General features: G+C 39.0%; 1 protein-coding gene and 2 long non-coding RNA genes across 8 annotated transcripts; 1 reads left to right on the top strand and 2 right to left on the bottom strand.

Moving 5' to 3' along the window:
* The first annotated feature begins 15683 nt into the window (after positions 1 to 15683).
* On the top strand, positions 15684 to 21415 carry LOC131254840 (probable LRR receptor-like serine/threonine-protein kinase At3g47570). The gene is made up of 2 exons (XM_058255544.1): positions 15684 to 18691; positions 20740 to 21415. Exons 1-2 carry the CDS (start codon positions 15889 to 15891, stop codon positions 21180 to 21182), a joined length of 3246 nt encoding a protein of 1081 aa, XP_058111527.1. The 5' UTR covers positions 15684 to 15888; the 3' UTR covers positions 21183 to 21415.
* Positions 21416 to 28926: 7511 nt separating this feature from the next.
* On the bottom strand, positions 28927 to 29866 carry LOC131256234 (uncharacterized). The gene is made up of 2 exons (XR_009176685.1): positions 29773 to 29866; positions 28927 to 29060 (listed from the first exon to the last, which is right to left on the bottom strand). It is a non-coding gene; the product is annotated as an uncharacterized LOC131256234 (long non-coding RNA).
* A 22909-nt stretch (positions 29867 to 52775) lies between these two features.
* Positions 52776 to 55177, bottom strand: LOC131254839 (uncharacterized). Of its 6 annotated transcripts, none has more exons than XR_009175950.1 (4): positions 54924 to 55177; positions 53484 to 54281; positions 53002 to 53038; positions 52776 to 52894 (listed from the first exon to the last, which is right to left on the bottom strand). It is a non-coding gene; the product is annotated as an uncharacterized LOC131254839 (long non-coding RNA). The 6 variants fall into 6 exon arrangements; XR_009175953.1 differs by having other exon boundaries at positions 53002 to 53035; XR_009175951.1 differs by lacking the exon at positions 52776 to 52894 and having other exon boundaries at positions 52912 to 53035; positions 53484 to 53551; positions 53722 to 54281.
* Positions 55178 to 72089: the final 16912 nt, after the last annotated feature.

Genomic DNA, 72089 nt, shown 5'->3' with positions numbered 1-72089 from the left:
TGATTTATATGAATAGGGACTCCACAGTAGGCCTTGGAAGATTTCAATAGTAACAGTTTGTTTCCCTCATTGTGGCCCACTTGATACTCGATTCTAACTCATCTTTTGGCCCATGGCCTAAAATGATCTCGAGAAGTTGGTGGACGGTACAGATTCAATATAAACATCAAAATGGGGTTCCACTTGTGAGACCCAAAATTGGCCAAAGGATGGGTTACCGCGTGCATGTGATTCATATTTATTATTATTATTATTATATTCATGGTATCTTTTACATACACTATTAAGGTGGGCCCCAAGTGGATAATCTAATCCATTCACTGTCTTGGCCAGCTCGAGTGAAGTCCAATAGACTCTAGGTTGTGCTATTTGGATGATCAAGGACTCCAAAGCGAGCCGTAGAGTGTTTCAACAGATGGGCAATAATCCCCTTATTACGGCCCACTCGAGACTCAGATTTGCCTCAAAATTTGGCCCATGGCCTAAAATATATGGAGAAGATGGTGGGTGGTGTGGACTAAACACATACGTCATGGTGGGTTCCACGTGTGAGGCCCTGGAGGCTTCCCCCCTCATGCGCGGATTAGGTACTACCCCCGCCTGTTTGGAGCTCGGGACAGGTGGAGGCTCCAAGGGCCACTGAATTGGCACCATGATATATGATTTTTATCCACATCGTCCGTCCACTTTTCCATGTCATTTTAGGTTATGGTACCAAAAATGGAAAATATATAATTCTCAAATGGGCTACATAGTGGGGATTAAATTCCTACTGTTGAAAAATTCTTAGGGACCACAGAAGTTTTGGATTAAGATAATATTTATTTTTTCACTTCATCCAGCTGTACATGACTATATCAACAGGTTGGATGAAAAATAAAAGACACGGTGGACCCTAAGTAGGTTTCAACGGGGAGCATCCTTATCACCACTGATTCATGTGGTGTGGGCCACTTGAGCTTTGGATATTCTTTAATTTTGGTCAAGTAGGATAAAATGATATTTGAAAATAGATGGACGGTGTGGATAAAATTCATACATCACAATGGCCACTCAGTGGCCCTCCGGACAGGCGGGGGTAGTACCTAATCCGCGCCGTCCGCCCTCACCGTACTGGGCAATGACGCCTAGTGACACCTTTTTTTTAATATTTTCTTTTATTTTCTGCTATATGGGGTCCATGATTGGATAATCCATTCTGTCCATCATGTCTAAGAGCTCCCTGTGGACCAAACAAGTCCAACATTGTGTAGGTTCCATCACATACACACACAAAAGTAGGCCTTAGAAAGTTCCAACAGTGGGACTTTATTTCCTTCGGTGCGGTCCACTCGTGACTCGGATCTATCTCATTTTTTGGCTCATAGCCTAAAATGATATGTAGAAGGTGATGGATGGTGTGGATTACACAAATACATCAAGGTGAGGTCTACGGTTGGGACACCCCTACCTCACCTCCATATGGCTGACGTGAGGGGGGTGCTCCTACCCCACTGTGGGTTGTGGTGTGGTCCATCCAATGGTTGGATCGGCTTGATTCTTTGGCACCAAGGCTAAAATGAGCCAGGAGATGGATGGATGGTGTGAATCTAAGAAATACATCAATTTAGGTCCCACTAGTGAAAACTCACTCTAAACCTCCCATGCAAAGCAAGTAAGGACGATGGGTTAACTCAGCCCCTTAGCATTTATGGTATGGCCCACCTTGGATTCGGATTAGATTACTTTTTGAGTTTAACGCCTAAAATGAGAAGGGAAATCGGATGGGAGTGTGGATGATATATATATACACATCATGATGGGCCCACGAGGGAAGCCCACTCGTTGCTTTGGAAGGTAGATGGTGCCAGTAATGTCTCTGGACATTGTTGCGTCCGGGGAGAGTGCCACTACTGTCACGCCCCAAACTCGGAATCTGGCATGTGAGTGCCGGGAGCTGGGAATGGGGCACTACGGAGGCTGTCGGTGCAAAGTTGGTATCAGAGCATAACTTGGGAATACCTGAAGATAACATCACATATCTACTGATAGCTACCCTTTACTCTATGATTGTTGAGAACTTATAATGGTTAGATTCCCGAGTTCGAATAACTTAGAGATCTTTTGATATAGCTCCTTACCGTTGAGATTGAGGCTGCAAAGTATCCCTGTTTCAATCGTTTCTGATCCAGGATCCGATGTTCAGTGAGGTCATCATAGTGTTGATGAGGCGTCTTGGGAGCAAGAGGCTGAGATTCATGGGCGTTGTCCCCATCTCTTAGGTGTTTAATTATGTTGGGATGTTGTGTTCTGATAGGATTTTCCTCCCTTGGTAAGCTCTGTATTGGTTGTGTTGTAGTTTAAATTTTGAGGACGAAATTTTTATTAGGAGGGGAGAGCTGTAAGACCTGTATCCTAGCCCGTACCGTTCCGTATGCTTCCACGGTCCTCCCAGTCAAATTTCAGTGACCCGCGATCTGTTATCGACGTTTGTGCACAACCCTGAGTCATATCTCGCATTCCAGAGTCGGCTCAACCCGAGACTTGTACCCTTGCGACCGCGCAGTCGCCGCAGTTTCGATGCCGCGTCTCACGCATCGAGGCGATACTCAGGCCAGAAGATGTGGGCCCGCATTCAGTTCGAAAAAACACCGCGCGTTTGCAATCCCAAGAGAATCTCTACAACATGTCAAATCAATCCAATCAATCACCTCACACGTCAAGTACAAGTGCAAAGTCAACTCTCTCCCACCCTCTCTCTTACACACCCATACATGTCAAGTACACATCATTCACCCATCATCCATCACTCACCTCACATCCATCACTCACCTCTCTTACAACCCCTTTTCTCTCTCTTTCTCTTCACATTTTTCCAAGCTAGCAAAAGTGGTGGACGTCCAAGCTCTTCCATGAGAGAAGTGTGATGTGTGTAGCCCACTTTCCATCCCAAGATCTATCATCCTAGCCCTTCATTTCTCATCCTCTCCATCAAAGTGAGACACAAGAAGATCGACGTTCCATCGGACCAAGAAGATCGAATGGTGGGTGTTTCTCTAGGCCTAGATTTCTTTTTTTGATGAAGGGCCAAGTGAGGCCTACCGATTGATGGTATGGATCTCACTTTGGACCCTAGGTGTGGTCGATGACCCACTTTGATTCTCATAATCATTCCATGATGGGGCCAATCTCCATGGACCCCATCATGATATTTACTTTCCTTGCATACATAAGGTCATCTAGACCTTCCATTTTGATGGAGAAGGAATCCCCATCATTGATTTTTGTTTTGGTGGGCCCACATGTATTGGGACCCACTTGATGTATGATTGAATGCATGGAAAGGGAGGGCTCATAGTGGCAGAGCCCTCCATCATCACGTGTCTCTCTCTCTTTCTCTCTCTCCCTCTCTTTTTCATTGTTTTTGTGTGTGTTGATGTGGCTGTGTGGCCCACTCGGATGGACCACACCTTGATGCATTGTAATCCACACCATCCACCCATTTGGTGGCCCACCTGAGCAGGGTTCACCTTAAATGTATGTGTTATGCCCAAACCGGATGCTGGACGTGAAATGAAAACAAAAATATTGGCCTGATTCAACAAGCCTTGGGTGGACTGTTCATGTAGGCCCCACCTTGATGTATGGGTCCAATCCACGCCGTCCATTCCATTCCCCATTTCATTTTAGGCGTTAAGCAGAAAAATGAAGTCAATCCGATTTTCTGGTGGGCCATAGCATAGAAAACAGTGGTTTTCACCGTTAAAATTCACTCCGATGTTTCCATACACCATGCTCAATATTGGGCTTGTTGGATCTGTTATGGGCTGTAGAATCAAATGGGTGGGGTAGATTCTTCTGGTGTGGGCACCACATGGGAAAAATCGTGAAAAAACTGATTAAAACAAAATTAATTAAACACATGCAGTAGGACGCTGCTGCTGTCAGAGGGTGCGTAGGCAGTGCCTGCTGCACTATTGACGGTTGGGCAGGGATCGTCGGCCCCAACTGTTGGCCCCACCGTGATGTGTGAGATCATCCACACCGTGCAATTGATGGGGCCCCTTTCCAAGCAGTGGGCCCCCCAAAATCAGCCGCATATGGGACGATTAGGTGGCCCACACGGTAGGAAACAGTGGATTGAACGTCTGCCATTGAAACCCTTTTATGGGTACAGAAGTTTTAGATCATTATAAAATTTGTTTTTCCTCTTTTTCAAGGTCTGTGTGACCATATCAACGGCTTGGATGGCAGATAAACATTATGGTGGGCCCCACGTGGGACCCACTTGTTGAATGGAAATAGATTGGCTGTGTACACTGGCCAGCAGCCAGCTTTGATGCTGCTGTAGGTGGAAAAATCCACACTGTTCTTCCATATACACGGATGTGGGGCCCACCTTGATGGATGCCTTGCACCCACACGTGTGGGGCCCTACCTTGATTTACGTGTTTAGCCGTCCATCTGGACGACCCACCTTTGATGTGTTTTGATCCAAGCCGTCCACATATTTTATTTTGCCAGCATGGGATCTCACTTATATGGCTGCTGATGGACGTCAGTAGTTCTGTGGGTACGGTCATGAGGTTAGTGTTATAGTCCAACCGTCCATCCTTTTTATTGATGGGCCACACGTGTGGACCCCCATGAGGTATGGGTTTTATGTAACTATCCATCCATGGACTAATTATAAGGTATGTGTTATATCTTGCCGTCCATTTATCTGGACCCCACATTGATGGATGTGTTGTATCCTCATCGTCCAATCCATGGACGGTGGGAGCAGATTAGCTGGAGTGCCTCACACTAGCAATATTGCAGATGTATTAATGTCAGCAAGTTCGGTGGGACCCACTTCTGTGATGTTGTAGCAAGTTCTGTGGGTCCACTGATGCATGTGTTATATCCAAACCATCCATTCAGATGGTGAGGTCATTTTAAGGCCTGAGACTAAAAATGAGGCAGATTTATTAGGTGGACTACACCACAGAAAACAGTGGAGAGATGAATGCTTACCATCGAAGTCCTTTTGGACCACAACAGTTTTAGATCAACTTGATATATATTTTCCTCCCAACCAGGTCTATGTGACCTTATGATCAGATTGGATGGAAAATAAATGTTATGGTGGGCCTTGGGGATTTTAATGGTGGAAATCGTTATCGCCACTTATATTTGGAATGCGGTCCAGATGACCTTTCAATATGATTTATTTTCTTTATGCTCTAAATTGATCTTAAGCATATAGGTGAATGGTGTGGTTGGTGAGGCCCATTGGTGCGGCTCATATAATGCGGCCCATGTGATGTGGCCCACTTGCCATATGAGGGCCCATTTGATGTATTTGTGGCCGTTCGTTGAGGCCTATCTTGATGTATTTGTGGCCCTTCTGTTGAGGCCCATTTGATGTTTAGAGGCCCATGGGTCGAGGCCCATTGGGATGTACATAAGGCCCATTGTAATGTGATTCCATCGTGGTTTATGTGATGACCTTTATGGTGGGCTATGCCTCGGGAGTAATGATGGTTTGACGTCTACATTGTAAGAATAATGTTGGTTAAATATCCGCATTATAACTCTCCCTAGGGCCCATTGATAGGCCCATACTTGTTGTGCGTAGGCTGTCTAAGCCCATCTCTATTGTGAGGATAGTTTATCACTTTATAACATGCTTAGTAAACTTCATGATTCATTCCCATACACATTATATGTATGCTTGATATGAGTAGTGACTGATTATAGCATATGCCATTGGGCAGATTATTTATGGGACTCACTGATAGGAGTTACCCACATGAGCACGTGGTATGCGCAGGATTGTTGCATGAATGGACAGTATGACTCATGCATCTCGCATATGTGTGATATGATCATTATACACCCTAACAACATCAGGGCTATGACCTCCATAGGCACATCGTGGATGGCCAGATGGGATACTGGAAATACTTGGTTCTAGCACTGTAGGCACTTAGGATATCCTTATGTGAAAGTCCCAGAACCTCCGAGGCCAGGAGACGCTCCAATGTCTAGACCGAGTGGAATATGATTGCCCGAGTGCCGTATACTAATAGGTCGCATCTCCCACTGTGTCGTGGTCGGTTGGGAGGGGGTGTGGCCTTATCCGCCCAAGTGAGGGGGCTGTAAGCTAGGCTGAGTTTGACCAACTTGCAAATGGGTCCGTTATCGACGAGCCGGGTAGGTATTGGCAGACTACTGGTCAGGTAGATAGTGTAGTCTCTTCCACTTGCTGGGTTGTGAGGTTAGGGAGGCGGCAGTCAGTGTGGAGTGTAATAGACCCTGGCGATTCCCCAGAGAGGAACCGTATTGATATGTGGACTTGATATGAGGACTGACATGATATTATGACACCTTGTCACTGTTGTTCATGTGGGCGGGCACACGTGGGCGAACGCTGATGTGGGCGGGTGTGATGTGGGCGGGGCTGAGGCCTGGGCGAGCTACCACACTGGGCAAGCTACCAGTGGTTGGCAGGCTACTGAGCAGGAGTTGTATACTCATTCATTCATCCATTCACTATCCACTCGGGCTGGTGGGGCGTAACTATTTATTATGTGTACCTTCGTAATGGCCAGAATTTCGGTTGGGGCGCGTGCCTAACTTGAGATCAGGAGTTTACCACATTATGTTTGACTATCCAAATTTAGGTATGGGACTAGTTTGGATAGAATTCCCTTATGATGGACCCCATAGCCTGCGATACTATATACTATCATCCCGACTTCACTCCAGCTTGGTCATTTCATTTGCATCACATATTATATTTCATCCACGGCATATGACATTTTGGATTGCTACGTTTCTGCACTTATATGGCTTAGACAGACTTGGCAGGATCTACATATTGCATTGTATCCGCAGTATATGATATTTGGCTCATTATGATCTGCATTGCGTACTCTGATATTATATGACTCATGGACTTACCAGTGTATTTCCGTTTACTCTGATATTATATAACTCATGGACTTACCAGTATATTTTCGCTTACTCTGATATCGTATGATTCATGATCTTACCAGTATTTCCGATATTGTATGATTTATGACATTGTATTTGTGCGCTTGGCACTTATCTTGCGCACACACTTTCACCAACCTCTAAGCTTTCTATAAGCTTATGCACAATAGATGCGTGCAGGTGATGTTAGGGTGCAGCTGATCTGAGGCAGGAGCATGCGGTGCAGCTTTTGGAGTTTTCTTTGATCTCTTTATATTGTATTTCCATTTCAATATTGTATTTAAAGTTTTTGATATAGTAGATATGTGGTGATGTTGTTTTGTGACTTGGTTATGCTTGTGGTTATGCTCCGTTACAAAAAAAAATCATACTGAAAATCCTCCTTGTAGGATCCCAGGATCGAAATCTGGCATGTGAGTGCCGGGAGCTGAGAATGGGGCACTACGGAGGCTGTCGGCGCCGGATTCAGCGATCGGGAATTTGGTGAGCCCGTTTTCTGAGTTTGGGACGTGACAACTACCCCTCTCCCTCTCTTGTATTTTAAGGGTGAGGTAGGGCTCACCTAGGAAATCCACTCTATCCATTTAAATGGTTAACTCATTGTGGGGCCAAGAAGCTTTGGATCTCATCAATTTTTTTGGTGTATTTTCACCATCCAAGGTGCTTACATGATCAATTGTTTAAATAGAAAATAAACATCATGGTGAGCCATACAAGGTGGTCCACAGTATGATTGTGTACAAGACATGCTCTCCAATAACGTGGCCCACTTGTGGGTCCCACAATACCATAAGAATAAGAAAAGAAAGGAAAAGGAAGGGAAATAGATCCGGCCATTGGGGTGGTCCCCCACCACTATGAGGTCCACCACATACTCAATACATGATCAAGGTGGGTCCCACCCTTATGGGCCCACCAAAATAGAGAAATCACAAAGAATGGGAGGGTTTTGACCCTCCCATGCACTCACTTAGAAGGATTGACGGTTGGATTGGCTTGAATCGGCGATCGGACGGTCTACCAAGCTCCTCTCCACCCCCAACCTCCTCTAAGCACTCTTTTCTCTTTTTTCTTACTCTTATTCTCTTGATCTTTCCTAATCCTCTCACAAACTCTCTTTCTTTTCTCTTAATCTCTCCTTAACCTTTCTTTCTTTTCTCTCTCTTTGTCTTAATCTCTCCCTAATCTTTCTAATATTTTTTTTTCTCTCTTAATCCCTCTCTACTCTTGCTAGAAAATGGTAGAAATGAGAGGGAATTATGGAGTTTTGTGGTAGAGATTTTAGGATAGGGAGGGAATAAGGGGAAGATGGAGGGATAAAATGGGAAAAAAAAGAGAGAAAAGAATGATGGCTAGCATAGGTAAGGGTATGGGTTGCATGAGAATGACATGGGTTTGTTTGACTAATGGAGAGAGTGACATGAGTGATGGATGGCTTGATTGATGGATTGATGGATTGAGTGATTGATGGATTGATTGATTTAACAACACGGGGATTTGAGCAAGTGGGGCCCGCGTGCATTACGTGGCCCATCTCGGATTGTGCCAAAATTGTAACTTCTAATTTAAGGGTCGAAATGGGGCATGCTGCACGGCGTTGGAATCGTAATGCCCGCGCAGTCACTAGGGTATAAGTCTCAGGGTATCATGGTACAAAAGTAGGAAAATGATCAAAACTCATCGATATAGTCCACTAGGAACATGCCATTGTTTAGGTAGAAGTGTATGGAAGGTCTCACGAGGTTATGGGTCTAACAGGAACCAACACCACTATCATTCTTTCTCATTTACTTTGAATGAAGGGTTGAGATGACCATTTCGACATTTATGGTCTCTCTACCATGGCACATAGTATCTACGAGACTCTTGTAAGGCTCTAAAAGAGAATTCAACAGAATTAGAGCTTGGTCTTCCTCGCTGATCATCACTTCCACGTTCGTCAATTTGCAAAGTAACTAGTTAAATGCACTGATGTATTCATTAATATCAGACACTTTCGCCATCTTTAGGTGATATAAATTTTTTTCTTCAGATACAAATGATTTGAGAAATATTTCGTCATGTACAAGCTTTTTAACTTTGTCCAAAATCCTGTAGTGGTCTTTTGATCAAGGACATTATAAACAACCTCGTCAGACATGCGTAATTGAATTGAGGTTTTCACTCGATCATCCAGTTCTTCCCACTCTTCTTCAGTCATAGTTTCGTGACGCTTCGCTACACCAAGGAATATCTGTTGCAATCCTTACTGAACTAGAAGGCCTCTCATCTTCACCTTCCATAGTTCAATGTTATTTTTATTGGTTAACTTTTCAGTTTCATACTTAATTTTCGATCCCTTCATCAATATGTTTTGGGTTCAAACTCGAATCCCAACGTATAGCTCTGATACCACTTGTTGGAAGACTGCGGAAGCAAATTCGAATCAAATAAGTAAAAGATAAACACAATAAAGCATGCACAGGAACGCATGATTTTATGTGAAAATCCCTTGTGGGAAAAAACTACAGCACAAAGCGGTAAGAAAATCCTGTGAGACTTGACTCTAGTTCTCATGTGTGCATGTGTGTGTGAGTATGCATCTCGTTCGTTTTGATCCCGCGGTCCTACCGGTCAATTTCCGGCCACCCGCGACCCTCGGATTGTGTTTACGATCATCCTTAGGTCCGGTCACGTAGACCTGACTCGGATTGACCTTAGACTATGTCATCTCATTTGTATCGTCGTTGCGGTTCCAACGACGCGTCTTTTGCGTTCATCCAACTTATAGATCAAAAGTTATGAGCATTTCATCATGTGGCCCACTTTTTGTACAAAAAAATATATGGACCACTTCCATGACACAACTTCCCATGAACACCACCCACACACACTACACAATTGCATAGAATTGACACCACCCATTCTAGACACCACCCAAACCTAGTCTAAGTATGACAACTTTGTTATTGTCACCATAGGCCATCATTTGCTTTCTTACAACATAATCATTACCTCCCTAGAAATCTTCTCTCTCTCTCTCTCTCTCTCTCTCTTTCTTCTCATTCTCTCATTTCCTCTTCCATTTGCAAAACCTCCAACTCCTTCTTCCCTCTTTTCCAGCCCATTTTCTTTCCATCTCCCCTCCATCTCACCATCATAAACCCATCTTGGACATAGAATCATAACCCTTAGAGCTTGAGGTTCTCAGTGATGGTAGGAGCTTGAAGATCCAAGATGTGGGTGACTATTAATCTTGCTGATTTATTTTTCATTTTTAATCTTCATATTTTTTCTTGTGTGGACCATATGGGACCCATTAATCCATGGTGGGGATCCCATTTGACCCCATGGATGTGGCCCTTGGGCCCATCCTACATGCATGTCATGATACATGATGGGGCCATTTTCCATGGACCCCATCATGATGTATTTCATGATTATCTCCATCTCAAGGTCATCTAGACCTTAGAGATCATGTTGGGATGGCATCTCAACCATCTATTGTAGATATAAACCATGCATGTGATAGTTCTATGGTTGCATGTGTAATCAAGGTAGTTGTATGGGTGTGATTGAATCTTGGGAGGGCTCATTAGTGGCGGGGCTCTACCCCCATGGCCGATCCTTCATTTTTATAATGTTAGCATTCTGATCATGCATGTGTGGCCCACCTTGTGGACCAACCAAAAATCCAAACCATCCATGGAGGTTAGACGTCCATGGTTGTCCATCCTTAGACATGTGGCCCCAAATCCACCTAAATGGGGCACATGCAAGGGGTTTTTGATGATGAGGAAGGTCTGGATATTTGTGGGGCCCACTGGGGTGGTCCATAACATGATTTTTGGGGGTTAAATCCCTTCTTATATGATATTTATATTCAATTTCTTCCAAGTACAGGTTGTCCAAATCTGTTTGAATAGATTTTGGGCCAACTTGAGGTTAGGATACCCATATTATTTTTGAATATGGGTATCCCACCTATAAGCATGCCAAATTCCAGCCCTAATGGACCTCACTTGGGTCCCCAAAAGGGTGGGCCAATATAGGTACTTGCCGAAATTTCTGCTGTAATTCCAGCAAGGTTGCAATTTGGAAATGTAAAATTATAAAATAGTTTCTAATCTGGTGGGCCACTTTGGTGGAACCCACCTTATACTACATATATGAGAGAAAGTTTAAATTTAATTTCTCCAATTTTTGGACATCCAAGACCAACCCCATTAGGTGCTCAATCATAGTCTATCCAAAATTCTGCACTTAGCAGAATTTCTAGACAGTCTGTAATTTCGAATTTAATTAATATAGTTTTGGGTATCCAAAAATTATGAAAATTTACATAGAGTTGGTCCACCCATGGTAGGACCTACCTACAAAATTTTAGGATCAATGAACCCCTGTGCACACCGTGGAAAGGGCCAGATTAGCCCACCACGTTGGGACGTCCAGGTCGGTCCGATTTTCTGGACAGACTGATTTCTATAAATTAATTAAAATACTTCTAGTTATCCAAAAATTATGAAATTTTGTGGAGGTGTTGCCCACCCATGGAAGGACCACCCTGCAAGATTTTAGGACCATCGGGTCCCTGTACCGACCATGGTGTGGCCTGAAATTTAGATCAGTTTTGGGCCAAATACCCAGGCCTGTAGGACTAACCACCATGGGACGCCCCTACCTTGAGTTGCTGGGCCTACATTCCAACAGCATGGCCCACTTGAAGTAAGTGTTGTATATCCCCATTCTTATCTGTGGAGCCTGCTGTGATATGTGTGGGTCACCTTGGGTCAGTAACCCATTTAGATTAAGTAAAAATTCTGGACTCCAGCAGGCCCAGGAAATGGGTGGGCTGGAATTTCAGCAAGGGGCCCAAATTTGCTGCATAGTTGATTGATTTGGAACTGTTGTAGCCCACCATATTTAAGGAAGTGTTGCATACACTCTTGCCTTCTTTCCTTAGACATTTTTTTGGGCTTAATTAGTGCCCCTTAAGGCCCACCTCTATGGTGATATTGTAGGTTAACGTTACCAGATTTTAAGTAGTTTTATAGGCCCAATAGACTGTAAAGCTCTTCCTTGAGCCCAACATTGTGCAAGGGCTAACCTTATTGAATTGTGAGCCCAATGGGTTGTCTATAAGCTGATCATGTATTATGGGCATTGATGCTCTCATGAAGTACTCAATTATGGGCTAATTTGCAAGGCCCACATTGATGCATATTGCGGAGGGTCTTGCTAAGTCTTTGGGCTGATACGACAAGGCCCACACTGTCGGTTTAGGCCCTACCCATGTGTATTCTTGGGTTTATGGGCTGCCTTCTAAGTCCACCATAAAGCATGAATTGAATGGCTTTTGTTTTGGGCTATTTCCTCAAGGCCCATTATGTGATATTATATATATGCATGGCCGCCCTTTTGTGTTGGTAATTAGGCCTTGCGGACTAAGTCCTTTTGAATAGGCCCATTGATCTTGGGCCTATACTTTCCCATCTATTGTGATGGGCTTAGGGGCAAGAATATGCAATAAGTTGGGCCCTTGGCCACCCATTAAAATTAACCCTATACTTGGGCTAAAAAGTGAGGCCCAACTCACTTGTGTTAAATGTGAAAATTGCCCATGCAGATGAACTACCGGGCTGCCCATGAAGCCCACCACAACATAATGGATTTAAGACTTTTATGGTTGGGCCCAAATCTCACTTGAGGGCCCACTATATGGCCCATGAGATTGGGCTTGGAGTATGGCCCATTAGACTATACATTGCGTAGGCCTTAGACCTTACATTATATGCGTAGTGGGCTACCATTTGGGACCTAGTTGAGGTTGGATGTCCTCTTTGGTGGCCCTAAGGTAGGCCCATAGAGGCCCTTTATAGGTGGTTGAAGGTCCACCTTGGGCCTAGCTAGGATCGTTCCTTTTTAAGATCATGATTCTCTCTTAGCTTGTGGGTCATCCCAAAGTACTGGGCCCCCACTAGAGGATTTTTCTTCTCCTTAGGACACCTGTCTATGTGCTTAGACCTTGACCTTCAGGACGGAGGATTCCCTATTCCACAGGAAGCACATTTACATTCTTGTGACCCATATGCATCATCTGTATGAATTGATTGCATTGTGTGGTGGTCATTGAGGGATGAAGTTTCTCCCCTTATGCACATAAGCTAATAGGAAAAGAGAGAGAAATCACCACCCTCTAAGCTTCTATAAGCTTATGCACGATTGATGCATGCAGGTGATCCTAGACAGGCATCGTAGAGGCAAAGAGTGGAGTAGAGTTGAGCTTGAGGACTCCAGTGTTGCTGATTTCTCTCTCTTTTCCTATTACCTTATGTATATCCTTTTGAACCTAATGTAAGCTTGTATTAGTTCAAATTCTTAGTGGATTTTATGATGTGTGCCCTTTGTTATTCTCAGATGTACTTGCTGTAATCTTGGGTATGCTCGTATTGGAATGATTATACTGCTGTGGAAATCCTCATTGTAGGATCCCAGGATCGGAACCTGTCTCAGGAGCCGAGAATGGGGTACTATGGAGGCTGTTGTGGCCAGAATCGGCCATCAGGTTCCCTATGAGTCCGGTTACCGAGTCTGGGGCGTGACAAATTCACTATGAAGAATGAATTAATTCAAAACTCTTCAGAAAACCCTAGCCTTCCTTCAAAACGCTCTTAGAAATATTGAAGCTATCTTAGTCATACCCTAATCTCGCATAACACCAATATTTATAGCATAACACTAGGAATAATAAACGATCTGCACAATTACACAAAACTGTGTACGTCATTGATCTAAGTATCGATCGATCGACATTAATCGAGCAACCATCGATTGATGGGTATCCATTTGTTCGATCGCTCGAACATGCTCAAAATGGTTCAGAGAGTTTACAAGTATTATTAGAAAATAGTTGATTGCTCGACCTCTCAGGTCAATCAACTAAGCCTATCTAAAACTGTCTAGAGACCTGTCTATATAATCCAGGGCTCAATCGATTGATCGATCAGTTTGATCGATCGATTGAGACCCCTATTTCATGTATAAATCGAAGACATTTAGACAACAATAAGGCATGGTTTCTCCATGTCCAAACTTACTTTTCAATGTGGTGGAGGAGACTAGGCATAGCTTTTCTCCCAACTATTACTTTGGTGTGGTTCATCTGAATCAAATGTCAGTCCGTTTTTTGGCCCTGGGCCTAACAAGAGATTACACATTTAATGGTTGGAATGGATTTGAGTTACAATACATTAAAGCTATATGGGGTTCACTGTGATGTTTAAGTGACATAGATCTTCATTAGATGCACTGCTCCACACAGGCCTAGATCCTAAAATTAGTTGATCCATAAGTCAGGTGTGTTGCATCAAAGATAAAAACGGGGAACATTTGGCTTGCCTTGCCTCAACCTATCTGTTGTACAATCTTTATGTTCTTGTTTAGATGATCCCAACCGTTCATATGCTGAATACTAAAATGTAGATGGGCCGAGGATCAAAGTTAATGCGGATTGGTCATCATAGTCAGCCAATGAATGGACTTTTTCCTATTAAGTGTGGACTATTTATTGTTTTCGACCTTCTTCTGGATCCAGTAGAGATTACATGTAATTGACTCGGAAGGCCTAGAAATGTAAATGATTCATGAAATTTGCTCGATGATCTGCACCTGGATTAGATATGGAGAGTTCAACTTTTTCCTTGTTTGCAATCCAAGTTGGTTCCAAATAAAAGTTTGGAGAAGAGAACTCAGAGGGCTGATCTCAAAGTGATCTAGCAGTCCACTAGTAGGAAAGAGTTCAGGGAGGTGGCCAAAGACAGCAAGTTATGAATCTCAGAATGGGTGGGGAAGGACTGGTCCAACCGAGGGCAAAGGCTGAAAAGCCTACGCAAAACGTGCATGTGACCCTTTATTTATAGTCGCTTTTAAGCTTCTAGGGCGCCGACGTTTTCTTTAGGACCCCTAATGTATATTCATTAGTTTCTAGATAAAGAGCTGTAGATCAATTGATTGGATGGTAAGAACGACCGACTAGCATAATTCTTACATCATGGGCTATCCATGATAAGTGCCTGAATGGTGTGTGGTTCAGATCATTAGACCTTGCTGTTTTGTGGTCACTATCCAACCTTTTATAATCCATCCAGGATGATGAGCATCTCAATATTGATTATATTTAACATTGGATTATGTATATCTCATCAGATGTACCATGTCACTTGCCTCAGACACTCATCAAATTGACTTAAATTGATAGTGGAGGAGATTGGGTCAGGTTGGGGGTAACATGGACCTTGGTCAGGCCGTGACAGCCTAATTTAATGTATGTGTTATATATGGATGTTGGACGTAGACCATCTGTTTAGCCAGCTCATTTTAGGGCACGGGCCAAAAAATGAAGCACAACAAGATCCCTGGTGGACCACACCACATGAAGCACCGGTGATTGAGCGCCCACCATTAAAAACTCCTTTTTTGTTTTAAAATTTTCAGATCAAGATGACAGTTGTATTTTCCCTTTATCTAGTTAGGTTTTTTACTTTTCTTTTCTTTTCTTTTAAAATAAAAAATAAAAAATCCTGTCGAATGATTGGATGGCAAATAAAGATTAAGGTGGGCCTTTTGAAAATTTTTGAAGTGGTAATGGTACAATTTCCTTTGTGTGGTATATTTAAGCGTTGAATCTGCCTATTTTTTTGCGCATAAAACCCCTGCATCACGTCGATTGGGTACTACCCTACCATTGGAGATGGACAGTCCTGTCAGGGAATCCGTGAGACCCACCGTTTCCATTTTGATAGATCATTTTAAGACATTTATCCAATAACGAGGCACATCAAGTGTGGGGTGGTACCGGATCTGCGACCCTTTTGGACAGCGACCTGATTCAGTATTATTACACACGAAAAAAAAAAAAAAGAAAAGAAGGAAAGAAAGAAAGAAAATAATATGGTAAACTGGGACCCACCAAAATCATCTGATCATTTTATTATAAGTAGACTCCTCAACTCATCAAGGGCTCAGAATCCACTCCATATTTTGTCTCCTCGCTTTGGCTTTCCTTCATTCACAAACACTGTTATGGAGCTCCCACCTATGACCCTATTGGCATTTTGGTCATTTCTCCTTCTCTCTTCCACTCACGTTCCATGCTTCTTCGGATCAGCCGCTCACTTCTCCAACGAAACCGATCACCTTGCTTTGCTCCACTTTAAAGATCTGATAACCGACGATCCTCTCCATTCCTTGAGCTCATGGAACCATACTCTCCACTTCTGTCGCTGGCAAGGAGTCACATGCGGTGGTCGCCGCCATCCTCCAAGGGTCACTGCCTTGAATCTCACAGACAAGAACTTGGTGGGCCCCATTTCTCCCTTCATAGGGAACCTCACCTTCCTCAAGAGAATCGATCTAGCAAACAACACCTTCAGCGGACCGATTCCTGAACAGATGGGCCAGTTGTTCCACTTGCGGTTTCTCCGTCTGCGCAATAACACACTCACCGGAAAAATTCCAACAAATCTGACTCACTGTTCGAAACTCGAATTTCTTTATCTTCACTATAATCGGTTGGCAGGGAGGATTCCAACTGAGATTGGCTCTCTATCGAAACTCACTGGATTGGCTCTTGGTGAGAACAATCTTACAGGAAGCATCCCACTTTCACTTGGAAACCTATCGTCTCTCTCTATCCTTTATCTCACAGGAAACAGCCTGAATGGCAGCATACCAGATGACCTTGGTCGGTTGGCAAGCTTAGAGAGGTTTCACATTGCTGAAAATGAACTGTCAGGTAGGATTCCACCCCAGCTATACAATCTCTCCTCCATTAAGTTTTTGGACGTGGGAATTAACAGATTGCATGGAAACCTTCCTCCTAACTTAGGCCTCACTCTTCCTAATCTCCAATGGCTTTCCACCAGAGCAAACCAATTCACAGGACCCATACCAATTTCATTATCCAATGCTTCAGGACTCGAAACTATTGACCTTGATAGCAATAGCTTTAGCGGATCTGTACCTACGAATTTTGGAAGCCTCAAGGGTCTGTCCAATTTACTTTTGTGGGGTAATAAACTTGGAATTGGAAAATCTCACGACTTGATTTTTCTCGATTCTTTGACCAATTGCAGTAGCTTACGAGTGCTGCAGGTAGCCAGTAATCATCTCAGCGGGGTGTTGCCTGATTCCATGTCTAATATTTCGACCCAACTGACTTGGTTAACTTTGCAAGAAAACATGATATTCGGAAGCATCCCATCTGGGATTCAGAATCTTGTCGACTTAACATTACTGGATATGGGGAATAACTTTTTAACAGGTACTATTCCCATTGGTATTGGGAAGCTTAACAAGGTACGAAAGCTTTTATTTCAAGCAAATGGATTATCAGGGCAAATTCCGTCTTCCTTGGGCAACATCTCCCAATTGTTGGTACTCAGTTTATCTGAAAACAATCTATCGGGGAGCATACCTTCAACACTTGGTAATTGCAAAAACCTGCAATTCATATTCCTCGACAGTAACAAGTTCAGCAGTAGCTTACCCAAACAACTTTTCATCTTTCCATCTTTGATTCGACTTGACATTGGAAATAACTCTTTTTCTGATAGTTTGCCACTCGAAGTTGGTTACTTGAAAACTCTCTCGCTATTGAGTGTTTCAAATAACAAATTGTCAGGAGAAATTCCAAGCTCGCTAGGCAATTGTCTCAGCCTAGAGTATCTCTCGTTGGATGGAAACTTCTTTCAAGAATCAATTCCTCCAACATTTAGTACTCTAAGAGGCCTTCGATACCTGGATCTTTCACGCAACAACCTATCTGGAGAGATTCCAAAATATCTGGAGAAGCTTGCTCTAGAGTATCTAAATCTATCCTTCAATAATTTTGAGGGTGAATTACCGAAACAAGGGGTCTTCGAAAATGCCAGTCAAGTTTCAGTGCTCGGAAATAATAAGCTTTGTGGGGGTATTCCAGAATTAAATTTGCCTCAATGCTCTAGCCAAGCTTCCAAGAAACGGAGAAAGTCTCTTGCATCAAAAGTAAAAATCTCAGTTGTTGTTGTTGTCCTGTTCCTTATGTTAGTATCATGCATCTTTGCCACTCTTTATTGGCTAAGAAAGTCAAGAAGGAAACCTGTTGATGTGCCTTCTGCGGAGGATCCTTTTGTCACCATGTCTTATGCAGAACTCTTTAAAGCGACAGATGGCTTCTCTTCTGCCAATTTGGTCGGCACCGGAAGTTTTGGCGCTGTATATAAAGGGGCTCTAGATCATGATGGAACTATGGTAGCAGTGAAAGTCTTCAATCTTCAACATCAAGGAGCTCTGAGGAGCTTCATGGCTGAATGCGAAGCCTTGAAAAACATTAGGCATCGGAATCTTGTTAAGATCTTAACTTGCTGTGTAAGCATTGATTTTAAGGGCAATGATTTCAAAGCTCTAGTTTACGAGTACATGCCCAATGAAAGTCTAGACAAGTGGTTGCACAGAGATGACGATGACCAGCTTGGAAGGAACTTGAAGTTTACTCAAATGCTAAACATAGCTATTGATGTGGCTTCTGCACTGGATTATCTGCATAATCATTGCCAAACGCCAATCATTCATCGAGATTTAAAGCCAAGCAATATTCTTCTTAATGATGACATGATTGCTCTTGTGGGTGATTTCGGGCTAGCCAGGTTCTTACCTGAGGTTGCTCAAACTAGCTCGGTTGGAATCAAGGGATCTGTTGGATACATCCCTCCAGGTAACCATTTTGTCTATTATCGTATTTAATTCCTTGTATATGAATACATAAATATAAACAAAAAACACACACCCACCTAGCCTGGCTATTCGCTTCGCAGGAGAGTACTGGCGGTGCGAGCAAAGTAGGGTGGGCTTGGGTAGGCCCACTGTGATATGCATCTGAAATCCATTCTAATCAATATATGCATTAGCCCATGTTAGGCCCCAGGTCAAAAAATCAGACTTGTTATGATTTAGGTGAGCCATTCCAAGGGAAATAATTGGGGAGGGATGCCCACCATTGTTAATTTCTATATGGCCCACTGTGAAATCCACTCCGATCATTAGATAAGTCATCTTGACTAAGATTGAGGGCCAAAAATCAGGCTGACTTATGATTCAATTGGGCCACATCAAACTAAAAGTTAGGAGAGAGGAAAACCATTAATTTTTAATGGGTCCACTACCATGATAATATGAAATCAACTCCAACCATTAGATTGCACACTAAAATAAGGCCAAGGCTCAAAAATCAGATGCATCCGTGATTCAAGTGAGCCATACGAGTTGAAACGGTTTGGAAGGTGGGTGTTTTCCTATGTATTATTTCCAATTGTGTGGTCTACCTAAATCATGGAAGGGGATGTTTTTTGGGCCCTAGTGTGAAATAAGGTGACAAACCTTGTGATCCAGGTGGATTTCAAATAAGCATCCAATCCGTGCAATCGATTGGCCCCATCACAAGGATTGCCTCATGAAAAAATCAACCATCAAATAATTGAGTAAGTCTATTTATCTATGGATGGTCATTGTTTTTTATAGATGTGATGGGTGGATGAAGCTCATTTTTGCGGTGCAAATGATCCTCATGGTAGGCCTAACCTATTGGATTGGTTGGATGCCGCATTCACTTAAGAGGTTGTAGGTTATTCATTGGGTAGAGCGTAACTAGTAGTCTAACCAATTGAATGTGAAACATTCTCTCTCTACACAGACCCCCAAAAGGTGAGAGCACGCCCCTAGTAATTGTATAGACAAAAAGGTATTCTAGGCCTCTACATATCTTTACACTTATCTACTTAGGTGTGTGGGACAAGGTAATCCCACCATGAAGACAATCTTGCACAAAAGTATGGCTCATCCACTCATATGGGCACTTTTAAGAGGTATACCAAATATACTAATTCAAAGCATACATGTGGTTAGAGCATCTCACTCTCACACGATCACTTCCTTGGGTTCTCAGATGTACTGGAAAAGTATACATGTTATCGTGGTATACACAATAAAATCATAGTCATCCATGAGTTGGGACCATTTCAAATATGCACTGGGATAAGATAATGCTTCCAAGTTGAATAGGTAGATGTGTGTACGTTGATCAACACATGTACCTTGAACATGAAATAGTAATCATGTTTTTCTAAACTTCCAAATTTTCCCATAGGTGTTGTTGATTAATTGAACATTTTACTGTGTTGGCGTGGTATTTTTATAATGGGTCCCACTTGTTGAATGGCTTAGGTTTTTATAAGCCCCCACATGACTAATGCCTATTCATTATGTGGGTTCTAACCCAATCATTCTTGTGATCAAGTAGGCCACCTCTTGTACATTGAATGGGGAACACTGGTAAATCTTACATGAACTTGATTTTATCTGGTTTCGGATCCTGAAAGAATGACCTCAGATTTAAAGGATATACCCAACAAGATCTAGATAGACAAAGTTGTACTCACTTGCACCCCACATTAATCACACCATAGCAAGATATAAAGAATTATTTTCTTATAATGTCTTTAGTTAAGATATGTGTGACAAAAAAATCATAACGATATATAAGTCTTTTGTTCAGTTGATGATTGACATGTTGAGTTCTTTCACTTTAGTAATAGAGTCTTGATCAATTTTGAACATCTTTATAAGCACTTATAAGTTCATAGCACACCAATGCTAATTACTTGATTAAATAGAATATTCCCCGGCCCCTCTCTCTAAATTCAACCTTTGATATTATTTGTATCCAAATGGTCACTTACATTCTAATATGAGATGTATAAATTACAGAATATGCGATGGGCAGTAAAGCATCTACACAAGGAGATGTTTACAGCTATGGAATCCTTCTATTGGAGATGATCACTGGCAAGGGGCCAACTGATGGGATGTTTATGGACAATCTAAGCCTTCATCATTTTGCTAAGTTAGCTTTGCCTGAACGAGTAATGGAGATTGTTAAGCCACAACTGCTTATAGAAGGCACTGAAGTTACTCAGGGCAATGGAAATCATATCAATACAAGAAATAGAATGCATGAATGCTTGATTTTAATGGTCAGAATTGGTGTGTTGTGCTCTTCAGAGTCTCCAAGAGAACGAATGTGCATGAAAGATGTCGCTTCAAAAATGCATGCAATCAAGAACCAGTATCTCGGGGTCAGGATTCACGGAGACATACAAGTTAGATCACAAATGTTAGATGGAGGTTTGTCTTACCTCAGTCATTACTAAGTTATTATCGGTAGTTATGTTGAGAAGTATTTTCAAACAAAGTTACTTTGCTGAATATGTTTCTAAACAAGCTCTGGATATATTTAGTCTTGGGTTAAGAGTGTAATTGTATTCATATTGGATATATCAGAAGATGTGTTTCTTTTTCTTTATTTTATATTAAGCTAGACAATGAATTTAATATGAAAAAGACATTATCATATTATAATAAGAAGAATATTAGGTTACTAAGATGTTTAATTGTTAATATATTTCTGCAAACGTTTTAAAATTGATGTTTCAATAGTAAGGAATTAGTTTAGATGTTGGACTGCGAACTTATTATTAGTCGATGAGTGCTTTCATGCAAGCATGGTGTCCTCACTTACTCGGCCTTTTCTTACTCTCCTTTAGCATTTACGTGATTAAGGTACGATTTTACTTGGATGAGATAATGCATATAACTTAAAGTCACCACTAGCTAAATGAGGGTTACAATCTAAGGTCTGCTAGATATTGTACAATAAACCTTATAGGTTAGGAAATCATAAGACTCCCTATTGGAGTTTCGACACTTAACTTACGCCACTATAATCTAATCCCAGCCACAATAAATTTCGGTGTATAAAACCATCAGGGTGGGTTTCAACGGTAAAAACCACCATTTGCTATGCTATGGCCCCCTAGAAGCTCAGATTGACTCCATTTTTCGGCTCAACGCCTAAAATGTGCTGGAGAGTGGAATAGACGGTGTGGATTTGACCGATACATTAAGGTGGGGCCTGCATAGGTAGCCCTTCCCAAAAGCCTTAAAACCCTTCCCTTTTTCTTTTTTCTTTTTTCAGAGAGTCACCTCTCTGTTCACTCTTCAGTGAAGACGTCCAGGGATGCTGGACCGACCGCATACCTACATTAATCAAGGTGGGTCCCACGTAGACGTGGCCACCCCACACGGCAGGGATGAAATACATCAATCACGGTGGGGTCCACACAGACCAAGCCAATATTTGTTATTTCCTTCCATCCTAGCTGGCCCAAAACGGGCAGCAAGACAGGCCCCATTCGCTCGACATCCAAAAATCTGGATAGTCCAGATTGTTGATCAGGTGGGCCATACATACATATCATCATATCATAAAAAGAAATGAAGAGAGGAGAGAGAGAAAGAGGGATCTAACCATAGAAGACACCCACCTTAGATCTTCTTGGACTTTTTCTTCCATCAATGCATGCTAAAGATCTAATGGATGGACTCCAACGGTTGAGATCGACTTAGGATGGTGGAGATGGGAGATGGGAAGGTGAGCTACACTAGCTCTCTCATGGGGAGCTTGGACGTGGATTGCTTGGGAGGAAAAATGAGAGAGAATGAAAGAGAGAGAGATGATGGGAGAGGAGTGATGGGGTGTGTAAGAGATGGGATAGAAAGGTTGACTTTGGGGATGGTGTAGTGTACTTGGGGGATGGGATAAGGTACTTGACTTGATGAGTGTACTTGACAAGTGAAGTGATTGATGTGATGGAATCTCTACGGATTGCAACACACGATATTTTTTTCCTCGAACTGAATGCGGGCCTACATCTCCTGGCTCGGGTATCGTTTTGGCGCATGAGACGTGGCATCAGAACCGTGGCGACGGCGCGGTCGTAATGATACAAGTCTCAGATTAAGCCAACTCAGAATTACAGGATGACACTCAAGGTCGCGCGCAAATGCTATCTACGCGTCACAGGTTGCCGGAATTTGATCGGGAGGACCGCAGGAGCCTATGGAACGGTACGGGGTAGGATACGAGTCTCACAGCTCTATCCTCCTAATAAAAATTTCATCCTTAAAATTTACTATCACGCATGACTAAGCGAGGGAAGAGGAAGCATTGACGTAAACATATAGAAGGCATAATCAATCTATAAACAAATGGAGATAGCATTCTCTAATCTCAGCCTTGCGCTCCTAAGATGCCTCCTTAATAGGATGGTGAATCATACAAATACTCGAATCCCAGATCAGAAACGATCGAAATGGAAATATCATGCAGCCTCTTTATTTCAACGGTAGGTAGCTATATCAGAAAATCTCTAAGTTATTCAAATTCGGGGATCTAGCCATTCTAAGTTCTCAACGATCATATAGTGAAGGGTAGTTATCAGCAGATATGTGATGTTATCTTCAGGTATTTCCAAGTTATGTTCTGATACTAACTTCTGTCATGCCCCGAACTCGGAAACCAGGCTCACAAAATTCCCGATCGCCGAATCCGGCGCCAACAGCCTCCTTAGAACCCCATTCTCGGCTCTCGGCACCCATTTACCAGGTTCCGATCCTGAGATCCTACAAGGAGGATTTTCTAATATCAATTTAATTCATAACGAGCATAACCACAAGCATAACCCACGAACAATAACCACAAGAACACCATCACAAAATCCACTATGATAAAAAACTTTTGAGTACAATGAAAGGAAAATACATAAATCGAAAGTCAAGCTCTAGAAGACCGCTGCACGCTCCAAGCTCAACACTGCTGCAACCTATCATCATCTGCACGCATCTATCGTGCATAAGCTTATAGAAAGCTTAGGGGGTGGTGTAAGTGTGTGCACAAGGTAAGTGCCAAGTATTCAATACAATGCCATCATCATACAATACCGGAAATACTAGTAATCCATAAATCGTACATTATCAGAATAAGTAGAAAGGCTGACAAAATCATGAATTATCAGAGTAAGCAGAAATACTGACAAGATCATAAATCATAAGATAACAGAGTAAGCAATATAGAACGGCTATGCAAATAAGGAGTCATAAAAAGCCAAATATCAGATGCCGAGGATGCGATGCAATATACAATTCCTGATGAGTTCATGAATATCGTCAACCGTATCTAGACCATATAAATGCAGAAATGTAGTAACCTAAAATGCCGCATGCCGTGAATGTCATGCAATATGTGGTGCAAATGGAATGACCATACTGGAGTGTGAAGTCGGGATGATAGTTCGTAATATCGCAGGCTATGGGGTCCATCACAAGGGACTTCTATCCAAACTAGTCCCATACCTAAATTTGGATAGTCAAACTCAATATGGTAAACTCCTGATCTCAGGTTACTCGCATGCCCCAACCGAAATCCCGGCCATTGCGAAGGCACACGTAATAAGTAGTTGCGCACCACCAACCCGAGTAGATAGTGAATGAATAAATGTATGAATGAGTATGCAACTCCTACTCACTAAATCCACATATCAGTACAGTTCATCTTTGGGATCATCACCAGGGTTTAGTACACTCCAAATGGCACTGCCGCTCTCCTAGGCGCACAGTCCAAGTGAGCGTAAGAAACCTCACTATCTGCCTGGCCAATAGTCTGCCAATACTTATCCGGCACGTCGATAGTGGACCTATTCACGAGCTGGTCAAACTCAGCCTAGTATTGCCCCTACCCTCGGGCCGGTAAGGCCACACCCCCTCCCAACCGACCATGACAAAGTGGATGACGCGGCTTCCTGGTATTTGGCATTCGGGCGCTCATGTATCCACTCGGTCTCAACGTTGGGGCGTCTCCTGGCCACGGACGTTTAGGGATTTTCACCCAGGGACATCTATGGCGCCCGTATGCTAGAACCAAACATTTTTGATGTCCTATTTGGCCATCCACGATATGCCTATGGAGGTTACGGCCTTGATGTCGCTAGGATGTACAGTAATCATAATGTGAGATGCATGAGTCATACAATCTAGTTATGCATCAATCCTTCGCATACCGCGTGCTCATGTGAGATAACCTCCGTCTATCAGGGAGTCTCATAACAATATGCTCAATGACATATGCAATGATCAACTACATCTCATAACAAACATGCAGATGATGCGTATGGGCATGTATCATGATGCTATGCTGTCACATACTCATAACCGGTATCAACAACCGGCATCGACAATCGACCTCGATAATGTGGACATTTAACCAACATTGCCCCTAAGGAATGACCCACATAGAGCTAAACATATAATGGGCCCACGGCCTCACACAAAGGCCTGATATACAACACAGTAGGCCTTACTCAAGGGACACATATACACAACAGGCGGGCCCTGCTCATGGGCCTCAAATACATGATAGGTGGGCCCTACGCATGGGTCTCGAATACATCAAATGGGCCATGCCTCATGGGCCTATTACTTATCACAATGGGCCTCGCCCATAGGCCACGAATACATACAATGGGCCTTGCCCATGGGCCTTAAATACATCACAATGGGCCTTGTCCATGGGCCTCAACTACGGGTCGCATATACATCATATAGGTCTCGACAATCAGCATTGGCAATCAAAATCGACCTCAACAATCGAATCGCCTCAACAATCCGAATCGATACTCGGAATCGGCCTCGACAATTGGAATTAGCCTCGATAATCGGCCTATACAATAGGTATCGATGAGAATGGGTCTAACTAGGCTTAAGGAAAGGTCACCATGTGGGCGTTTAACCATCATTATCCAAAAATGTGGACATTCAACCAACACTGCTCCCAAGGAATGGTCCGCATAGAGTCAAACATAAGGTGGGCACAAATATCTAATAAGTGGCCTTAAATAGTCATCACAGGTGGGCCTTTCATATGCAGCACATGGGCCTACACATCACTGCGGGTCGATACATTGGGCTGCACCATTGGCCTAATATATGCATCACAGTGGGTCACATCATTGGGCCGCACCAATGGGCCTCATATCCAACAAGTGGGCCGCATCAATGAGCCGCGCTAATGGGCTTTATACACATTAAGTCGGGCCTCGATAACTGGGCTGGAAACATATCACAATAGGCCACGACATACGGGCCAGAATACGTCACAATGGGCCTCGACTCATGGGCCGAAAATACATCTCTGTGGCCCTTACCAAATGGGCCATAAACACACCTAATGGGCCTCAACCATGGGCCTTTAACATATCATAACGGGCCTTGCATCAATGGGCCGCACTAATGGGGCTCATGCACATCAAGTGGGTTGCATCAATGGGCCGCACAAATGCACAATAGGTAGACCCTGCACATGTAGCAGATGGGCCCCACCAGATGGTTAGTGTGGATATAAAATGCATACATCTAGTGGGTCACACATCCCACGGACGGCGTGAATAAAACAAACATCGAGGCTGGCCCTATATGACCTGGACGGTTAGCGTGGAACATATGAGGTGGGCTCTACTCACGAGTTCCAAATACATTACAATGGGCCTTACCAAATGGGCTTTGAATACATCTCAATGGGCCTCAACCCATGGGCCTTGATATATATCATAATGGGGTACCTGCCCTAGATGGCGTGGATAAAAATACATCATGGTGCATCCCATCCAAATAGTTGGACAGTATGGATATAAAAACATATATATCACGTGGGATCCACATGTACAACGGATGCATTAAGGTGGACCTCACACAGATGGACTGCATGGAATGAAATACATATGTCACACGGGTTCCACATCCCACGACCAGAGATTGGGTGGTGAGGATAAATAAATACATCATGCTGGCCCACACTGCATATGGATGATATGCTTATTCAACACATATAATAACATATAGTAAGGAGGGCCCCACCGTCCAGTAGCTGCTGGACGATATGAATATGGAGTGCATGCATCAAGATGGGCACCTCAAATGGACCACAAAATACATCAAAGTGGGCCCAACAAATGGGCCACAAAATACATCAAAGTGGGCCTCATAACATGGGCCTCCTATACATTAAGGTGGGCCCCATTGGACGGGCCACAATACATCAAGATGGGCCTCCTCACATGGTCATACGTACATCAAATGGGCCACACCAATGGGCCCTATGTATATCAAATGGGCCACACCCCAATAAAAGTGGTGATAATGATTTCCACCATTTAAGTTCCTAAGGCCCACCATAACATATGTTTCCTATCCAACATGTTCATAAATTAACGTAATGATAGATGAAGTGGAACAAATATCAGTTTAATAGGAAACTCCCATGGCCCTTATAAATTTTAAACAGTGGATGTCATTGCCCACTACCTTAAATGGTGGGGTCCACTTGAGCTTTAGATCTGACTTATTTTTAGTCTCCAGCCTGTTAAGACAAGCTTGCCAAATGGTTAGACGGTTTGGATGCAACACATGCATCAAGGGCGGGGTCCACATGAGCTATGGATCTGACTCATTCTTTAGCTCACGCCATGAAATGAGCTTTCAATATGGATGGACAGCTTGGATACAACACATGCATTTGGCGGGTCCCATGAAGGCCCACCATCATGTATGTATTATACAATATAATATAAAAATCTATATATAATATATATAATATATACAATAATATATATATATATATATATATTTATACACACACGCACACACATCAGCCCCACACGTGGGGTGGTCCCACCGTCTAGAGGTGGACGGTGCGGATAAAACACATAGGCCAAGATGGGGCCCCACCGTCCAGTAGGTGCTGGACGGTGTAAATAAAACACATACATCAATATAGGCTCCACCGTCCACAACCGTGGATGGTGTGTATAAAACATATAATTCATGGTGGGTTTCACATGGGGCCCACCGTAATGTCTGTTTGCAATCCAACCCGTTAATAAGATCACACGGGCCTAGATGAAAAGGAGAAACAAATTTCATATTAATCCAAAACTTCCGTAATACCCAAACAGGGTTTCAATGGCTGACGTTCAATCCTAGTAGGAATGACTTGGATGAGATTTTACTTGGATGAGATAATGCATATAACTTAAAGTCACCACTAGCTAAATGAGGGTTACAATCTAAGGTCTACTAGATATTGTAGAATAAACCTTATAGGTTAGGAAATCATAAGACTCCCTATTGGAGTTTCGACACTTAACTTACGCTACTATAATCTAATCCCAGCCACAATAAATCCAGATCAACCTTGGTATTAGAAATTTGGATTTAATACCATAGTTAATTTAAATACTTTGTGGAAGCATGTTTAACAAACACTACAAGAATATTGGGCATTACCGGCAGCCAAAATTGCCCCTCAAAGTCTAAAAAACTACTAATAATTGTTTTACCGGCAGTCGTACAAACACGACTAAAGGGGGGGGGGGGGGGGGCGTCGCTGTATCTTTTACCAGCTGTCGTACCTTTTTATCGGCGTTTTTTTATGATCGCCGCTATAAATGAGACTTTTACTGGCGCTTATTATCCTTTATCGGCACCTATGCTGGCTGTCGGTAAAAACTGTAAAAGCACCGGTAAAAACCGTAAACAAATGAGGGTAAAAGTTGTTAAAAAATACCAGTAAAAATTGTTAAAAAACGCCGGTAAAAACTATAAAATCACTGGTAAAAGATGAAAAAAATGCTAGTAAAAGTATATTAATGTGCTGCCAAAAAGTTGCCAACACGCTGGAAATAATATGCAGAAATGCCGGAAAAGGCCTACCGAAGTGTCGTTTAGACATATCAAAGCGCCTATATACATCGGTACAGATCTATCAAGGCTTCAGCAAAAGGCTTCCGACAAGCCAAGTATAATTCAAATGTCCTAAAATACTGATATATGCCATGGAAAAAGCTTGGAAAACCTTTAAATATGCACTAGTAAAAACTGTTAACCGCCTATAAAAGTTCTGACTGCGAGTTAATTATTATTTTTAATCGATTTGATTATTTATATTGAATTGAATCCTTTATTGTTTTTAAATATTTAGAACCTAAAAAATGTTACATAATACAATTAAAAATGAATACTAAATAACTTGTATTACTTTACAATGAAAAACGTTTAATATTTATAATAAAATGTTGAAAATGTTCTGAACACATAAAAGAAATTCCTCCATTTAGCCATCATCTGTCTTTGCCTACAACCTGCAAAACAAAATAATAAAAATAAATTAATTAAGTCAAATGAAAGGAGGGACCCACTCACTAGTATTCATTTTTAATTGTATCAGGATATTTATTTATTTATGTTTTATGTTAATCCTAGTAGGAATGACCTTATAAACGGCTTGGATGGCATATGAGCATCAAGATGAAGATTAGGAAGGTTTCAATGGTATACATTTCTTTCCTCAAATTTTCCTCTCCTATGGCACACTTTGGTCTTGTACCTCGCTTATTTTTTGTCGCATGTCCTAAAATGAGCTCACAAAATGAATGGACGGAGTGGATTTATTACAAAACTCATGGTGGTCCCCACCTAAGTTCCCAGCACAAGAACTTCATTGGGAAGGCTTTTGCATGAAATCCATCAGATTACACTTAGAAAACTGACTTAATAAGGTGGATTTGACATGTCAGGTTCAACAGTAGAAACTGAGCCAATGACTTTCAATGGCCCACTAAGAACAAGTTCCTTCCCATACAAGTTTATGAAAGGAGGGCCCCACTCATTATAAGCAACAGGGTAAAACTCCAATCCAAAACTTACATGGGGCATATCCTATGACTTTCAATGGCCCATTTACATGAAGTGGGGCTTAAAATTTTAAGGCCATGTCCCATTTCTTACCCAACAAGCATCCATTTGCAAGGAATAGAGGTAAGGAAAATGAAGAAGAGTGGGTAGAGATCAGACCTCTAATTGGCTAATCCAATCTACGGTAGGGATTGATTCATGGGAAGATGAAGCTGCAACAACCTAAAACAAACAAAAAGAAATAGAAAAAAATAAAAAGAAATAGGAAAAAAAAAGCTGCAACAACCTATCACACAAAAAAAAAAAAGCAAAAGGAAGTAGAGAGAAAGACAATTTTTTACGTATTAACGACCGAGAAAGACACGTGTCGCCAGCAAACCTGAAAACATCATTTTCTTCTTTAGTACCAAAAAGAAAAGAAAGAAAAAAATTCAGAAGATGTGTTGCACGCTACAAGAAATAACGCTTTTACCGATGAAATTTTTGCTGACGAAAAAAATTTCATCGGTAAAACAACACTTTTACCGACAAATTCTTTTTTTCGTCAGTAATAATGTTTTTACTGATGAAAATTTTCTTCGATAAAACAATTATAATTTTAAAGATAGAACCTTTTCGCGCTATTTTGAAACCTTTGCGGTAAGAGTTTTACCGACGAAAATTTCCATCGGTAAAAAGCACAAAATCACTTTTACCGATGAAAATTTTCGTCGGTACAACTATTATAATTTTTACATTAGAAAATTTTCCCGCTATTTTGAAAGCTTCATGGTAAGACTTTTACCGATGAAACTTTCCGTCGGTAAAAAGCACAAAACCACTTTTACCAACGAAATTTTTCGTCGGTAAAAGTGTTATAATTTTTACAATAGAAAATTTTCACGCTATTTTGAAAACTTCGTGGTAAGACTTTTACCTACAAAACTTTTCGTCGGTAAAAAGCACAAAACCACTTTTACCGACGAAAATTTTCGTCGGTAAAAGTGTTATATTTTTCACTTAGAAAATTTTCGACCTGAGTTTTACCGATGAACTAAAACCGTTGGGAATAATGTTTTTACCGAAGAAAATTGTCGTCGGTAAAAGTGTTAGATTTTTCACTTAGAAAATTTTCGACCTGAGTTTTACTGACACGAACTAAAACCGTTGGGAATAATGTTTTTACCGACGAATATTTTCGTCGGTAAAAGTGTTTTTTTTCACTTTTGAAAATTTTCGTGCTAAGTTTTACCGACGAACTAAAAGCGTTGGGAATAATGTTTTTACCGACGAAAATTTTCGTCGGTAAAAGTGTTATATTTTTCGCTTGGGAAATTTTCGCCTTGAGTTTTACCGACGAACTAAAACCGTTGGGAATAATATTTTTACTGACAAATATTTTCGTCGGTAAAAGTATTATATTTTTCACTTAGAAAATTTTTGCCCTGAGTTTTACCGATGAACTAAAATCGTCCGAAATATGGTTTTTACCGACGAAAAGTTTCATCGGTAAAAGTGTTATATTTTTCAATTGAAAATTTTTCGCGCTGAGTTTTACCAAAGAACTAAAACTGTCAGGAATAATGTTTTTACCAACGAAAATTTTTGTCGGTAAAACTGTTATATAAGTTAGAAGATTTTTGCGCTGTTTTGAAAACTTTCGCGGTAAGAGTTTTACCGACGAACATTTTCGTTGGTAAAAATGTTATATTTTTTGAGAAAAAATTAAAATATAAGAAAAATTTTAAGATTTTGAAAATGAAAATTCAAAATTTATATTTTAAATTATCTTTTGAAATATTTTATAATAAAAATGATATTTTGTTAAAAGTGTAAAAAAATATACATTTTGATTTTTTTTTTTTTAATTTTTAAAAGGAAAATGAAATTTATCTGTGAAAAATAAAATTACTAAATTGTTAGGCACATCCACTAATTGAACCTTTAATCATTTTTTGACAATCTAATCAATTCAGATTGAAGACTAAATAACTTAAGATGTTTATATTAAATTTCCTTGAAATTGTTGATCAATCTTGTATGCCCAATATCTTTCTCATATGTAGCCTGATTGAGGCGAGTAACTAGTCAAATTGAGAGTATTGATCAGTAAAATGGAGTGAATGGACCAGACATGTAAAATGGGCCAAATATTTTGGTCAAAATTGTGACCCAACTTACTGACCTCGTGAGAATCTAAGAATTGATGTTAGTAAGTTTTGTGGGCCCCATCATGATGTGTGTCGAACATCAACACTGTGGATTTGATGTGTCCCCTTTAGGTTATGAGATATCTCAAAAATCATCTGTATACGAAACTCAAGTGGGCCATACCATCTAAAATTATGTGAAGATGTCCTAAAAAATATAAAAGCACTTGGTGGGGCCCACATGAGTTTTGGATGCGGTTGAAACTTGGTCTGACCCCTCATCCAAGTGGGACACACACAATGAGTGGGTTGGATATGTGAATCACATTTAGGCAGGCCCAATATATGATTATGAATGTTTTAAGGAAACCCTTCTCCACTACATTTAGGTGAGTTACTTGTTACCCTTACTAGAGTAAACTCTGTGGGGTCCACTATTATTTATTTATTTTATCCACTCCATTCATCCATGTTAACAGATAATTTGAGGTCTAAAGAACAAAAAAGAAGCATATGCAAAGCTCAAGTGGACCACACCACAAGAAATAGTTTGATTGAACCTCTACCATTTAAAATTTCTTGGAGGTCATAGAAGTTTTGGATCAAGCTGATGTTTGTGTTTTCTATTCATTCATATATTTTTGATATTATGAACAACCTTTAACCATTTTTGGACAATTTGATCAGTCCAGATTGAAGAGTAAATAACTTTAGATGTTTAAATCAAAATTCACTCAAATTGTTGATCAATCTTGTTTGCCCAATATCTTTCTCATATGTAGCATGATCGGGGCGAGTAACTACGCAAATTGAGTAATAATTAGTAAAATAGAGTGAATGGACTAGACATGTAAAATGGGTCAAAAATTCTGGTCAAAATTGTGACCCAACTTATTGACTTCGTGAGAACTTAAGAATTGATGTTAGTAAGTTTTGTGGGCCCCATCATGATGTGTGTCGAACATCAACACCATGGATTTGATGTGTCCCCTTTAGGTTATGAGATATCTCAAAAATCATCTGTATACGAAACTCAAGTGGGCCATACCATCTAAAATCTGTGAAAACATCCTAAAAAATATAAAAGCACTTGGTGGGGCCCACATGAGTTTTGGATGCGGCTGAAAATTGGCCTGAGCCCTCATCCAAGTGGGACACACATAATGAGTGGATTGGATATGTGAATCACATTTAGGCAGGCCCAATATATGATTATGAATGTTTTAAGGAAACCCCTGTCCACTATATTATGTGGTGTGGCCCACCCAAGTCATGGATTGACTTTATTTTTAAGCTCTTAGTCCACCCAAGTCATGGATTGACTTTCTCCATATCGTTCAATGCTTTTCTCGGATCATTTTAAGATATTAAATGGGGCGGGTCCAAGGCTTAAGTGGACTACAAAGTGGGGATTGAACGTCCTCCATTAAAAATAACATTCACAGAAGTTTTAGATCAAGCTCATGTTTGTGTTTTCTCTTCATTCATATCTTTTTGATATTCTAAATTTATATTATGTCTTTTTGATATATATAGTTTTTACGGTATATGAGTGGAAATTATTATTATTTTTTTATAATTAAAAAAGAATATTTAAATGATTTGTAATATCACATGAAAAAGAATAATGAGAAGTTTAAAATTTTTAAGAATGTTTGAGAAAATTTTTGAAAACAAAATGATGGTTTTGAAAAAATTAAAATATGAGAAAATTTTTCAGATTTTGAAAATAAAAATTAATTCATAGTTTGTATTTTTTTTTGAAATATTTTATAATAAACATCATGGCGATCCCCGGGAAGATTTCAATAGTTAATGTTTCCATTCTCACTATTTCCCATAGTATGGCCCACTTGGACAATGGATCTATCTCATTTTTTAGATCTCATTCTATCATGGTTCGGAGAAAATGATGGACGGAGTAGATTTTACACTGTCATCGTAGTTGGCCCACAATAATTCATATCTTTTTGTGTTTTCTCTTCATTCATATCTTTTTGATAATATGAACATGTTGGATGTCAAATAAACATTACTATGGGCCCAAGGAAGGTATCAATGGTGGAAATCATTATTCCACACTGTTTCGTGTGGCATGGTCCACTTGAGTTTTGGATTTCCTGAAAATTCGGGATAAACCTACACTGTTCATCCATTTTTTGAGATCATTTTAGAGAATTATCCAAAAAATGATTCATATCCAAAGATAAATTAAATGGACCAGACCACAAATAAGGGGAACAAATTGGCTACTCCCCCTGACACCATCCAATGGCTGGTGGTTGGTGCTCTGTGGGCCCGACCATGATGTATGCATTTCATCTATGCCGTCTATCCATTTTTACATATCATATTAGGGCTTGATACCAAAAATGAGAGGGATATAAATCTCAGGTGGACCACACCACATGAAAACAATAGTGATTGGCTATCCACCATTAAAACCCTCCTAAGGCCCACTGTTCTTTTCATTTGACATCCAATCTGTTGATTAAGTCATACAGGCCCAGATGAAAGGAAAAAACAAATATCAGATTGATCCAAAACTTTTATGGCCCCCAAAAGGTTTTAATGGTCGATGCTCATTCAACACTGTTTCCTATAATGTGGTATAGTTGAGATTGGGATATACCTCATTTTTTGTCTCATACCATAAAATGATATGGAAAAATAGATGGATGGTAGGGATGAAACACATACATCATGGTGGGGCCCACAGAGCACCGACCACTAGCCATTGGCGCTGGTGTCAAGGCGAGTAGCCAATCCGTTTTTGTCAAGAGACTTCAAGTCTCTCTCTCTCTCTCTCTGTCCTCTCTCACTCTCGCACCCTCTCTGTCTCTTTGTCTCTCGGTCCTCTCTCACTCTCGCGCACCCTCTCTCTCTCTCAGTCCTCTCTCTCTCGCGCATCCTCTCTTTCTCTCACGTATCCCCTACCTTCTCTCTCTCTCTCTCTCTCTCTCTCTCTCTCTCTCTCTCTCTCCTCAAAGCTCGGGAACCCTATTTTCGGCGTGGACTCGTGATCGGGGCTCCAACTCAAACAGGAACTTGTTCTCTTCCTCTAAAGCTCGGTTGACCGTGAGGTATCACTCTCTCTCTCTCTCACTCTTAATCTCTCTCAATCTCAATACCGATTTAGGGATTTGGGGATTTAGGGATTTAGGGATTTGGGGATTTAGGGATTTGAGGATTTAGGGATTTAGAGAAAATTACACAATTGCATGCCACTTATATTCACACATCATTTTCTTTATTCAATACCCATATGGATTATTATTATTATTATTATTTTTTATTTTCCTTGCTTACTTGCACTTGCATTTGGTTAGGCTGGCAGCCATGTTTGTATGAGCCTCATCTAGCAATGTTACATCATTGCACAGAATACAACAGTTTTGAGCAAGGTTTGAAGTATTGTCCGAAACCAGTACATATCACCCAACAAGTACTGGTATGGTCCATGAAAGATGCTGTATTGGCCGCCTTTTCGGTGGTGAATGATATGATACCCAATACACTGATTTTAATCCTTAGTTTTCAATGATAGGTGGGGTTAATGGTCCAATAATCCAAGCTCATGTCTGTTTGTCCCAACAGCACATGCACTATGCCTAAGAATCTCCTCGATAGGATAATCTTAACCTTTCAATTTTTGGCTTGTAGATAAAAGGTTACGTTGTGAAAACACAACACCAGTCCATGTTCAATTGAAAAAGGTCCTAATATTAGTCAAAGCGATCTACCGATAGGAGATTTTTTGGGCATGCTCCATCAGAGGTGGGGTTTACTCAACAGATCATGTTTAAGTGTTAGGTTTCGGTGTAGATTTGGGGCCTATTTTGGGCATAGAAATGGGATTGAACTGAAGTTGAATTGGGTTCTTAACTGTGGGCAGATTTAGGACTGAATTTAGGGTTTTCTATGCAAGTTATATTTGGGCGATGACGTGGGGCTGAGATGTGGTCTGTTGTTGGAGAAAGTAACCAGGCTGCAGTTATGGACTGATTTAGGGACATGTTAAGGGCTGATTCCAAAAAATTTGGGGACTTATTTTTACATATGTTTGAACCTATTGTTAATACCATTCATTCAGGAGGCCTACCTGTGATATGTTAAGTGGAACCCAAATGGTGCATCTGGTGTGCCCACTTAAGTTCATTGTACATTCCAAGAGTCATGTATTTTTATTTCATCAAACCTCATGTAGGATACACCATAGGAGTAATGTACAAACACACTTAAAAACTATATACATATCCGTAAGGTGTGGCCCACCTGAGTTTTGGAATAGCTTGAGTTCTGGTATCCTACCAACCACATACTTCATAACTATTCTAGCTGTGTAATCCTTCCACCGAGATGGGGTTGTTTGGGAGTGTGGATTTGAAATTATCCTACTGTGTTTCGCACCCTAGATTGGGAATCAACTTTAATGCAAAAGTAGCTATGCATGGTATATCTACAGGAGTTTGAATTCAATTACTAAATCAACTTTGAGTTTTCTGATAAATCTCTCTCTCTCTCTCTCTCTCTCTCTCTCTCTCTCTTCGAGAAAGAGAGATTAATTTGTCTTGGGCTGTTTTTAGCTCTTCCTTAGCATTTCTTGCTGTAATTCTTTATCTTCTTCTTTTGTTTTTGTTCAATGAAGTTGTCGTTGTTCATAAATGTTCTATCTTTTGAATTTGTCATCATGGCATAGATGTTCTATGGTCAATGCATTAAATCACATTTATGGATATGTTGCCCTTGTAGGTTTTCTACAATTGATCCGTCTGTAAGTGGAAGAGGTGCAGAACCTGTGTACTGGGATAAACTCAGCGGTGAGGGAAATCATGCCCCAAAGCATTTGTTTTGAGTTTCTTATACAGTGATTTGAGTTGTAATTTGTAAATGATGTTAGTGAGGTTAAGTTGAAGCATTTAATAGAAGGGCCTTGTCTCCATTTCTTTTAGAAATTGAAATGTAGTAAGAGATATTGTTGCCAAATTGGCTTGCTTATCTTCCTTTGGTGCATTTCTTCTCTAATTGGAAGATTCATTCTCATGGTACATGAGTGCTGTTTGTCCTTCATTTGTCGAATGATCGTCTCTTTCACTAGCATTAGCAACTGATTTGAAATTTTCCCTTTTCTGGTGCCTACTTTTCTTGCACATGGTTACAAGTTTCATCATTCTTGAATATGAAGCAATTACCAGTAAACAAGATATCAGAATCATCAAAGAATGCATGAAATGATCCCAATTTTTAGAAATTTACTAAAAACCAATCTTGTTTCATTTTCAGCATTAACTCCATTTGGAATTATCGCAACACAACAGGTTGGACCTTTGTTAGTGTCATTTTATACAGGTGTTGAGAGTTCCAACTCCATAGAAGCAGAAACTTGTACTTAAGACACCTACCCATTTCATGAAAATGTGTGTTTTTTTTTTCTTTCAGCTCACATCATCTAGATAATTATTCTACTTGACTGTTGTGGGCATAACATCATTGAGGTGTATTCAAATCAGCAATCAACAAAGCAGTTGCCTGGTGTTTTTGGGTTCAAGTTGTCTTGAAAATTGAACACAATGGTGTTACAGCTACCGACTTAGTTTTAATTGTGACACAAATGTTGAGGAAGCATGGGGTTGTTGGCAAGTTTGTTGAGTTTTACCATAAGTTACTTACCTAGCATGTGTACGGCAGTCCTGTGCATGAAAGCGACATATAACTAATTCGTTATCTTGGAATGTCAATTACCAGTGAAAAATAAATGAATGAGTGTGGATAATAGCATACCCCCTTTTGAAATCATGTTGAATTTCTTGACTATTTAGATTAGGAGTGAATCCCAACGGTTTACGATTTGCATATCAGGTTTTTGGGTTGTTTGAACTGCGTACTTCTAAAATCCTTTTCCTTTCAGATGAAATGTGTAGCCTTTGGTATCCCTGGTTTGATTAGACATGCCTCCCTCCAAACAGATGTGAGGCGTCTCTTAGTTTAAATGCAGGCAATGTCTTTTTTTTTTTTTGGTGTGTGATATTTGCTAATGGCATTGATTTTTCATAGTCATGAAGTGATTGTTTTAATCCATTTTTTTAGGACCATTTGATTTAAAAATTTCTCCCTCATCTATCTTTACTTTTTGTTTGGAATATATGACTTTCTTTCATAATGAATTTTTAATTTTAACATGTTCTAGCATCTAATTTGGGCTATTTAATTGAATATGCACATTTTTTTTCAATAAGGTACAACAAATTCAAAATGCAACAAATATACCTCTGTTTTTCATAATTTCCATTATGTGGCCATTGGAGTATTTAACTGTGAATGTAGGGCCACAGCATGGTGTATTTGAATATGTGGCTTGATTTTTGCAGGTTTGCAAAGAGGAAACTAGATGAGTTTGTTTTCCTCGGGAATCAACTACAGGTTTTGTATGCTCCTCAGTTTGAATCTCTTTCTGATATGAAGGATAAATGGGAAGGCATGAGAAAAGAAGTTCTAAGCCCACTAAACTGTGAGTTTCTTCTAGGAATTGCTTTTAATGGACACCATTTTGAATAGAGGAAATACATAATGTTCATTCAACTAATTTTACTAGGACCAACAAATTGTACATGTGTTGGCCTGCCATTTGGTGATCCATAACTGTCCAAGTGATCGCTTTGAAGGAATATAGATACACTAGTAATGCAACCCTCATCACATATAATGTAATATCAACATCTTAGTCATAATCAACTCAAAATCAACCTAGTATATAGAAGGAATATAGATACACTAGTAATTCCCCTCAATATCTTCATATGGATGTTTTTTGCTTTACTTACCTTTTATGTTGTTTTTAAATGTATTAGCTTGAAGTTGATGGAGCAGACCCGGATGTGCGTCGGAGCTATCCGGATGTTGAGCGGGGGTCCCTAGAAGGTGGGAACCGCTGTTATGACCATGATGAAGCTGTCCATTTCCTATGGACAACATTGGAGTGACCTGACCATTTGGACAGGTCGTGTTTATGTATTTGCTCAAAATTGATGGAGCAGACCTGGATGTGCGTCGGAGCTATTCGGATATTGAGTGGGGGTCCCTGGAAGATGGGAACCGCTGTTATGACCATGATGAAGCTATCCATTTCGTATGGACAATATTGGAGTGGCCTCACCATTTGGATAGGCCGTGTTTATGTATTAGGTCAAACTTGTTGGAGTAGACCCTAGTATAACCCTAAACCTAAAACTAATAGATAAAACTAAACATCATGGTGGGGACAGTGCCTCCGACTATTGATTCCTTCCTGAGACCCACCATGGTGGTTATTTGAGATCCAACCTGTTGGTAAGTTCACATAGACCTAGACCTGAAGAAGGAATAATATAAATATCAGCTTGATCGAAAACTTTTGTGGCCCCAATTCGTTTCGAGGTCTACTTGAGCTTTGGATCTACCCCAAAACCTAAACCTAAACCTATTCTCAAATCCCAAAACCTATAACCTAAACCTAAACTTTAACCTAAACCTAAACCTATAACCTTAACCTAAACCAAAACCTATAACCTTAACCTTAACCTATAACCTATAACCTAAACTTATAACTTATAACCTAACCTTAACCTAAACCTAAAACCTAAATGTATTCTCAAATCCCTAAACCTAAACCTACACCTAATCCTAATCTCAACTCCCTAACCTAAACCTAAACCTAAACTTGAAAATCTAAACCTAAACCCGATCCCAAACCCGAACCCGATTTCCTAAACCTAAACCTTAACCTATTCTCAATTCCCTAGAGCTATAACCTATAACCTAAACCTAAATCTAATCTAAACCTATAACCTAAACCTAAACCTAAACCTAAACCTAAAACCTAAATGTATTCTCAAATCCCTAAACCTAAACCTACACCTAATCCTAATATCAACTCCCTAACCTAAACCTAAACCTAAACTTGAAAACCCAAACCTAAACCCGATCCCGAACCCGAACCCAATTGATGTAATAATGTAGCCCAATCACATGACAATAAACAAGAAAATCTTGCTTTGTTGGCAAGCATACTCGAACTCAAGCATCACAATGCATCTATTTCCATCTCCACTATCTCTTATAACATAGATTATTTGAGATTTGGATTTACCTCATTTTTAGAGTCATGTCCTAACACAATATGATAATATTAATCGACAAGGTGGATTTGTCACCAAAATTATTCCAAGACCCATATAACTTCTCCTTATAGGAAGTTGGGTAGGGCACATGCAGCTTGAATCCATCAAAGGAGATAAGGATCACCTCTCATATGTTCTCTCTCTTTTCATTTATTTTTTTTCCATAGGATTGTTTATTTTGTGGTGTCTGCTCACATACAATATTTTATCATGTTAATATAATTATAAGTGGCCTAATCTCACCTTTCTAAAAATAACTAATAATAATTTCTACCTAATAAGAAATCACCAAGTACCATTAGGCTCAACCCAAAAGATAAATTAGCATTTTCTTTCTTTCTTTTTCATTTAACACACACTCACACATGGGTACTTGAACTCATGACCTTGTATTGAAACTATTTTGAATCTACCATGATGGCATGAGTAAGGACCTAGGTGTGTGTACACAGTCGGCGATGTGTTCACCACATTGAATTTTGTGAGCCCCACCAGGAAATAGGCTATGAATAATTTTTTGTATTTTATTTATGATGTTAAACTTATATGTATTTATGCGTGGATGAATGTGATGTGGATACGATTGTTTGTGTTTGAATGGATGTAGTTTATGTTTGGATGAATGTAGTTTATGTTTGGATGAATTTACGTAGTTTGGGTTTCGATGGATGTGAATATGAATATGATGAAATATATTATATAAAAAGTGTATATCAGGAAGAATATGTTGTAACAGGTGTATATTAGGAATTTTGTGCTAGAATATTGAAAAAAAAGAGACTTTTACCTACGAAATACACTTATAGTTGTGCCACCAAGTGAATAGATAAGAAGTACAACAAAAAGAGGTGGGTAGATATTGTAGAGGATATTACTAAATGATATCAAATCTACAACACATTGAAGAGTGTCAAAGAAAATGAAATCGCCGTTCTAGTAAAGGAACTCAGATCATCAACAATCCTCTGGTCTGGATTATCAATTATCGATTGGGATTGAATCTTGTAAAATGTCTGATTCTTAAAATAGCATTGCATATAGTAGCTTGTCATCCAAGACCTCCATCTTAAAGAAAGTGTCTCTCTTGCATAGTCTCTCAAAACAAAGACCTGCAAATATAAAAGAAACAAAATATCAAACAAAATGACACCAGTAGAACTATATAACTAAACTTTTACCGATGATTTATTTCGTAGGTAAAATATTTCACAATATGTTTACCTATGAAGATTTTCTTAGGTAAAAATATTTACAAAACTTTTACTTAAGAAAATTTTTATAGGTAAAAGCATGGATGAGACTTTTACCTACAAAATATTTCGTAGGTAAAAGTCTCACCCACATTTTAAAAGTTTTGTAAGTATTTTTACCTAAGAAAATTTTCGTAGGTAAACATATCGTGAAATATTTTACCTACGAAATAAATCGTCAGTAAAAGTTTTTTACTTATTTTTTACCGACGAAATAATTCGTTGGTAAAAGTTCTGTAATTATTTGTACCTACGAAAAGTTTCGTAGGTAAAAGTATCGTGAAATATTTTTACCTACGAAAAAAATCGTCGGTAAAAGTTCTATAAATAGTTTTACCTACGAAACCTTTCGTAGGTAAAAGTATCACGAAATATTTTTACCTACGAAACAAATCGTTGGTAAACGTTTTTTTAACTTATTTTTTATCGACGAAAAAATTTGTTGGTAAAAGTTTTGTAAATATTTTTACCTAGGAAAAATTTCGTCGGTAAAAGTTTTTTACTTATTTTTACCGTTGAAAAAAATTCTTCGGTAAAAGTTTTGTAAATATTTTTACTTACAAAAACAATCGTCGGTAAAAGTTTTTTACTTATTTTTTACCAACAAAAATTTTCGTCGGTAAAAGTCTTACCTTTGCTGACGAAACTTTTTTCATCGGTAAAAGCCTTTACCTTCGGTCTTTTACCAACGAATTTACCGACGAAACGGTAAAACTTTTTACCTATGAAAAATGTGGATTTAGCGACGAAAATTTTTGTCGGTAAAAGTAGGTTTTCTTGTAGCATGCCTTGAAGGAAGAAGAATGCTTACTTTTTTTAAGGAAGAAATATACCCAAAATACATCCAAAAGAGAAATGTGAATATCCAACGGAGGATTATAAGCCTGTCAAAACAATAAACTGATGAGATATCATAAAACTCAAAGAGAGAGAAAAAGGGTTTTACTGAGTTTAGCATTTTAGTATAAATGCAACAATATGCATTCAGGAGGTTTGCTAATTCCACACATGTGGAGAGTGTTGTCCCTGTCCATCCACACTCACCCATACGTGTGCTTGATCACATTTCTCCTCAGAGATTCCTAGAAATTTTCTATAACTGAAATTTCAATAGAAAGAAAGATACACTTTTCATTTTTTATTTTTTTTACTCACTAATGCTATTAACAGGAATGGTTGACTAATTAACATTGAGATATTTGGCTAGACTAAATGTCTATTGTCAATACCTTGAATTTGTTTTGATGAAGGGGAATCCAACCTCTGAAGTTTCTATACATCACACCATGTCTTGGTGAAAGATGCACTTTTCATTTTTATTTTTATTTTTAAAAACAACTAATGCTGTTAAGAGGAATGGTTGACTAATTGATATTGAGATATTTGGCTAGACTAAATGTCTATTGTCAATACCTTGAATTTGTTTTGAATGATGTGCGGCAATCAACACCACCAACAGGACAACTACTGGCAGAAAAAGAGAATCTCCAAAATCGGCCATACAAACTATGTGCATCTACAGAACAGTAGCAGCATATGTTACCAAAAAAAAAAAAACTATAGAATAGCAGCCACCATAGCAATAGAGAGAACTCACAAAATTTGGCAACAAAACAATCTATGCTGATACTAGACCAATGCATGTTGAAGCAAGTCAGCCACCGCAGGCAACAAATTGTGGCCCGCATTGTTGTAAATTTGGGTATTGTCATAAATTAACAGAGCAACCACCTGTTGAATCACCTTAAGACCCAGCATACCAGCCTAGTGTGCTAAGGTCCATGTTATTGATTACCTCACTAAGCCAATTGTTGGAGTGGATTTCATATAATCGTCTTTAGTTGATTTGATGGGCCCAAAAAATGGAGGTTGTCCAGGAAGGCTCCAATATTGAAAGATTATTCCTCTTGGTTTCAAGTATATGGTTAAGAGAATAAATGTAGACCATCCATCCACATTTGATGGGAAAGTGCCCAGCTATTGAAGCGTTAGAAATTTTCAATTGGAGATTTTCAGGGCACTCCCCATCCATGGTGGGCCCTCAGATCAATAGTTCATTATTTTGAATCCATGCCTCATTAACATGATGTAGAGTCCCTGAAGAATCCGAGCCTCATTAACATGATGTAGAGATTCCTCAATGCCTTGTCCACATCACTCTCTCTAGCCTTTGCTTTCAAGATTGCTGATTCAGTGAAGTTAGTATAATGGGTACCACAGACCAAATCCATCCCTGAAAGTTAGAAAAAATTTCAAAAATGAAAATTAATATACAATTCAAAGAAGAAAAAAAAACACTCGCAAGTATGTTATTGAGATTAGGTGCTTGCCAGCTCAGAGTACTTGAGCAACCGCATCCTCAACTGTGCCATCAAGACATTTGTGATATATACAAGACACTTGAAGATAATATTGTGGACTATTGATGTGGAGAATGATTCAATTTTTTTTTGCACATCAGTTGATCCTAAAGCGTGTTAGTTTATATGATGTTAAAATAACAACAAAGAATCCTCTTCCAAGTGTAGATTCTTTTCTAACTCTACCATTCCACTTTCATTGATTTTCTTGATATAAAAGTTATACTGGCTTTCATATAAAAGTAAGAGGAAAAAGTGGTCCATTACATGGGCCACAATTGATAAAACAAATCAAAGTTGTGAAAAAGTTTTTAGAATATCCATTTCATTCAAACACTGTTGCCCATTTAAAAGGTGTATTCCATTGCAAAGATTGCTAGTGCATAGCCAGGCCGATCAATTCATCGAGTTCTCCACACCATCAAAATCAAGCACATGGAATGAAAACTTAACTATTGAACAGAGGATGCTTGTAAGTCTAAAAAATCAAAACTAGTACATAAAAAAGGCAAGAAAATTAACAGCTATGATCTTTGAATCCAAAAGATTTTTGTTGGGGCACTCTTCATTGACATTGGATCTTACTTTTGGCCAATCTGGTTGCCACATAACACTTTTCACCTACCGGTCTACCTCATTAGGATTGCTAATGCTTCAATAAAGGCCCGAGAGCCCGTCGCTGAGCCTAGGCTCATTTCTACTTAATGGTCCAAGCTCAATCACGAATTTCAGGCCAGATCATCAAATGTTTTCAAATCTACAAATCTTTTTTCTCCAAGTTACCCAAGACTACATCTGATAATCTACATGTCTACACATGCAAGAGGCCCTTTTATAATTCTACAGCAATGAACTGATCTCAGTTCATCACTGCTCCATTGTACAGTTGGCAATATCAATGAAAAATGAATCAGACAGTTCATCTAATGGCCCTTACTATTGTGGACAAGCACATTGAAAGTGAAAGTGATCTGTGAAACAAGTTTCAATGGTTCACATTTGGGATGGGAGTGTCATGTACCTGATCATAGCTTATTTGTGGCAATTGTATTCAAAGATGGGTCGGAGTCAGGGCTCTATCCCTTGACGAAGAAAATATCGGAATGGATCATTCTTGTATGTTAGATAATATAAATGAATGTTAGCTGTAAACACACTTCAACAATGGAAAACACATGAAAAAGCATCCCAAGACATAAACTGAATGAGCTAAAAGATTTCAACATGCTATATACAGGTTATAAGAACTCTATTTAGTGGGCCTCACTGATCAACGGTCTGGATTGTCATATAGTTGGGCTGGATGATTGAGTAGACCAGTGGGCCCCACTTCATGTGATGTGTTGCGCAGTCTATCTGTGCAACTTTGCGTACTAGGGCTGGAATGCTATAGCTATCTTACGCAGACAACAATTTGAGTTGCACTAGGATGCTACAATGTGGAGCGTGGGAGAGAGAGTTGTGATGGGTTTCAAACTCTCTCTCCACAGATTCTATAAAAGAGAGCTGGGTCTCCGATCCTACACCACAACAGAAATTCGAGTCTCATCTTTTGAATTACAGAAAGGGTGTGAAGGAGAGGAAGATCTTAAGCTCTACATGTATTCCGGTGTTCTTATCCGGTTTCCATGGGGGCGTCTCAGCTAGGTAAGCTATCCGACCCCTGATCACCATGTCCCATGCACAGACAAATCCGTGGGCCTATTCCGCATACAGATTAAGTCCCACAGTTGGTATCAGAGCCATCTGTGCATAGGTATGGATGATCACATCTAGCTATATCTGATCATATCAGGGATTTCCGAATCCCTGAATCCAGAAATATTAAGATCAGGGATTTGAATTTCGAAAAACCTAAAAACAACTATTCGAATTAGGAATTTCAATTCCCACATCCAGAATTAAGGATTTCGAATTCGAATCCCCAAATTCAGATATCAATTAGGGATTTTTAATTCGGAATCCCCAAAATTTTGAAATTAGGGTTTTTTAGATTCGAATACCCCAAAATCCAAATTTTCAAATTAGGGATTTAGATTTGAAACCCTAAATTCAGAGCTTCAGATTAAGGAATTTGGATTTGAAACCCTAAAACCCATATTAGGGATTTAAAAATTCCTAAATCCAGTTTTTCAGATTGGGGATTTCCGATTCCCGTATCGGAAATTAGGGATTTCCATTCCATAAACCCAGATTCAGTAAATATTAGGGATTTTGATCCCATCGGACCTCATCGATCTAGTCTCTTACCTTGACCTGATGGATCGGCGGCCATTGACGAACCGCGTCACAGCTAGACGAAGGTGATGGCTAACCACCATCTTTCTTCCTCTTTCTGAAGCCATTATCAGCGTCTCGAGCTTTCATGTTCACCAATGGCAGCCGCGGCCACCACTGTTTTCGATGCCGCTTATAGTGCCGTGTTGTTGTGACTGCAAGAAATCCTGCAAATAAGAGGAACTTGATCTCTCCTTGTTGCATCGGGCGGACTTCCTGATCGGCTCTCTCATTCTATCTCTCTCTCTCTCGCTCTCTCTTCTATAGTGAGAAATTTTCAGAGATAGCCTCGTGAAGAGTCTAGGGCATCCTGCCCTGTTGAGAACATAACAGTCGAGTGCTTCCTTTAAGGACCCAATTTGAGTCCGTTCAGGTATATGGACCTGATTCCAGGGAGCTTACTTCCTTTATTTAATAATCAGACCTGCGGACCCGATTCTGATTATTCGGGTCTGCAATACAGGACCCGAACCGGATGGTTTTGGATCTGGAATATTGATTGGTGGGCCCTGATAACATTCTAGGCCCATTAATCCAAGTATCTGGTTCACTCAGTAATGTTCAGTTTTATGTTGGTCTGGACCATCTACGGGTTCAATCATGAGCATATAGTCCTCCACATTCAGGAGGTTATGGGCTATCTATTTTGATATGGGCTGTCTATTAATTTAATCATGAACTTCCATCTATAAATAGATTTTGAGCTTATCTATTCAACTTATGAACAACCATACATGAATCTGCCCATCAAATTATATAGCCCATACTATCTGTCTATCATTAGAATGACAGGAGCTCGATTTAGTTTCACTCATTTGAACTAGTACAGATCAAATAAGAGTACTGATTTGGCCCTATAATTGGCCCATCACCCATCCTTAAGAGTTGATATGGACCATTGGAATATATGGTGTGAAACCTTTCCGTTTGTTTCACTTTAAGGTTCCTTTATTTCCAAAAAAGGTCAGTGCCAACTAACTTATAGGCCGCATCAGACTATTAAGATATAATTCATGGAGAGGCAGGATTATAATCGTAATCTTGAGTCTGTGTTTGTAGTGTTGGATTCGGTTGTGTTAGCCACCATAGTGACCTCAATCGATGAAAAATTTTACAAGTACAGACTTATGACATTGGGATAAGGAAGATTGCATACAGTTGCATTCACGTTTTCATGCATACGGTAACGAAAACATAGACGATTACCATTTGGCAGACATGTGAACGGGTGGAGTAAATGATGTAGGTAATGTAAAGTTAAAAGATTCATCTCACCCACAGGTGTTGAGTGTCTCAGATTTACATCACTGACATCACTTAGCATCATGTTAGGAGGATCACTAGCATGTTATTATTACCACCCACAGGAGGAATGATGATGATGTAACAGATTCTCACCAAGATGTGATGGTTGGGCCCATCTTCATCTTTGATGATTCAGTCAATGCCTCCCTTAGCAACTGAATCGGTTATCTTTGCCTGATATTTTTATTTACTAAACTATTTTGTGAAATAATGAACTAATGTGAGTATATGTGTATCTCTTATATTTCAGTCTCAATTCCAACTAATACGCATCAAGTCCTTGCCTTAAATGAGTCTAATTATACTCAATGGAAGAACGCCATTGAAGTTGTACTGGGCTATCTTTAATTAGATCTTGCCCTGATAACACCAAAACCGCCAAAGCCATCTGATAATGCCACCGAAGTTGAATATAATCGATGGGTTTAATGGTTTAGATCAAATGATACATGCCTGAAAGTCATTAAGTATTCAATTTCTGAATCGATGAAGGGTGCCATGCCTGAAACAGATAAGGCCAAAGTTTTCCTGACTGAAATGGGAAAACGATTCAAGAAATCTGATAAATCCAAAGTGGGCATTCTTCTGAATAAATTGACTCGCTTGTCTTACGATGGAAAAAGCAACATTTATGAATACATTGTAGAGCAGATCGAGGTTGTTTCTAAGATCCGTACTCTAGGGCTTGTACTCACTGATGATCAACTGGTTCATTTGATCATGAATAACCTACCTCCTCAATTTGGCACGTTCCTGGTAAACTATAACACTCAGAAGGACATGTGGACATTGGATGAACTTATCACTCAGTGTGTCTAAGAAGAAGACAGGATCAGGCAGGTGGTCAAAATTCAAAATGTTAATATGGTGACCTCAGGTCATGGGCAAGGGCACGGGAATAAAGGTAAAGGGAAAAGGAAACAAGGTTCTAATAATGGATTCTCTGGTCCTCCATCTGGAAACCATGAGAATCGATCTGAAAATGGATCTAAACACAGACGGGTTAAAGGCAAGCCGTACTTCTTTTGCAAAAAGGCGGGTCATTTAAAGAAAGACTATGAAGGTTTTAAGGATTGGCTCATAAAGAAAGGTAATCATTTTGTTCTTATTTATTTTGAATCTAATTTGATCGATGTGTCAGCGGATTCTTGGTGGATAGATTTAGGAACTACTATTCACATATGCACTTCTATGCAGGAATTACTACAGGTTAGGCCACCAACTGATGCGGAACGCTCAGTATACGTAGGCAATGGTTTTAAGGTTGACGTGGAGGTAATAGGAGTCTATAGGCTTAGGTTGAAGTCTGGTCAATTTTTGAATTTAGTAGATACATTCTGTGTGCCGTCTATAAGGCGCAATTTAGTTTCAATTTCCTATTTGGATAAGTTGGGATATTCATTCCACTTTGGAAATAAAAGTTTTAGTATTTACTTTAATTCGATTAAAGTTGGAACCGACTCTATAGTAAACAACTTATACCAATTAGACTTGATTGCCTCTCACGTCTATAATATTAATTCCTTGCATGCAAATGTAGTGGGATCCAAGCGAAGACTAGACTATGAGGATTCCTCCATGTTGTGGCACAGGCGGCTATGCCATATATCTCGTGAGAGATTAGACAGGCTTGTGCGAGAAGAAATTTTACATTCTCTAGACTTTTCTGACTATAAAGTATGCATTGATTGCATAAAAGGAAAACGGACTAGAACGAGAAAGAAAGGTGCAACCAGGAGTGTAGGTCTATTAGAGGTTATACATACAGATATCTGTGGACCATTCCCTATAGCCTCATGGAGTGGCCACAAATATTTTATTACCTTTATAGATGACTACTCTCGCTTCGGGTATCTATACCTTATCAATGAGAAATCTGACGCTTTGGATGCTTTTAAAATCTATAAGGCCGAGGTTAAAAATCAACTTGATAAGAGAATTAAAGTTGTCAGATCTGATCTTGGTGGTGAATATTATGGCAGATATGACGAATCGGGATGCAATCCAGGGCTATTCGCTAAATACCTATAGGATTGTGGCATTGTTACTCAGTACATTATGCCTGGTACTCCAGAGTAGAGTGGAGTTGCTGAGAGACGAAATCGCACCCTTATGGATATGGTGCGAAGTATGGTCAGTAATTCAACATTGCCAGAATCTCTGTGGGGTGATGCGATCAAAACAGCAGTTCATATATTAAACTGGATTCCTAGCAAAGCAGTAAGCAAAACTCCTTTTGAGTTGTGGAATGGGAGAAAACCAAGTCTCCGATATCTACATGTTTGGGGTTGTTCTGCTGAGGCCAAAATTTATAACCCGCATGAAAAGAAGCTTGATCCTAGAACCATAAGTTGTTTCTTCATTGGATACCCAGAAAGATCAAAAGGCTATCGATTCTACTGTCCTTCTCACTCCATCAGGATTGTTGAGACTGTGAATGCCAGATTCATTGAGGACATTGAAAACAGTGGGAGCACGAACATAAGAAATTTTGTATTTGAGGAACAAAGAACTGTGACTCCTGTTATAGTCAATCCAGATCACGTGGACATTAATGATGCAGTCGATTTTGCAGTCACTACAGAGCACCACGTAGAACCTCATATATAAACCATTGATGAGAAAAATCAAGATCAGACCCAACAAGCTGAACCATTAAGAAGATCTGAAAGAGAGAGAAGGCCTGTAAATCGAGACGATTACATCGTATACTTACAAGAACATGACTTTGACATAGGGGTGGAAAAGGATCCTGAATCCTTTACACAAGTCAAACAGAGTGCTGATCCTTCTCATTGGTTTAATGCCATGAAAGATGAGTTGAAATCCATACAAGACAATAAAGTATGGGATCTTGTAGAGTTACCCACTGAATAAAGCCGATTGGTTGTAAATGGATATTTAAAACCAAACGGGACTCCAAATGTAATGTCGAATGATATAAAGCCAGACTTGTTGCCAAGGGTTTTAACCAACGTGAGGGCATTGACTTTAAGGAGGCTTTCTCACCAGTATCCAAGAAAGACTCATTCAAGATCATAATGGCTCTTATAGCTCATATGGATTTAGAGTTACATCAGATGGATGTAAAGACTGCATTTCTCAATGGGGATCTAAATGAGAATATGTACATGTTGCAGCCCGAAGGCTTTGTAGCTACTAGCTCAGAACATTTGGTTTGTAAACTTAAGAAGTCCATCTATGGGTTGAAATAGGTATCGCGACAGTGGTACCTTAAGTTTCATGAAGTAATTTCTTCATATGGCTTTGTAAAAAACACTGCAGATGAATGTATCTACATTAAAACCAGTGGGAGTAAGTTCGTTATGATGATTTTGTATGTTGATGACATTCTGTTAGCTAGCAGTGATACCAGGATGTTGAGTGACATCAAAAAATTCTTATCTCAAAGGTTTGAAATGAAAGACCTTGGTGAAGCTTCTTACGTCATCGGCATTGAGATTCGTTGTGACAGAATACTTGGACTGCTCAGCTTGTCACAGAGGGCCTATATTACTAGGGAAATCGAAAGGTATGACATGCAAAATTGTGCTTCAGGAAAGTCACCCATTGTGAAGGGCGACAAATTTGGTTTATTTCAGTGTCCAAAGAATGATTTAGAAAAGAATCAAATGAAAGAATTTCCATACGCATCTGTAGTAGGAAGCATCATGTATGCTCAAATCTGTACGTGACCGGACATTGCCTTTATCAGCGAAATGTTGGGAAGATATCTATCTAATCCAAGAATACAACATTGGATAGTTGCAAAGAAAGTATTACGGTATCTTCAAAGAACGAAAGACTTCAGACTCACATACAGAAGGTCTGATCAGTTGGAGTTGATCGAATATTCAGATGCAGACTTCGCAGGCTGCGTTGATACTAAGAAGTCTACTTCATGATACATCTTCATGATGGTGGGAGGAGCTGTGTCGTGCTAAAGCGTAAAACAATCTATCACAGCCTCATCCACTATGGAAGTTGAATTTATTGCCTGCCATGAGGCATCTAATCAGGCACTATGGTTACAGTGTTTCTTCTCAGGTTTGCGGGTACTGGAGCATATCCCAAAACCATTAAGAATATTTTGTGATAAGTTGGCTACTATTTCCTTCTCTAGTAACAACAAGCATTCGTCAAGGTCAAGGCATATCGACATCAAGTATCTTGTTGTAAAGGAAAGGGTTCAGAATCATCAAGTATCTGTGGAATTCATCGGCACTAAGCAGATGATTGCAAATCCGCTCACTAAAGGGCTCCCTATTACGCCATTTCAGGAGCATGTAACATCCATGGGAGTCATTGATCCCACAGATGTTTTCAGTTAGTGGGAGTTGAGCGTACTTTGATTTTCACAGACACTTAGAGATCTCGTTTTATACAGTTTGTTTGGATGATTTTGATATAAAGATTTATTTCTACTTCTCTATATATATGCATAAATTTTGAGTAAGTAGAACTACAGTCGTGTCTCGTTGGAGACATGTAAAAGCTTCAGGACCTCTTAAGGATAGGCACATAACATCACACTAAAGTATGTAATCCTTATACCACATTTTCTAGTTCGTGATCTATGTCGTTAAGATTGAAAGTATTTGTGATCGCGTTTAGACTCACTTCGCCTAAATTAAATATTGTGATGACTACCGCATTTCGATACTGACTGTCTTGATGGACCAGATTGAATAACATTACTCATACTGTCCAACTATTTTCATTGGTTAACCATTTGGATATTTTCTTAAAAGATCAAAACTTATTTTCAAAATAATTCTATATGACTATCATTAACGTTGCTCAATGAGGCCCAAGTGGGAGAATGTAAGAACTCTATTTAGTGGGCCTCACTGATCAACGGTCTGGATTGTCATACAGTTGGACTAGATGACTGAGTAGACCAGTGGGCCCCACTTCATGTGATGCATTGCGCAGTCTATCTGCGTACTAGGGCTGGAATGCTATAGCTGTCTTATGCAGACAGCAATTTGAGTTGCACTAGGATGCTACAATGTGGAGCGTGGGAGAGAGAGTTATGATGGGTTTCAAACTCTCTCTCCACAGATTCTATAAAAGAGAGCTGGGTCCCTGATCCTACACCACAGCAGAAATTCGAGTCCCATCTTGTGAATTGCAGAAAGGGTATGAAGGAGAGGAAGATCTTAAGCTCTACAGGTATTCTGGTATTCTTATCCGGCTTCCATGGCGGCGTCTCAGCTAGGTAAGCTATCCGACCCCTGATCACCATGTCCTATGCACAGACAGATCCGTGGGCCAATTCCGCATATAGATTAAGTCCCATACAGGTGTCTTAGCTATCAATAGGCAATTGATCAGAAAAGTTCTTTGTTGAAGCAGAGGCCCTTATCCGTCTCTGCCACAACCTGCCAGCCCTCATTCGTCTCTACCGAAAACCTTCTTAGAACTTGAATTTTAATTCAATTCAACATTTTGCATGATGACAATATTATTTCAATTTAGAACTTGAATTTTAATTCAATTGGGATAAACAAAGACAGTTGGGAACTACCATTGATTTTCACGATGACAATGTTGTTTTGAAGTCACTGAAAAGTGAAACAAGAATTAAACATATCAGCATAACAAGAAAACAAAACCATTACATTATGACTAGGAGTATCAGCAACAAGAAAACTAAAGCTTTTGAACATGACAACAAACCTATGGAAGAAAGCATACCAAAAGTTTGAATTTGAGATCACTCAAGAAGATCAAAATAAAGCATTAGAAGCATACCAAATAATTTAGTGGTCAATTTTACAGGCCTCATTTCTTCTCCAAGTCTATGATATTACCAAAAAAAGAAGAACAAAGAGTTCAAGGTGAACTTATTTGGCCCATGCAATATTGTATACAAAAAGAATCATTTTCGATGAGTACTTAGGAGTACCTTTTAATACCTTCAGAAGGAATCATAAGGCATTCTGCTGTAGAAGTTAATATGCGTTGAGAAAATACTCCAATTTATTCTATTTATGTAAAATACCAAGAAAGTGTCCAAGGCTTGAGACAATACAGCTAAATAGGGAAGTCCTCAAATTTCAAAGAAGATGCTCACAACCATATGACTTTAGAGGGCTCTGTACGACTCATTCAATGCCCACCTACACTCTAATGCTTATGCATACAGTCTTGAAATTGTATATGGTCTGACTACTTGGCTCCACAGTCCAACCGATCACCCACTAGAGCTATCCAATTGGATCTATTGGTCCCACAGTCCAATTGGACAATTGATCAGGTCCAAAGCCTCCCTCAGGTCATGGTCCTGATCCTTGTGAAATCATCTTGGACCCACGATTCATTCTAGATCTTCAATCTGGATGGTTGGATAGGTTTGGTTTTCAATATGAAGGATTGGATATGCTTGACCTGTAGTGTGGACTCTTGAATAGGACCAATATAGATCGATCTAGGGTTGGATTGAATGAGCAAATGGCCTGAAAAAAAGAAAAAAAGGGTTTGGATAACAAATAAAAGGATGAATTCCACTAAACAATATCCAAATCAATATCCAAGGAATTATTAAAATAAAAGTTTGAAATCCTTCTATAAATTTGCACCTAATTGAATATGACAAAGGAAGCAGAACAACAGTCAGAATTCAAACCTCTTTTGAGAAATGAACTCCAAAGCATCCAAAACCAAAGAATATAAATATTCCAGTTTCCAACTATACACCTGAATCGACCTTGAATAAGCAGAATACTGCATTGTGGAAGAAAAAAGGCCTCATGATCTAACAGGCTTGTCGAGTAAGCAAAGGAGCAAAATACTGCACAATGGCTCCAATATGCACGATAGGTCCTTGTGAAATGCCTGAGAAAGTAGCTCTGATTTTCTTTATTCAATATCATTTAAGTGAGATGGGCATTAAACACTTACTGAAAAGGCATTAAACCCTTCATAAGGGCACTTCTGGCAACTTAAATTCCAAACTCCCTTTCTTTCAAGAAGAAAAAATCCCATGAGCAGAAAATTCACACTGATTTTTAAGAAGAAAAAAAAATAGAACCGAATTTCCTACCATTCAATTCTCATCCTATGCCAGAACCCCCCTGCTTCAGCTTACATCAACTATGCCAGAACCCCCTGCATTAGCCTGCATCGGTTTTTCCCATCATTGTTGAAGATGCCTACTTTGCTACGTTGAGCACACATATCCCTGCACTGAACAATAAATAAAAGCATTAGAGGATGCAAAGCAAGGTCGCAATTAAAATGTCCAATAGTGCTAAAAAAGAACATGCTAATTGTTCTTTCTTTGGTATGGAGTTGGAATCACATGGAGCATAAACAACAAGGAAAAACCAAGTTTCTATTAGTTATTATATCAAACATTTGGTATGCATATCTCCCTTTGGCATTTCATTGAACATCTGGTATGCATCACAATTCAAAAGCCTCAAATCTCATTTCGTCGAACATCCAGTACACATCCCATGTACATAATCCTGCACAAGTGAACTACAGCAGGGACAACGGAAACTTTTTTACTTTTTTCATTTTTTATCTTGAAATTACAAGATCCCCAACCCAATGATTTTGGCTAGGATACCCCTATACGTCAGGTTGTCAGCTTGTATAAGTAGGTCCCATGATTCAGTTATACAGACTATCGATATCTATCCACCAGCATTTAGCAATTTTTTCAACCGAATGTGAAATTGTGGACCTCATAGTATATCTTCCAACTATCCATTTGTAAGCCACAAATTGAAAAGATAAGATGGTCCCAAAGAAAAAAAAAAGGAAAATAAAGGAAAAGAGAAACCGTTGGGTGGATGAGCATCTACAATGCGGCCCACTAACCAACGATCTAGATCTGATGAAGGAGTCGACCCTCATCCCCGCTGGTCATGTTGGGGAGAAGGTTGAGAAGTAGTTTCTGCTTGTGAGGCTTGTGGCCGATGATATCAGCTTCGGAGGAATCTCGCTGGCATTACAGAAGATCCCTCTGGAGACGTGATCGTAGGTCGGCAATCTCTTGAGAGGGCCTCGTCGTCTTCGATCTCCTTGAATGAGAGAGAGAGGAGGAGAAGATGAAAAGGGGGTGAGATAGGGTTTTTTTTATTATATTTTTTTAAAACTTTTTTAGAGGGGGAAATGAAAAAAAAGGGAGGGAGAGCTAGGTTTTTTTAATAAAAGAAATGGAAATGAAAAGTTGGGGTATAGGGGCGCCTGCTTCCTACATTTAGTGGCAGTGACAAGAAACGCCGGTGATTCTTATCTTTACCTGCGATATATGTTGGCTACTGGTAAACAATGCGTCAGTAATTCTCACATTTCTTGTAACGAAAGATGAAACAATCAAATAAACAATAGCCAATAAAGTAATCACACAAAGCATGAGATAACTAATGTAGAAAATCCTTGTGGTAAACAACTATGACACAAAACAATAGAAATCCACTATAATTAAAAGCATTAGAGTTTACCACTCATCTTCTTCGATTACAGCAGAAACTCAATCTCCCCTTACAATGCGCACGTAGAAAAACTCTGGCCCTTGAAAAAATCCCTTCCCATGCCCTTACAAGTGTAGAAAATTAACTTACCTCACAAAACCCTTGCCCTTAGAGAGAAAGCACTAATATAATATAAGCCTTAATCGAAAACGGACTTAAATACCACGATTTGTACTAATCTGTGTAACCTGTTATTCGGACCGAATGGGACCTTCTGTCAAATTGAAATAAACCAACTCACATATTTTGGTCAAAATGAAAATGTGTAAATCTTCATAGTGAGAAAACTAAGAAACCTTCCCTAATTCGGTTGGACCGAAAAGACATCGGTCGAATTGACATACGACTTCTCTACATTAACAGACCGTCAGAATCTAAGGCATTCCACACAATAATCTCCACATTGACTTGCATTCTGATAAGTCACCTTAAAGATCTCCCTTACAACATCCACCTTGATTATAGACTGCTCCTAGCATTCTCCACTTGGAATACATATCCATTGACACCCCTATGCAATGGTGCACAATCTTATTAATGGATGGAGAGATTGATAAAGCACAAGCAATACTTGAACTCCCTCTGGTCATCGGCTTAGTCAACATATCAGTGGCATCCTTGTCCGTGTGGATCTTTCGAAATAGAATCTATTTAGAAGTAATGAGTTCCTGTATCTTATGGAACATCACATTGATGTGCCAGGTTCTCGTGTAATACACCTAATTCATTGCTAGATGGATAGAACTTTGACTATCGCAATGTAAACGAATCACCTCTTGCTTCAACCTGAGTTCTCTTATCAGACCTTTCAACCATAGTGCCTCCTTTGATGCCTCTGTTGCAATTATATATTATGCATCAGTTGTAGAGAACTCTATTATAGACTATAACGTAGGTCTCCAACATACCGGTCGGCCTACTAATGTGAAAATATATCCCAAAGCGGACCTCCTGCTGTCTAGATCACTTGTATAATCCGAATCCACATAGTCTACAATTCCACCTGAAGTTCCATGTCCTCTGAACATGATTCTAGTGTCGATTGTGCACTTGAGATACCTTAGAATCTACTTAACAACATTTCAATGCTCATTTCCTACATTCGCCATATATCTATTGACCGCACTAATTGTCCGTCAGATATTTGGCCTCGTGCAAACCATTACATACATGAGACTCCCCACTATAGTTACATATGATACCGTGACATATCTGAAATATCATTTTCTATACTTGGACATAACTTTGCTGATAACTCAAAGTGGCATGCTAGAGGTGTGCTAACTGTCTTAGCACCTTCCTATTAGTGCACTTATTAGTCAATCACGTGTGTCCATGTGTCGATAAGTCAGTTGAGCCCTTAAAAACTAAAGATCGAAGGCACAAGATGACATGAAATATAAAGGAGTGAAGAACAGGTAAATCATGAGGTGCCTTGGTGATCCTAACCTTAGACCCAAATAGACTCAAAACAACCTTAAACTCTAGATGATCTATTCCTTAACAGGTAATCTTTATTTGATCATACATTGGCCTTAGGATCCTTATTTAAAGATGCTTAGATAAGCTATAGAGATTCAAAGCTGTTTTTGTATATCCTAAAGATAGTAGAACTCTGGGTGATTTTGATTGATCCTCGATCAATCAAGTGAATCATCAATTGATCGATCGATTGAGCGAATCCCCAAACGATTGATCGAGAATGCCCAAAACAATTAATCCAAGAACATTTCTAGCTAAAGTGAAACTAAGTTTGACCGATCGACACATCGATCGATCGATCGAATGTGTCATTTTATGCTTGTTTATAGTCATTAGAACTCAACTTCTTTATAAAGGGCATTTCGACCTTGGGATATTTTATGATTTTTTTTATGCCACTAGAACTTAGGTGATTCCCCACTCTTAAATCCACTATCAAGCCTCTAAACCTAAGAGATTCAAGTCATGTTCCTTGAGATTTACCACTCTAATGAGGATTCCAACCTCCATTATGAGGATGCACTTGATCTCCACCATTTTCAAGTGAATAGAAACAATTTCATAGGAAAATCCTTAGCCTATTAACCTTTAAAACACCCATCTAGGTGAATCTTCTTTGGATAACAACTATCTATTTAGTTGTCAGGGATTCCACTTTCTCCTATCACCTTAGTCATCTCATTAAAGCATCAAATATAAGGTGATTGATCGTAGGATCTGAAGCATCCACATCAACGATCGTGGGAGCAAATGAGAAGTTAATTCAAGAACAAGAGAGCATTGAAGAATCATCTCAAGAAGACGTAACAATGGGACTCAATCTTGAAATTGCAGTTTTACTGCTACAAGTAAAGGTTTAAGATATGGCTAATGTCCTAGAGGGGGTGAATAGGACTTTTCAAAATTTAACTAAATAATCAACATGCACTTACTTCTAAATACTTATGTAAAGGAATACAAACAAGAAGTGCAAAAACAAAGTCTACTTAGTGAAAGCATCATTTAGGCATTCTGTCAAACATGTTTGTTGCAGTAAATAAATCAAGTATATTGTTCAACAAAACATAAAAGATAGAAATTTAAACTATTGAACCCATTGTATAAAATGTAGAGTGGTTTGGTTACGTGCCTACTCTCGGCTAACGCAAGTGTGTCGGATTTCACTATTCAGATGGAGTTCAAAACCAGGTTGAGCCAATTTAGTTTGTGATGTAGCCGAGTTTAGTAAAGTTGAGTTCATTTATGTCGACTCAGGTGTGGATATTTGGACTCCTAATGGACCAGATCTTTTATGCTTTGTAAGCTAAGCGAGTGTATCTGCATCCCAAAGTGATGTTTCCCCCCTTTAAGCTTATCACTTGAGTTTGTTAATCTTATTATAGATGATGTTTTAATTACTTATATTTATAACCTATTGAGTTACTTGGTTAATCTATTTGTCTCAGTACATGAATATGCTAATCTTTTATGCAATTGACTCTTGAATTGAATAATTGACATGCCTCTTTAATTCTATTAAGAATAAGTGATTTGATTGTCACATGTTATCTTAGGTTAAAAATAAGTTAATTAATTATATGTTTGCCACTTCTGATTACTTGATGATATTTTGGAGGTCCTTGAACTAGTAAACATTTTTTTCCTAATGGATTAGATGAAAATTGTTGTAGACTTACCATCTTAGGGATCATTTGGGCCTATGTGGCTTTTGGGGATAATTCAATTCTATTGCATCCTTGGATGGACTATTTGCCTTATGTGGTTTTGATGGAATATTTGCCATTTTGTGGCTTGATGGTTTATTTTATGCGAGGTTCGTTATAATTTCTGAGTGATGTCGGAGTTTACGTGTTGATTTTCTATTCACCTTGCAGAGTTCACTTTTATTATTATTTTTAAGTGAAGTTGAAGTTCACTTGTTGATTTTCTAATCATCTTACGGAGTTATATATATATGATTTTCGAGTGAAGTGGAAGTTCACTTGTTGATTTTCTAGTTATCTTGTGGAGTTCACATACAATGTGATTTCCGGATGAAGCAGAAGGTCACATGATGATTATTTGATTATTTTGATATGTTCATTCATATTATGGTTCTTTTTACATTTTCTTAATGGAGTAATTATGTTGGTTGGCTATATTCTTTGTGTATATGATAATGAGTTAGAATTTCATTGTTTAATATATCTTTTTCTATGTCTTGCGAACTATTCTAAATTATAAATGTTGGGTGTGTAATCTTAAAGGGTATTCCTCATTGCAATAGTCATTGACACTATCAAAACATATCAGTTGATGTAGGTTAGAGAGAGCTGACGTTGTTCACCTAGTTGCTAAAAGGGATCAAGTAGTTGAGGAGCTAGACAAGATCCCATTGGAGTATATTGAACTTCATCATTAGTTAATAAATTTCTATTTCAGATTAGGGTACTTTTGGTATTTGGGTTGTATAAGTTTTATATGGGCACTACATTTGGATTTTTGTTATGAATGAAAAACTTTTACTCAATGCATAGTTTACTCCGCTAGTAATTATTGCTAATAATGAATATTGAGAAGCTTGTTTAAATTTAGACTTTAAATTTTAAGGTTAACACTCAGAATTTTGAAAAACAAGTATTATACTCGGGTTATGAAAACTGGGGTGTTACAAGATGATATTAGATCGAAATTTAGATAAATCAGGCCTTGGGAAAACGGAACTTATATAAATTTAAATACTCCAAAGTTACATTGATGAAATTAGAGACTTGAACTAAGTTTAATTCTTATTAGCAATATAGTTTTATGAATCTAGAAATCTAAATTTTAAGCTCTCTTAAAAATTACTAGAATAATCATGGAATTTAAAAATAGAATTTAGGTGTTGTGGGAGAGCAAATGGCTACCATAATGTATATTGGATGAGAACACCTCCCAACTAGACATTTGAATAATGTTCTCTTAAATCTGACATATGAACATTTCAAACATTGTTTTTATTAGAAATAATATTCTTCTGTTGGAATATCGGCATTAGGTTGGAAAAATCTCATTAGATTCAAGAAATTGCAAGTTTAGACACCTTGTAATTTGTAATGGGTCACAAATATAACCTTGTAATAACTTGTAAAAAAAATTTAGGATATTCATGGCACTTTAACAAATAGTATAAAAAATTAGAAAATGTGTGTTGAAAAATAACTTTTATATGAAATATTGCGTCATAGTTTAGATACAAATACTTTGCCGCAGCATCTGCTATTTCCTGTTGGAGTAAACCGGCTCCTTATCACACCATAACACTGTAGATACAAAATAGAAACTTTGACAAAAATCACATGATTGTAGTGTTGTTAGAATCAATAAAATCTTGACAACTCTCTATTCTTTATAATTATGTGTAGAAAGACTCCAAAGGTCCTAAGATGTTCAACCAAACATCTTTGCATTTGCTTTCGTGGTAATAAGAGATTTTTTTTTCTCGAAAAGTTAAATGGAGGGAAAATAGTTTGCCTATGACATGAGGTGTCAAATAATAATGGAGTGAAAAAGTTAAAAAAGTTTCCCTACATGGGATTATAATACAAACGGTTGCAAATGCGAAGAAAAGGTATTTCCAAGGACTTTTATTTAGACAAAAAGGTGCAAACGGTTTTCATCCCCTAGTGTTGATGAGTGTTTACCTCTCACTTATGTCATGCCTTTTATGCTTTCTTTGTATTTTCCTAATTTACCTTCCATCCTTACAGGCCCCTAGGATATTAATGAGGCTATCTAATTATACAATCCAAGGCTTATCAATCAAATTGAGACTTTTTAATGAAATGAATTTGTTGAATGTTTTTCTTGTCAAGATCTTGAAACTAATGTTAAATCCCTGGAATGATGAGACTTGGCCACCCACACCCCACACACTCACGTGCCCACTTACACCACATGTGCACTCGATCCCTGGTCTCTCATTGTTGAAACAGATGCATGCCTACCATTAAGCCATGGAACTAGACCACTGCTTTGTTGCATGGCTTGAAATGCTTGGGATCTTTTGAGCTCATTCATCGCTCATGCTTTGGATTGGTGTGATCGTTGATGTAATTTTGAAATTTCTGGTTGACCTTTTGAGTGGTGTAGATCCCATAGCATTCGGTGGTGATTAAGAAATTCTTCTTAACTTCCTAACATGGGAAGGGTATTTTAAGATTTTTGGGGTAGATATGACGGTGCAAAATTTGATCCAACATATTTTAATGCATGGCTAATATATATTAGACAATTCCAACCATCAAACTTTAATTTCCAACACTAATTAAATGGCCCCATCAAAGTTTGATTTAGACCACTTGCCATCCAAAGTAGGGAAAACATTTAGATGACATCAATTGTTGCAGGGGATATACCATATTTTCTGAGGATTCTTAGAGTTAAGCGGACTGTTCCCAAAAGATTAAACCTACTAGGGTGAAGAAGTGTAAGTGCTAAGTTATAAATCTAGCACCCTGAGTTGTCAAATTTTGTTGTGCCAAAACACTTCGGAATATTTGACTTGTTTTGATAGATGGAAAGTTCACTTTCATTTGAAAATGAGCTTCGTGTTATCTACATTGACATTAAGTGTGCTACAAGTATGCATGTTCAACTACGATAACAAGTTGAAGTTCACCAAGTCAAGGTACTCAAGTTCAAGTGCACTATCTTAAGCTCAACTGCTTCAAGCTTAAAGTTCAAGTTTGAGTGCATCATTACTTCAAGCTTAAAGCTCAAGTTCAATTGCTCAAGCTAAAGTCTCAAGACACAAGTTCGAGGCAAGTTCGAGTATTCGACGTCAAGCTTCATTTGCTTCAAAGAGTCTTATCTACCGAAGCGACCGATGGTTCAATTTCAATACTTACATTTAAGGTATGTATGACCTTAGAAAGACTTTAGGATTAGGTCATTAACATTGCATGTTTAATTTGGGTCATTGTACTTTATTTAGGCTTTGCTTCGACTAGTCCTAGTCTTAGTTCGACTAGTCCTAGCACTGGCTCGACTAGTCTAAGGTTTTTCTCGACCAGTCCAGAATTTTACTCAAATAAATCGAGTAAGGTTGTTGGTTTACTACCAGTCGAGTACCCTTCTCGATCGGTCGTGGAGACCTTCTTGACTAGTCGATCAGGGCTCGACTCGAAGTCCAGCAACGCGATTTTTATTTACTTGACCAGTCGAGTGCTGTGCTTGACCACTCGAGCAAGCCACTCAACTAGTCGAGGATCTATTTTCTCCGATCGCGTCAGAAAATTTGAAAATTCGTTCTGCCAGGACCAGTTAAGTTAAACCTTAGACTAGTCAAGGGAACCGAATTACAGCTTATAAATTGAGGACATTTCTCAGAAATTTTCATTTATTCCAAGCCAATTCAAGCCACCACTCTGAGAGATTAGTCCCCACTTTTGTGAAGCTATTGTGAGGTATTTATAAATCATTTTAATAGCTTTTTGGTTTCTTAATTTCTTGATCTCTTGATTCCATTCTATTTGATATAAAGGAGATTTTGATTTAAACCTTTGTAAGATCTAAGAAATTGAATCCAAGTAGCCTAAGGTTGGATTTAATTTAAAACATATCTAGACCTAGAACCCCTTCTTCTATGAGATTGGACATCGAGCATCTTCATCTACAAAGAGGCAGTTCTACAGGCTATATCTAAGATCTTTCTTCAGATAAGTATTGATTTAATTTTTTATATTTTGGTTTGAAAGATTCAGCCAGGAGAATCTCTTCTTATGGTTTTGACTGAGATCAGCCAGTAAAATCTCAGTGTGTGGGGTTTTTTTATTGTGTAAGCCCATTGAAAAACACATTTGTAAAGGTTTTAAGGTGAACCTTGGAAAACCTTCTTTCTTATTGAAAGCCAATATCCCATGGGTTGTGGATATTGGGAGTGGTGTAGTTGTGTGGTTGTTTGCGAACAGTCGGTGTACACACATGAACCACTATAATTCTCGGAGTTTGGATGTTGATGATGGTGATGTATGTGATGTGGTGAATGCTGTAATTTAGTTTCATGTACATGTGTTGAATGTTGTAATAGCTTGATTCATTTCCTTTGCCTCTATGTCAGTTTGAGTTTTTGATACTTACAGACGTTCTAGAAATCAGATTGTCCTACCATAAGCCATTGGTTTTTGGTGTAAGGTTGTCCTTAGAACAACGTTTGTATCAACCTCTCAATACTTGTGCATTTAAGGTTGCTTTATATTTCTGCTATTTGTGTTATCTTTTCGCATTTATTCTCTCCCCCCCCCCCCCCCCCTCGGACTTGGGGCTCACCCTTTTCAAGAAGGTGCATACTTTTCAAAGAGATGGAGACAGGGCATTGCTTTTGTCCTTAGAATTAATTTTTCAGCATGTCAAGAGGAGAAAAGGCATTGCTTTTTTCTCTATAGACTTCACACTTCTTTCCATATAGGATGAAGAAAAGGCAACTAATTGGGGTGGGTCCTGCAATGCAGAATTGGATTCAGGTCATGATTGTCGACCGCCATCTTTGCCTTCGATCTAGGATGGAAAAGAGTGATCATCTGCCTCGAACATGTGGTTGATTTCAACAGACCATCGGTTTTCTTGTTTCAGCTTTTCGATTCAGTCTAGTATGTGATTGCATCAGTCTCACTGCAAATATATTGATGAGGCCATCTAATTGTACAATTTGTGGCCTAATAGTTTGTTAGAAAAAAATAAATAATGAAAAAAATAGTTCAATATTTTTGTTAGTAAGATGTAGACATTGGTGTTGAATTTGTGGAATGATTAGGGCTGGCAAAAGGATATGCCACGCCTACAATTCAAATACAGAGTGTGCACTCTTATACTTGAGTTACTGCCCATGACTCGTGCTCCAAGTGTACTTAAATTGATAATTCATATAGTTGCTTGGAGGCATAGCTTAATGCATTCTAAGTTCATCCACAATTCTAACATTCACACATCCATACATATCATACAGTTTAACACATTTCCATTAATCACTACCATCTCATTCTCAAACCACATCATCTAACCGATAACTCAACTAAGTTCATCCATTTAGGACTTTATTCAATCATAATATCAACAACCATTCAACATAAATGTCTATTAACAAATACCCAAACAATTTCTAATCATAAATGAGCAATATAAAGAGATCTTAAAGTTCATGATCATCAGTTCTTATTAAACAATCCATTTAATCAGTTCATCGCAGTAAGTTCATCTTCAGATAAGTATGGTCGTTGATCCTATGGGTCATCCGCCATTTGGGCCTCATTCCCTGGTACCTGATTTATATTTCCAATCTCGATCACCTCTGTATGATTCAACAAACATCAGCTGGCCAAGCCTAGTGAGTGAACCCATCATGGTTCATGCACGACACAATTAAGATAGCACATAACAACAATTAAATTGGAGAAATGTAGAAATGGGCATGGATGCAAAATTACATGAGATGCATGCATCAAGTGGGATAATCATACAGTTACTTGGGTTAGATATCCGTCAACGAGCATTGCACTTGACAAGCTTCTCCAGGAATGGTGGGCATCCACTAACAATTCTACTAGGAAACCATTCACGGAGATCCTCAAGAACCCAGGCATGAGGTGTGCATGCAATTCATCTAGAGTGGGCCTCTAAGAATCAGCACAGGAGCACTATGCAATACATGTGATGCATGTTTAATGCTCAATGCATCAACATATCTAAATTGTCATATACATCTCTCTATATAAGTGGAAACTCTTATTTCATGAATGTAATAATAGACATCTTCATATATTCAATTCACAGTAATAGTCGTTCATTGCAATATTTCATACTTCAATAAATCAATCTTAGTAAGACATTACAACAAATATGGCAACCATAACAAATCCATCTTAATCGTAATAGAGATGTGGCATGTTGGGATTCACTTATCTGTATTTGGTAGAAATAAATCCATTGAATAGTCGTACATGTTTAAATCCAAGATTCCTAATACATAATTTAAACCAATCATGAATTTGATCTAATCGTTCCATTCATTGGGGCCCTCCTTTGATCAAATCAAGGTGACCCTCTATCATTCATAATTTAGTAATTAATCCAGGGTTATATATGTATATTATAACTTAATAATCCAATTATCACATTCTAATATCTAACAAATCAATCTATGAATCTATTGATCGAACCTATTGATTGATCAAAGTCACTCGATCGAAACGATCTCCAATCAATCAAATCGAGAAAATCAAGATTAAAATAGTTTGGTCGTTGGACGATTTTCAACATTTTCGATCGATCAAGTCTGATTGATGCTCCATTGATTAAATCAAACATAAATTGATCAAATCGGAAAAATCAAAATTTTATAGTTTAAGTTTCTAAACACATTTCAACCTATTTCGATCGATTGAATCGACATAGGTCAATTATGCTCTGTTACATGATCCATTTTTGCAATGTTTAGGAATTTTTCTTGTTTTTAAGTTTTAAAAGATCTAACATACTCATAGGTTAGATCTAAACCATCCAATGATTTTCTCACCATCAAGTTATTGAAAAATCATAGGATTGTTCAGATCTAGACGATCCTAAGATCCACAATCGTCATATGGTGTGTGCGTGTGTGTGTATCATTATTGTTATCCTTTGATCCCTGTGGTTAATCTAATGATTAGATCGATCTAAAATTTTGGGTAACATCCCATATATAACCCATATTCAACATTTAAATTGGTCCAACCAGTCGTGCATTAAATGTCAAAATTCATATTTTCATCCACATGTAATGCACCATATGTGAGGATATGTAACACTTAGTTTTACATGAGTAGGTTGGGAATTATGTGTCATAGATCTAACCCGTTTATTAAATAAAGCACGCTAATGAAATTATATGTACTAAAATTTAGTGAATTTTCATCTCCAATAGAGCCACACATGTAACTTGAATCTGGACTGTTGGAATAGATTTTTAACTGTTCACTTTTCTTGTAGATGATATCGTACTATTGATAAAATAGTAATAATAATAATAATAAATTTCTCGTATGCTTACAATGGACTCTACCCAAATAATAAACCGGATTTGCAAGATATGTGACGCATCACCCAAATATATCATATGTGTACAACTTCTTTAGTGTCCCCATTACTTTCTTTGTAAATACTCAGCCTCCTCTTTTCTCTTTCCTCATTTAACATCTTTTTCCTTATTTAATGGTTTCTTGTTTAGCCACGGGATCAGTGTTCTGTGGGCCCCATCATTATGTATGTGTTTCATCCATTCTGTTCATCCGTTTTTACTGATCATCTTAGGGCTTTATACCAAAAATGAGAGGGATATAAATCTCAGGTGGACCACACCACAGGAAAACAATAGTCATTGGATATCCACCATTTAAATCCTCGTAAGGTCCACTATACTGTTTATTTGACATCCAATCTGTTGATTAGGTCATACAGACCCAGATGAAGGGAAAAAACAAACATCATCTTGATCCAAAACTTTTATCGCGCCCTAAATTTTTTAATGGTCAACGTTAATTCATCACTGTTTCCTGTAATGTGGTCCACTTGAGATTGGGATATATCTCATTTTTTTTTTTATTATACCATAAAATAATATAGAAAAATAGACATACTGCATGGATGAAACACCTACATCATGGTACGGCCCACATTGCACCGACCACTGGCTGGCAGGGGAGTAGTCAATCCGTTTCCCTTCTCCGCCAGCACTGACGCTAGCTGATTACCTACGGAAATTAGCTAGTCTCGCTACTGAAGTGATGTCACATTCTGTAGGCCCCACCATGATGATTGTATTGCATCCACACCGTCCATTCATTTGGAAAGATCATTTTATGACATGAGACAAAGAACTAGGCAGATCCAAACTCAAATGGGTCCCACCACGTACAGAAAACAGTGGGGATTGAATGCCTACCCTTAAAACATGTTGAGGCCACATAAGTTTTCGATCAAGCTGATATTTGTGTTTTCCCTTATTCCATGTCCATGTTAACTTATAAACAGGTTGGATATCAAATAGACACCATAGTGGGCCCTATGAAGGTGTCAACGGTGAGTGTCATTCTCCCTACTGTTTTCTCTGGTGGGGTTTACTTGAGCTTTGGATCTACATCATTCTTTGACTTATGCCTTAAAATGATCTCTCCCAATGTATGACCGGTGTGGATACAACGCATACATCATGGTGGGCCCCACAGGACGTGTGACATCACTTCAGGTTCAGTAGCTAATCGGCAATCGCAACCGTTATGACTTGTGAGCATTAACTCCCGACCTTAAAATTCGTGTACCAGTGTTTTGGAAGCACAGAACTCATGGACTTCCACTCCTATTTTTTAAAATGGATATATTAATATGTATGTAAGATCCACTCGGACCATTAGATGTATAATCAAGTAATTGGCCTAGTATCAATAAATCAGGCCAACCAGCAATTTAAATGGGCCACACCAATGAGAATACTTAGGAGAGAGACATCCACCCTTGATTTTTACAGGGCTGATCACGACGAAACTTTGAAATCTATTCCAACCATTAGAAGTCATACCAAAAGTAAGCCTACGTCCCAAAAATCAAGTTTATATATCATTCATGTGAGCCACACTAGGGGAAACTGTTTGGAGGGTGAACCTTTCCATGTACACTAGTTCCATTAGTGTGGTCTGCTTGAACTAGGGATGTTGATAAATTTTGAAAACTTACTCTATAATGGAGTGACATACGTGATGGTTGAGGTTGATTTTACATTAGCACCATGATGGCCCACCGAAGCCCTGGCCACTTTTCTATGCTAAAATAAAATTAGTAGGCAATGAAAGCATTTACATTAATTAAGAAGAAAATTTTCATTAAATGCACAACTAGTTGAACAAAAATGTAATGTCCAACTAGTTGTGTGTGAGCATTATATATATATATATATATCATTATTATTAACCTTTGATCCCTGTGGTTAATCCAACGATTAGATCGATCTAAAATTCTGAGTAACATCCCATATATAACCTAGAATCAATATCAATGCTGTATATTGATCTAATACATCAGAAAATCTACCGAATTAACAAATATGCAAAACCATGACTGAGATTTACTCCAATCAGTGTGTCCCATTCGGTGTTTAGATCATTTTAGAATTTAGGGCCTTGGTATATTTTGGCCTTAGGAAACATATGATCTAAAGGAATATGAGCTAACACCGCTAGACATACCATGGTAATCTCTACGATAGGAGATCTCGCTTAAAACCTTCATCTATTATCAAAACTTCTCACATATCAAAGCAACAAATGCAAGGCCGATCTCCCCCATTCATGGCATAGATCTGAGGGTTATTAATCAAAGGCGTAAGAAAAATTATAAAAAGAAAGGTTAAGAACCTACCGGCGAGGGCTTTTCTCCACAGGCCTCCCCTTTCTCACACTTTCTATTTTCTCTTTTCCTTAGGGTTTTCGTAGGAGAGTTCTCTCTATGATCCCTTCTTATAGAGAGAGAAGAGACCTGGATCTAGAAACTTCTTATCCAGATGAGCTCATTTTCCTAATCTGAAAGTTTTATAATTTGGACAAAAAGTTATTTAACCTAAAGTCGCCACCACACAAGTCGATCCTCCAACCTCTCCTTTATCCAAGAGTCTCTACTAGCGTGCTAAGTAATTTATTTTATTATTAATTACAAAATTTAAATTTAAATTTAATAAATTCAGGATTTTGTACGAGCAAAAATTTAGAGGCGTTATAGGCTAATCCCGGGCTAGGGAAAATCAATATTTTGAATAGGCGTGAGCCAACAACAAGCTTGTTCATTGTCGTCCATTGTTAGTTATTTAGACCTCTAGTTGGATTGAAACTCAATATTGTAATGGGTAACCTATACGCTAATTTTGATGGTGCAATGGTGCTTAAGATGCATGGCAGGTGGTTGATCGACAGAAACTGCTTATCATGTTTCAGGCTTTTTCCTAGCCTATGCTTTGAATTGGTGTGTTTCTTGTTGTCCGAAGCAGATTGCATGGTGCCTTTGGTGATGTGGGGCTGAGTGTGATGTATATGTGTTATATCTATATTGTCCATCCATTTTGTGGGCTTATTTGAGTGCATAACCCCAAAAATTGAAGAAAATCCAAAGCTCAAGTGGACCACACCACTGGAAACATTGGTTATTAAACACCCATGTTAAAAACTTCTTAGGGGCCACAAAAGTTTTGGATCAAGCTCATATTTGTGTTTTCCCTCTATCTAGATTTGTGAGACCTTATCAACATGTTAGATAGCAAGTAAGCATCATGGTGGGCCCTGGGAAGGTTTTAATTGTGTGTGTCAATTATACCCACCACTTCATGTGGTGTGGTCCACTTGAGGTTTCAAGCTGCTCATATTTTTAGGCTCATGCTCAAAATGAGGTGGCGACATAGATGGACGATGTGGATATAAAACACATACATCATAGTGGGCTCCACGGAGCCCTGGAGGAGTGATAAAAAAAGGTGGAAGCATGCTACCTGTAATTTTGTTGGTGAAAATTAAGGGCTCGTTAGCCATCTCTACTAATAAGAGCTTATTTGCTTGGTCTAAATAATAATAGTGATAATGAGCCTATTTTGAAAATAGACTATTTGATAAAGCTCTAATTTTATCATTTAAGTTTTAGAAACTAACCAAGAAGCTCTTAATAAATAAATGGTGGAGATGCCACTTATTTTTTAAGAGCTTAGTTAGCTTACATACGTAGACATTTTTAGCCTTTTCTTTTCTTTTCTTTTATGATAAGTTTGTCCTTAAACTTTTCAAGTAATTCCCATGATGAACGACCTAAATTGAAGGTGGAGCCCAACATGATGAATGGTCCACATCAAGGTGGACCCACATAATGTACAATCACAACAAAGGTGGGCCCCACATGATGATAGCCCACATCAAAAGTGGGCGCCACATGATGATAGCCCCACATGATGGATGATCCATATCAAGCTGGCACCACCTGATGGTCGGTCCACATCAAAGGTAGGACCTACATGATGGATGGTGGACATTGAATATTGACCCACATGATAGAAGGTTGACATCAAAGGTGGTCCCACATGATGAACAACCAATATTGAAGTTTGGGCCCCACAGGATTGGCGATTTACACTAAAGGTGGGACCCACTTGATGGATAGTGGACATTGAAGGTGGATCTTATATGATGAATGACCCACATTAAAATGTAGCCCCATATGATGGACTATCCGCATCAAGTGGGCCCCACGTGATGGGAAATCCACAACAAAGGTGGGACCCAAATAATGGATGCCATACATCACAGGTGGGTCCCACATGATGGATGACCCATAGCAAAATATGGCCCCACATGATGGATTAAACACATCAAGTGGGCCCCACATGATGGATGGTCCACAACAAAGGTGGGACACACATGATAGATGGTGGACATCAAAGGTGTAGATATTTGAGGCATGTTCCGTCTATAGTGAGATCCACTAAAACAACCATCTAAATTGCTCTTATAATGGAGTTGTCCTAATTTTTAAAAATGACATCAACTACTACTAAAAAAACTCTTATTTGAACATTCTACCAAGCTTGCTTAATTCAAATAAGAGTTTTTTTTTTAGTTTTGAAAAAGTGATTTACCCAACAAGCTTATTTAGAACAAGAGTTAAAATAAAAAGAGCCTATAAGACTAGTTGTTATTAGAAAAGCTTTTATTGGTTTGGTGTAGAGATGTCAAACAACCCCGTTGGAAATTAATGTTCATTCGGGTGAACCCCGAAGAACACTAGGCCACAACTATTGCATAAATCTGAATCAAAATCAATAAAGAAAACAATAAAAAAAAAAAAATCCCATAGCCTTCTAATTTCAACTACCCCTCCTATTGGACAAAAATGCAGCCTCATCGCCAAAATTCTAGAAGCTTGGTTGCTTGAAGCCAACTCGCACTATTTTCTATAGATGGTGTAGATATTTTCTTTAAAAAATTTTAACAATCAAAATCATGGACATTAGATGGTCCCATCCATCAATTTTTTCAGTTTCCCACACTAATCAAAATGGCCGTGACCATCCAAAGTAGGGAAAACTATTTAGATGGCAATCAATTAAGTTTGATTTCGAGTATTATACTGTCCAAAGTAGGGGAAACTATTTAGATGGTAATCAATTGATATATCTTCATTACTCATGTTATGTGAAGATATTGCTTTATGTTACAGTTTCAGCTCTTATATCACACCAATATGATGTAATCCCAAGCCACAACAAAATTGGATCAACCTTAAGTATTCGAAATTCGGATCTAATGCCACCGTTAATCACGCTTTATGCAAGCACGTTCAATGAAGTTAGAATAAATATTAAAATAAATAGAATAACCAAAATAATTAAGCAAGAAAACACATAACACACATATTTTATGTGGAAAACCCTTACAGGAAAAAATCATTATACAAAGCTATGGAAATCCACGATAATGAAAACTCTTAGAGTTTATACCACTCACCTTCTACGATTATAGAAGAAGCATGATCTCTCCTTGTGATACGCACTTAAGAAAACCCCTAACCTCTTAAGAAAATCATTTCCCAATCCCTTACAAGTGTCTACAACCCTCTCACCTTGCAAAACACTTTTCCTTAAAGAGAAAACATGCGTCTATCAAGCCCTAATCTAAGACGGACTTAAATACCCCAATTTGCGTTAATCTGCGTAACCCGTCGATCGGACTTAATGGGACCTTCGATCAGACCAAAATAAATTGACTCACACATATCAGTCGAACCGAAAATATACAAATCTTTGTAGTGTGCAAACTAATATTCACTCATTAATTCAATTGTATCGATGGGATACCGGTCGAACCTACAGTGACCTTCTCTACACTATCGGATTGGAAAACTACAAGGCATCCCACATAACAATCTCCACCTTGATTTACATTTTACCTAGTCACCCCAAAGATCTCCCGTGAAATCTTTACCTTGAGCGTAAACCATTCCCTACATT

The sequence above is a fragment of the Magnolia sinica genome, chromosome 9 (genome assembly GCF_029962835.1).
Source record: "Magnolia sinica isolate HGM2019 chromosome 9, MsV1, whole genome shotgun sequence".
NCBI classification, from domain to species: domain Eukaryota; kingdom Viridiplantae; phylum Streptophyta; class Magnoliopsida; order Magnoliales; family Magnoliaceae; genus Magnolia; species Magnolia sinica.
This window is presented reverse-complemented; position numbering and strand designations above follow the sequence as displayed.

Coding starts and splice junctions, on each gene's coding strand:
- LOC131254840 (XM_058255544.1), top strand. CDS start 15,889: ATGGTAAACTGGGACCCACCAAAATCATCTGATCATTTTATTATAAGT. Junction 18,692..20,739: donor TGTTGGATACATCCCTCCAG/GTAACCATTTTG, acceptor TATAAATTACAG/AATATGCGATGGGCAGTAAA.